Source organism: Ostrinia furnacalis, unplaced genomic scaffold (assembly GCF_004193835.3).
Source record: "Ostrinia furnacalis isolate ACB-3 unplaced genomic scaffold, ASM419383v2 OfSCF7458, whole genome shotgun sequence".
NCBI lineage: Eukaryota > Metazoa > Arthropoda > Insecta > Lepidoptera > Crambidae > Ostrinia > Ostrinia furnacalis.
In genome coordinates, this window is record NW_021137697.1 from 393,086 (window position 1) to 462,162 (window position 69,077).

Sequence of the window (69,077 nt, forward strand, 5' to 3'; positions counted from 1 at the left end):
TAGCACGTACTTACATTATGATCAATAATATTACCAGGTACGGCTATATTATATGTGCGTGGTTCCGCCGGTGAAATTAATAGCAGAACCCTAGTAGGCAGTTATGTACGGAAAGCTGTAGCATCCTCGTAGCATCTCATGTTGTTGGAATAAATGCTATATTGCAACAAAAATGTTGTTGTGTCTGTGTTGTTGACTGTACGTAACCGTACATAGCAGTAAAAACATTTTTATATTAATCACTTCACCGCATTAATAATGTCGCCAACTTAGCAATAATATTAAGAGTATGTTTGTATGTTTTGTGAAGATATAAAGATTTTTTCGAAAGTTTCATTTCGCACTTTGTCTGTAAATGTACTTTTTTTATGCAATATGGATCACAGTCACAAAAAACATAATACATCTTTCATATTGTAATGATATACCTGCCTAAACCAGACTATCTAATTTGGCTAAAAAACTTTGTTCGTATGTGTAATGCGCCTTAGATTACAGAGCGCAGACGCAAATTATATTAGTCATGTTTAGCGGCATTGTTCGCGCTGCAAAACGCGAATACCTATGGGGTCTTAGTAAAAAAGCCTCATTCTCTTACGGTACCCAGAAAATTCGGAACATTCAAGCACGCTATACTTTAAATATGGACAAATTATTTCCACAATACATCATCATTACGTCCTAACGGTTGTATCAATTAAACGTGATTAAATCGAGTAGCATTTGCGGTCGATCACGTACAGCGCCTTTCGCGGCCATTGTGAATTTTGATTCTGTCGATGCTGCCGTCTGCAATGCGGCGACAATTACGGCAGGTCTTGAATTTATCTAACAGAATTATTTAAAGATAGCGACGATCGCTATCTCGGCGCTATCATAATACAAAAGCGCCAAGAGAAATACAAAACGCTTTCGACATTACTCTTACTGGTAGCGACTGCCACAGGAAAGCTTCACTTAATGTAACAAATCGAGCTCTAGGCTCTGCATTTAAGATAAATTTGCGGCGTATATCACGTCTCTGCTTTTAAACACGAACATAGTATTGATGTTAATTAAAGTTGGCACGCCGGGATGGGCGAAGCGCTGCTGCGGGCTCGCACAGCAATAATTACCGACTTTTGGTCCGTTTCGCCGATAGAGCGCGGATTGAATAGAACTTCCGACACAATGTGTTAGGACGCGTGCATCCTATTCGAAGAGCGCCGGCATGCGGACGCGTTGTCATTTTACGAGCGATTGTGCTCGCGGCCCGCCCTCCGAACCGATAATTATGATGACTCCGCTATTCAATAGTGTTGCGCCACTCACTCACCACGGGCTTATTGTTTATTGTGAACCCTGGTTATTTATTACATCCGATGGCTCGCAACGGCACAGTTGTCGTAAAGTCAACAGTCGCCGGCTCGTAATCGCCGCATTTGCATATCGGATGCGCGGGCAAGTCAGAAGTGTGGTTAAGGGATGACCCCCGTTATCTGTATCTGCGTATCTGGCAAATAATCCGCGTCTTCGGAATCCTGGGTTGATGCCCATTTAGCCGGGGCGGTCATTGTATGTGAGTGCGGTATCGAGTGGCGGCTGATCGGACTATCGCGAACATTAGCATTATCAAAGAGCCGGCGTCATGCTCGTATCGGGGGACGCGCGACGGTCGCGGAAGCGCGCGTGAAGGCAAAGGCCCCGCCGGGGGACGGCGATAACTCAACTCAGCATACCTCAAATACAATCGTGTGGATACTGCTGCGGTAGCGGCGCCATTGCCCTTCTATGTCCAGCCGTATCGTACGCGACACCGTTTAGATAACATTATAATTTCCTTGTTTGAGGAGTTGAATACGTCGACAGCAAGTGGGGGATAAAGATACTGTATCGGAGGTTTGTTTGTGATTTATTTAATCCATTTCTTTTATCGCTTTTGTCCGACTTCATGACTTTATCTTGATACGTTCGCTAATCTTTTTTTTAATTGCACAGAAAATATTGCTCTTAATTATGATGATAACAGATGAAAGTCTGTTTTCAGCTCTTAGCTTTCTTTATGAATTTCGTTAATCACCTTCTTAATAAACTCTGTAAAAAACATTCGTAAATTGACTTTCTAATTAATTACTGTTGTATTTTTTGTTATTGATCAATACGCCATTGTCTTAAAAGAATTTCAGCCCAATCGGTCTATAGAAATATAAAAAGTTCAAGTAATTAATGATAATAGAATAAAAATTCAAACCTATTATGATATACTTAACATAGTAAATAGATTTATTTATGTAAATACATTCATTTATGTACCAATCTAGGAAATACTAAAATTATAATGATACTAGATTTTAATTACATACAATGTTTTAATTATTTGATGACTGCACAATAATCGAAATGTATTATGACCACCAAAGTTAATGTGCCAATTACTACCTACTACCTAATTATAACATTATACTTAAACCATTAAACATAGATCTACTAATAATGAAGTAAGTAAATGTTATTTTAAATAATGTTTTATCTAGACTTATTATTTTTTGCGCTAGTTCATTATTAATATAAATCTAGACATGCGGAACATAAGTCCAAAAAACCTGCACTAAAAAAGTAGAAAATAATTACATTATTTATTTATTAGGACAAATGTATACCATGATTGATATTCTCGGAGTCGGTGCCAGCCTGCTCAGTGCCAAGCTCAAGAAATGTTCTAAATTTACCGGCACCGACTTCAATAATAGTTTTACATTTTAAGTGTACGAGTATATAATCTTCCCTACAAAATACAGGCTACCTACCTACTTTAAATATCGGCAACTAAAAAGTATCATCTAACTCCTAACTTACGATGTTTGCATCTTTCGTCATCAGCTCACCTCAAAAACCTGAATTATTACAACTGTATGTACATAGTACGTACCTAAAATATTCCAAGAATTATTCTCCAACTCCTAACCTTTAAGGAGTTTTACCTTCCATCTTCACCTGACGCATATACTTGAATAACTTAAGAATAAATATGAAAAACGTAATACGTGCCTATAAAATTTGAGGTTTGCCCTCGATTTCCCTAGGATCCTATCATCAGATCCTGACTTGTTGGCAATGGGACCAACTCCAAAGTTTACCCTATCGAACAAAAAAAGAATTTTCAAAATCGGTCCACAATTGACGGAGTAATCGGTGAACATACATACAAAAAAAAATACATACAGCCGAACATATAACCTCCTCGCTTTTTTGAAGTCGGTTAAAAATAGAATTCTTCGTTATACACTCGCAGAATACAATCACATTATGTATCTAAAAATATTTGACCGCTGCTGCAGTTCTAAGACGTCTTCATATCGAGTCTGCAATGTTCCACAAAGGGAAAAGAATGATGGTGCATAAATATTTAGTTCCTATTTGCAATACGCCCGTGCCCACTCGTCAGTTATTTTTCAACGTCACTCACTCGCCATTTTGTTCCACAGATTCGATGGAGGTCCACTCGTTGAGACATATAATTCTGTCCCTTTAAAACATTTATGTACATAATACCCGTGTAGTATTTACATTCGTTGCAATTCATTGATATGCTTATTACGCTCCGTATCCTACTAATTCATAACATAAATCATCTTCGAATGAATTTAAAATTCGATGCCGCATTGAAACATCGAAATGGAAATTGGTATTCTCGGGTACGATAAATGAAAGTGTATAAACTCTGCCTTTATAAGCATCGCTTCTAAATATAGAGTTGCAATTTTCTTCAATAGATAAGTGAATTAAGTGTGGGTTATGTTTCTGCAATTCACGTACATGGGCTAATATTAGTAAAGTGTAAAAGTAATATGTCCTCATTCATCAGGCGCGGCACACATGGCCAGTAATGATGGCACTCAGCGGAGAGAAAGGTACATGCGCACTGATTAAACTCCTTTGTTCTGGTCTAATGGGTTTGCTTTCGTTCGGCCAATTGGACTCCGTCCAAACAGTCCTGGTATTTGCGTGAATTAGCATTGGGCCTATTAATCAAACACGCTTAACAGAAGTATGTCTCAGTGAAAACTGAATTGGGTAATTGACACCAATAATTCGAAGATGCAACTTCTTTGTAAAACACTTCATGTTTCTCTCAAAATCGTGTTTGATTTTTATTTGCTGTATACCTAATTCGATTTTTAGTATCTTTGAAATCAATAAATAATCAAGTGTGGTGTTTTTATCTAAGATATTTCCCCTTTTACTGCGAAAAGTAATTTCAAGACTGAAATTTCTATGTAGTAGTGCATTTTTTTTTTGTTAAAAAGTTTATAGCTTAAGTACAATACTGATGTATTGCTCAGAAATGATGTTGATAATAACTCTTTAAGTACCTACCTACGTCCATAATTACACAGGTGGGTACTGTTTAGTTCCCGCGAATTGTGCAACTTGAACTTTGAATGGTTATTACGTGTGCAATATAAATTCATAAATTCATTTCATTCTCAGTAAGTTGGCCTTTAAAAAGCTCTTTTACACATGTACTTTTCCATTTAATTGCTTAAAAAACTCAAAAAGAAGTTGGTTGTAATTTGAAATAATATTTTTCGGATCTCAATATTAGTTAGTGAACAGTTCGATGATATCATTATCAGGTTGAAAAAATAAGCTACTTGAAGATTATTAATTACTGACCGAGATATAAGAAACAGAAAAGTTACAAACTATAGCATATTAGCTAATCAGTATAATGTTTAATGAAATGACGAATCTAATGGCGCGTACAGTATTCATTCAATCTCAAACCATATCCTGCTATGATGAATTTTATACATCATCATGATAGAGCACGGTCTCCTGCTTTTCTCATCTAGCCTATGCCTTATCTTCTTCAAGTCGTTAGTCTGCTCAGATTCTGCTTTACATTTGTCGAGCATGATATTATCTTTATTCATCAAGGCTAATGGAGAAAATGTTGCCGAACAATTTGCAGGTTATGAACTCAAGCATACGTCGCATATGAGTAAACAGACGGTAGTTGTTCGCCGGTGACGCGCGACGTTGTCAATGGGCGTAGCGCGGAAGCGTGCGCGGGCGCACCGTTACCACTTGCCATCGCACTGACCATTGCGCCACCAGTCTTAATTATCAACAGTTATTGCGGACTTGACGTTACCAACCGTCCGGATCGCGAAACGCCTCCAACTTTATGACTCCGACATATAGTGAGGCGGAGCCTCGATGTAAGCGGGCAGACTTGATGACACTACACAGTAAAGCAACTTCTCTGATCTTGAAACGAGACGAAGACTACCGTAATATTAATAAATTGTTGACTTTTATTGTTCTGAATTGTGTTAACGTTTGTTTCTTGTTCTTGTCCAAAGATTATTGTTTACATAATAGCATATACCTAGTCCGTACTTCTGTAAATGGTTTTATAAATATGAAAAAAAAAAAACGTCTACAGAATAATCAGGATTTGAAAATTACCTGTATTCCATCTAGTCCTACCAGTAGTTCGATAGTCAAACAATTTGAAAAACAAATCAAAACTAGATGGAATAAAGGGAAAATTATGAATAAGTAATCAGAGAAATGCCTCATATTTGATGAAATTCTGAAAATCGACCATGCGACTCGTGTTCACATTTTAAGACATCATTTTATCGCTCGACCTCGCGACTTGCTGCATGCGCTGCGTTTCTCTCATCGCTTACGACTACGGCACAACTTTACCTACCCCTAGGGCGATTTTTCAATCGCATTTATCCGCAATCATGTCATAATACTGTAACATGCTGCTACTAGTTTCTTCTAACGTTACATAAATTGTTAATCTATGAGTAGCGTCACTTATCGGTGTTGCTTGACATCACTGCAATTGCTACGTCACAGTCTCCGAACACATTTTTCAATAATTATTTATGTTTTAACCTGACAGCAGATACTAGAAGAAAAATCTGACCAGCGTAAAAACTTTCCCAACAAAAAATGCGTGGAACGTGCTAACTAAATATGTTCTCCTTAAATGGTTATTTTAAATTAGCAATTAATAAATAAATAGAGAACGTTCGTGTTCAGAAGAATCTCGCCGCGCTTCCCTTTTATGTTGGCTGCCTTGCGTGCTACATGATGCGAATCCGAAAACGCATCGATGGTGCCCATAGATCGCGGTGGTCGGTTTTAACAAATATTTTAACAGGTATTTTATTGTTAATCGCGCGCTGGTGTGGCGGGCGATCGGTCGGGCGCCCGATCTCTCACACGATACGGGGCGCCGGATGCCGAGATAGCGTTCGCTTTACTGCCTTCGTTCAGGGCTGTTACATTCAATTGGAGCTTTTTCAGCTATAGTGACGTGTGCAACTTTTACAAACAGGTTGACAAAGAACAAACTGAGGTAAGCTTTTAAACCAAGCTTTTTTTATTTCTGTGAGAGAGCTTTAGTCTTCTTCTTCTTATCTCAAGCCCTTTTTCCCATTATTTAGGGTCGGCTCTCCTTGTTCTGAGGCGCCCAGGACAGTCCTATCCAGTCAGTCTGTCCTGGGTTGTCGAAATATTTGTCTGGGCACGCTCTAAGTCCTTGGCCACTGTTGACCGCCAGAAAGCTTTAGTATGAACATTAATTTATTTCAATTTTCATATTGAACACCTTAAGAGAGACATAACTTTGCTTACGTATCTAAACTCATATCGTAGCAAAAGTATGCTATTATTTAAACAGAGAAATGCCTTGAAAATTACTACACATCTTCCTTTAAAACAGTGCGCAACTACCGATATAGGTGTAATATTCTGCAAGAAAAACTGTCCCCACACTTAACCAACACCTTCTGGCAGCCCTGGCTGCGCTTGCGCCTCCGTCGTCCTCTAATTACATCAAGCGCACCGCGGATGTACACGCAATTCATGTACTGAGCATTGTCTCAAAGCAGTGATCTTAATCGCGCATTATTTAGACGTTAGATCGCCGCCGTGCCGGCTTTCGCACAGTTTCAGTTAAATGTTTATCTTTTTCACTTAAACCTAAATGCTTTTCCTAATGATAAATTGATTACAGACATTGTTTAGATTGTCTTTATAAATTCACTGCAATTTGTGAGCGACAATATTTTATGTACAGTCAGCGTCAAATACTTCGTGACACCCAAAGTAGCCAATAAGTTAGCAACACGTCTTTGTTACAATTTGAATAAGGTTGGGTTATCAACTTTTTGGCTAATTTGGATGACACGAACTATTTGTCGCTGCTGTACACAGATTGTAGGCAATAAATGTAGGTACTTCAATGGTTAATTTGATCTATAACATGCTCTTTGATATAGTTAATCGGAAATTGAAGTCTGTTGATCTTATAATCGTTTTATGATTTAAGTAGCCGATCAAACAGAAGGGCCTTAAGCGTAATATATTCACTAACATGGTAAATTAGTTCATTGCCGGAAACTAACGAAGATTGTTTAATATATCCAATGACTTGTTTATTAATTTATCGTATGTTAACATGAGTAAATATGTTTTCCTTTACCTACGGGTCTGAATGTAAAGATATTAGTTTGTCACATTTATGCCTCCGGCATAGAGATGAAAGACTACCCATGAGCTGTGAAAAATGTGGAAAATGCACGTCGTTATCTTTTGTTTTTCCTACCTCAATGTAGAGCTGTTTCTTCTTTTGAAAAAACTTTCTGCGGAACTCTATTTTACTTAGGCTCGATTCGACCAAACTTATATCTGAGAATAACTCTGGTATAACTAGCACATTGACAATTTCAGTATGGGAAATATCTATCTGATTTATTTTGAGATTGATATTTACTCTTTTTGGTCGGATCCACCCTTAGTATGTTAAATTATGAAGGCACCAAATTCAAACTTTGAAACTCAATTTATTTAAATAACCAATCTTAATAACATGACCTCATGAATCGTTTAGTTTCATGCCGTCTTAACCGCTTTAACGTAACTTATGACAAGACCTAAAGACCCAGAGAAATTGACCCTATCAGGTTGATCCTTATACTTGTAACCTCTATATTTCATATCGAAGTACGTCGGGAACTAATAAATTTCAAACTGGCAATACTTTACAATTGATGGTGTGTTGTTGACTGGTTGGGGTCAGGTGGAAAGAATTAAATTGGCAGAGTCAAGCTGGGAGATTATTAATGTTTAGGGCTTGTTGTAGAGTCGAGCTCTATAAAAGACTCTTAACTACCTCTGACCCTACTATAGATGTTTCTGATTATCAACACTGGTAGCTTTATAGTAATACGGACAGCAATAAATAAAATAAAGGACAATGGGCAAAATGGTACCCGGCTCCAATAGATATGTGTCTAGTATCGTTTGAAAGGTCTTACCAAGATGAACAACTTTTACTATGACCACCAGCCTCAGATCTGGTTGTGTACGAAGATATACATACTTTTTTGCAGAATGGTACCCGGCTCCAATAGTTATGTTTGTAGTTGTTATGAATATTAAGTTTTGTAAGGTATTCACATAAAAGTAATGTGACGCAATATATTGTTTAAAGTGGGTATCCACATTTCTGTTTGTCCAGTGCTCTCGCCAGTCGAATAATAAACGCAGTATAGAACGCACGACGGGTCTTTTATTTATCAGTGGCGAACGAGGACGGTAAAAAAATATGGCGGTTAAGTTCGGTGAATTTAACATGGACACAGGAAACTGGACTTCATATTGTGAACGATTAGAAATGCATTTTGTGGCGAATGGCATCGCGGCGGGAAATAGATTGCCGACATTAATATCTATTATTGGTGAATCGGCATACGAATTGATGGTGAATTTATGTAGTCCGAGAAAACCGTTCGAAATGAAATATGATGACGTAGTGAAGCTTATGTCGGAACATTTGCAGCCAAAGACATCTATACTGGCTGCGAGATATGTGTTTAGGCAGCGATTTCAACATAACGGTGAGACAATCACTCAATACGTGGCTGAGTTGAAACGATTGTCACGGTCGTGCGACTTCAAGGACAGACTAGACGAAAACCTAAGGGACCAGTTCGTGTGTGGGCTACGTAATGATACTATACGACAGAGACTTTTCGCAGAAGAAAATTTGGATTGGGCAAATGCAAATAAATTAGCCAATATTATCGAGTCAGCGGCCCGGGATGCATCGGTAGTGGATACGGCGGAGGTAACTACCTACAACAGCGCGGGAGACCGCTATACAGCGACGTCAGCAGCGCGGGGACGGCGTTCCAGCATCGCCGGCTCGAATGAAACAGAGGACGTACATCGGCTTTTTAGTGAGATGGACCGTATGAAAGTGACGGGGTGCTTCGCCTGTGGCGTCGGAGGACATTACTGGAACGAATGCCGCTATCGTACTTTTGAGTGCAGTCGGTGCAGAAAAATAGGCCATCTGAGAAGGGTATGTCCACTTGGAAAGAAACCTCAGGACGGAAACAAGGTTCGAGGGGGGCCGGTGCGTGGTGGCATGCGCGGTGGCGGAGCGGCGAGCGCCAGCGGGCGCGGGCGGCGCGGCGCCGGGTGGCGGGCGGCGCCGGGCGGCGGTGGCGGTGCGCGCGCGCACTACGTGCAGGAGGACGACGAGGGCCGGGAGGGCCAGCACGGCGAGCAACAGGAGGAGGAGGAGCCCATGTACTTAATGTCACTTGGGAACTACAAGCCGGTAAACATTAAAATTTGTGTACAAAATAAATTAATTAATATGGAAGTAGACACAGGTTCGGCATTATCATGTATTAGCGATAAAGAATATAGACAAAATTTCACTAATTTCACGTTAAAAGAATGTAATTTAACTTTAAAATTTTACAATGGTTTAAAAGCGAAACCCCTAGGGGTTTTTGAAGTGAATGTTACCTACGGCAAAGTAACAAAATTATTAGATCTTTATGTAATTCAGAACGGCGCAACAAATTTATTAGGTCGCCAGTGGTTAGCAGAGTTAAACATACCTATACCAAAAATATCAATTTCCACCGAAACAACTTTTAATAACATGGAAAATGTAGATAGTGATAAAATAATAAAGGATATGTTTTGTAGGTACAAGGAGCTATTTAATGAAGAGCTAGGGAAGTTCTCCGGTGGGCGGGCCCGGCTCCGCGTGGGCGCGGGCGCGCGGCCCGTGTTCTGCCGCGCGCGCCCGCTGCCGTACGCGCTGCGCGAGCGCGTGGACGCCGAGCTGGACGCCATGCTGCGCGCCGGCATCATCGAGCCCGTCGACCACTCCGACTGGGCCACGCCACTGGTGATTGTGCATAAGCCTGATGGATCGCTTCGCCTATGCGCCGATTATAAGGTCACATTGAATCAAGCCCTGCTCGTTGACAAATTTCCTGTTCCAAAGATAGAGGATGTATTTTCTAAAATTAGCGGTAGTCAATATTTTTCGAAATTAGATTTATCGCAAGCTTACAACCAGGTGCTTTTAGATGATGAGTCAACTCAGTTAACTGTGATAAATACACATCGAGGACTTTTTAAATATAACAGATTAGTCTATGGTCTAGCTTCCAGTCCGGGAATTTTTCAAAGATTGATGAATGAATTGTTAAAAAACGTGCCTAATGTTAGCTATTTTTTAGACGATATTTTAATCAGTACACCTACCCTTGAGCAAAATATAAAAACGGTAAATATTGTTTTAGAAATTTTGCAAAAATATGGTTTAAAAATTAAAAAGCAAAAATGTTCTTTTTTTTCAAATGAGGTGAAATATTTAGGGTTTGTGATAGATAAAGTGGGAATAAGGGTAGATCCAGAGAAAATAAAACCAATAACATCAATGACACCCCCAAATAATGTCAGTGAGTTAAGATCATTTATAGGAATGATCAATTTTTATGGGAAATTTATTAAAAACTTGAGTGAACAGCTAGCCCCTTTGTATAGTTTATTAAAAAAACACTCTAGATGGACTTGGGGTCCAAGTCAGCAAAGGGCATTCAATAAGGTTAAAGAATTGCTAAAAGGGGCGCAAGTGCTTGCATATTATGACATAAACAGGCCGCTGGTGCTGACGTGCGACGCGAGCCCGCACGGGCTGGGCGCGGTGCTGGCGCAGCGGGACGCGGCCGGCGCCGAGCGCGTCATAGCCTACGCTTCGCGCGCGCTCACGCCGCCAGAAATCAATTATAGCCAGATACATAAAGAAGCTTTAGCCATAATCTTTTCGGTAAAAAAATTTCACCAGTATTTATATGGTCGCCATTTTACATTAAAAACTGACCATAAACCATTAGTAAGTATATTCGGACCGGGGGCAGGAATACCAAATATGACAGCCAGTCGTTTACAACGCTGGGCACTAATATTATCAGCCTACAATTTTACGATAGAATACATAAAGTCGGACGACAACACGGCTGATGCATTATCTCGATTGATATCTACATATAAGGATAACTCAGGTAAAAACGAAGAGTATCCAGAGCAAACTTACCTTCATTTTGCATCTGAAGCCCTTTTACTTGATTATAATATTATTCGTAAGGAAACACAAAAAGACCATATTCTAAGTAGGGTGTTAAGCTATATTCGTGATGGTTGGCCACATGAAGTCGATATAAAGGAATTAAAACCGTATTACAATCGTAGGTCGGAATTATATTGCGAATTAGACTGCATTATGTGGGGTCACCGGGTGGTCATACCGGAAAGTTGTCAAAATAAAGTATTGCGCGAACTTCACGATTCTCACATGGGGGTGGTAAAAACTAAGAGCTTGGCTAGGAGTTACGTGTGGTGGCCGGGAGTGGACGAGGCAGTGGAGGCGCGGTGCCGCGCGTGCGAGGTGTGCGCGGCGCTGGCGAGCGCCCCGCCGGCGCACGAGCCGCGCGCGTGGCCGTGGCCGCCGCGGCCTTGGTCACGAATCCACGTTGATTTTCTGGGACCTATTCATGGCGTTAAGTACTTAGTCATAATAGATTCGACCACCAAGTGGATAGAGATTTTTAAAATGACAACCACTACCGCAAAAATGGTTATAAATAAATTTAGAGAAGTATTTGCACGTTTTGGCCTGCCTAAACAAATAATCAGCGATAACGGTCCACCTTTCTCGAGTGATGAAATGAATGATTTTTATAAATGTAACGGTATAGAATCAATATTTACAGCCCCATATCATCCTGCTTCAAATGGTGCGGCAGAAAATGCAGTAAAGATTTGTAAAAGGGTTATTAAGAAAGCTTTGGTCCAACAAGTAGATGTAGATATAGCTTTGAATAGGTTCTTATTGATCTATAGAAATACCAGTCACAGTACCACGGGAGAAAGTCCCGCTCAACTTCTTTTCGGACGTTCTTTGCGAACTAGACTTGATTGTATAAAACCAGATCGGGAAAAGAAAATTGATAATTTACAACGAAAGCAAGGAAGTATGGCCGGTGGTAGGTTACGTTCGTTTGAGGAAGGGAAAGACGTGTGGTATAGAAATTTTGGAACAGGAACTAGGTGGGAAAAGGGTACAGTTGTAAAAAAGTTAGGTGACACCGATTACCACATACGTTCGTTAGATGGGCAAATCGTACATCGTCATGTTGACCAATTAAAAAGGCGTGAGCTAAAGATAGATTCAACTCAAGAGCGAATGGGCGAGCGATTATCAGGGAAAACAGTGGCTGGGGCTAGATCGGAGGGTTCGGGGCTCGATGGTTTCGGCGCGGAAGAACCGCGGCCTCTCGCGAGCTCAGTGTGCGTCGCCGTGCCCGCCGCGGCTGCCCCCGCCGGCGATGGCGGTGCCGCCGCGGACGCGGGGGGCGCGGGGGCGCGCGCGGGCCCGCGGGAGGCGGCGCCGGCGAGCCCGGGACCGCCACACCGGGAATGTAGGATACGTAGACCACCAGTTCGATATGGTTTTGAAATTGATTAGTTAGTATCATTCTTATCTTTGCGGTGTAGGTTAACCACACGATCAGTAAAAAAATAATAATTTAGTATTTGTCTAATTTGTGTAAAATTGATTTGTTATTTGTAGTAAGTAACTTAGATATAAGTGAATAAATACATTTTGTTTATAATGTATCGAAAATACGTCCTACCTACCTAGCTAGTATAATATAATATACTTAGATAATATTTTTGTGTATGTATCTTTAAATAAGGGTGGAGATGTTATGAATATTAAGTTTTGTAAGGTATTCACATAAAAGTAATGTGACACAATATATTGTTTAAAGTGGGTATCCACATTTCTGTTTGTCCAGTGCTCTCGCCGCCAGTCGAATAATAAACGCAGTATAGAACGCACGACGGGTCTTTTATTTATCAATAAGGAAATTTCCTACATGCTTCTATGGAAAAAATGGAGGCTTCTACATCAATTTTCTTTATGGATTGCGTTTGAGTAACCAAACTGTTATAAATAGTTGCCACATCAATCTTGATAATAGCCTATGAATAGAGTGCCGAGTTGTGAATCGACGCAGAAACACGTCGTCTATATTATTATGTTTGTGTAAGATATTACAATACACGGTAACTTATCTTGGAAATACTTGTGAACATAACATAAGTTACATTGAGGCGTTTAGTTTTGTACCTACTAGACTGTTTAAAGTACTTGTAGTTGTACCTATCATACTAAAATTTCGAGATAAAGCCATGTACGACGACCATCTATGGGCGACGGTAAATTTAATAACTTACCATCAGTGATCCGTCTGCTCGTTTGCCTCCTGTCACATAAAAAAAAATTTACAGTACAGTGCAGTGTCATAGAACCAATTTATTAAATATTAGCTTTCCGCCCGCTTCGCGCGAATGAAATTGTCTGTCACAGAAAAAAAATATCGCGCACGTCCTATCTAAAACTATCCTACGTCCTTTCCCGGCCGGGACTCAAATTTCATAAAATCGGTTCAGACCACTGAACCTAAACCAATAGGCGTGAAAGCAAGACAGACAGACAGAGTTACTTTCGCATTTATAATATTAGTATAGATAGTATAGATATAGAGGTACCAGTGAAAATAGATTACTCAGTAATGGAAAAGTTTGCTCGGATCAGGACTCAAGAGCAGTTTACTACCATACTATTATTGAATAGTATGGTAGTAAACCCCTACGTACAAAAAGGCGCCCACTGAAAATCAGTGTCTTGGCAGACGGGCCAAGACGTTACTGAGTGTGTGCCTTTTTGACAACTTTATTATTATTTTTCCCTTTTTCTTTCTCCTTTTGATGTTTGTAATCTAAAATGATATGAATATATTTATTTATTTACAATATATTAAGTTGTCAAATAAAGATTTGTAATGATTTTAGAATTTTGATTGTATACGATTTAGTAATTTAGAATAAATTGTTATTTAAGTATTGATTTTGACTACTTCCGGGGCATGCTGTCGATAAGTCGTTTCGAACCGGTTGACTTTGACGAATGGAAGGGGAAGTTGCCTTATCGCGGGCATGCCGCCGGACAGGCAGTTCGATTGGAGCATTTAAAGCAAGAAGTACTAACTTTAAGGTGTTATAATGTTGGAAATGTATTAATTAGTATCCTGAATAAATAAGTAATTGATCAACAAGTAACTTTTTTTAATAAATCGGAAGCGGGAATGTGATCCACATCTTCAGCTCACAAACAACGGTATGTAGCAATATATTTTTAAAAGAACATTTATTTCGTACAAAAGATTATGATAGTATTAAACATTTTTTTTACTACATGTTCGAATCTTGTGTGCTGTATTGCGCCTCGTATATGGTCGGGGCTATTCTCTGGCGGAACGGACGTAATACGGAGCACATTAGTATTCAAATTATTATGTTCGTATATGATGGGGTCTACCCTCTGATGATACTAGCATAATAAAGTGTGTACCTGTAATATAATTTTAAAACCTACCGAAGTGCATGTTCGAATCTTGTGTGCTGTATTCTGTCTCGTATATATGGTCGGGGCTATTCTCTGGCGGAACGGACATAACACGGAGCACATTTGTATTCAAATTATTATGTTCGTATATGATGGGGTCTACCCTCTGATGATACTAGCATAATGAAGTGTGTACCTGTAATAATATTTTAAAACCTACTGAAGTGCATGTTCGAATCTTGTGTGCTGTATTGTGTCTCGTATATGGTCGGGGCTATTCTCTGGCGGAACGGACATAATACGGAGCACATTTGTATTCAAATTATTATGTTCGTATATGACGGGGCTATCCTCTGATGATACTAACTTAATAAAATTAAATTTTATTTTACTTTTGACCGATTTCATGTGTAGTNGACATTTCCATACCAAGTGTCAATTTAAGCCAGAGTTCAACTAGGGTGTAACTTTTATTAATAAAGGGGTTGGAGTTTTATTACTTCTTAAGGGTTTTATTATGGGTTGCTAAAGCGAATAAACTCACAAGACTATAAGTCCACCCACAAGATGGACCGACGACCTCATAAAGGTAGCGGGAAGGCGCTGGATGCAGGCCGCCACCAACCGGCCATAGTGGAAATCATTGGGGGAGGCCTATGTTCAACTGGACGTCCTATGGCGAAAATGATCATGATGATGATGATGAAAGCGAATAAAGGGCTAATAGCTTGGATAGTTCATCGTAGGTATAATCCTTTCCTTTTCAATGCTTCTTTTAGTTATATTAATAGATTGTAGTCATAATACATACTCGTATACATGGATGATTGTGTTATACTTTCATTATAATACTTAGTGGAATTCCTGCTTTCAAAACGTGAATTAGAACTGGCCCCATAGCAGACATTTTCCTATATCTAAAGGCCTTTTAAAATATATATTGGTTATGGCTATTGGAGCGGGTACCACTTTCCATACATTTGTGCCCATCATCCTTTAAAGAAAAGTTTTCATCCAGTTGTATTTACTTAATATCTAGCTTTGATAATTAAAATAACCGCAAACGCGACTTTGACCTTTAATGCGGATGCATAAGAGCAATCAATATCACCGTTTATGACGTCTGCCCAATTGCATCGATCATGTTGATTACCCAATAAGTATGAGATACCTGTTATTTTAATTATGCCTTCCCAGCCGAGTTCATTCAACTGATATTTGAATCTGTAATTAATTCATTTATCTGGTAATCCCTTTGGTGAATACAAAAAATACTTTTGGAACTCGTGTTACTGAGTGCTCATAAAAGTCTTTATTTTCTTTGAGAAGCAATCATGTCAATTACGTGTAGTTTTATTGATATTGATAATCTCGAAATTCGAAGATAAAGTAAAGTTACCGTTGCTAAATGTTTGCTAAATCGCGTCAGAAATGCGCGGTCGCTTGAAGGAGCGTGTTCTCAAAAGATTAGAGCAGCTGGTTTTATCTAATTAATGTAGGATGCGTAGTGTAGCAGAAATGGCCGACTCTGGGCCACCCAAGCCGACGCCTGCTCGAATCAATCTCATACCAGTCCGAGAAACATCTAATTCAAATCACACCCGTCACGAAAACTATTACATGACAGCTCTATGGACTTGTCACTTCGCGGCAATATGAATATTGACATACCCAAGCATGTTCGGCAATTTTAATATTTTGTGACAGGTTTCACATGTGTTACAGTTAACCAAATGCTTTGTGATGTTTATGCTAATGAAAAAACTCTACGTACGATTTTTCTATTGATGCTACTTAAATATGAAATGATTGCCATCTTTATGCTTTTTTAATTTAAATACAGATGACAGCACAATTCATCAGACTATACCTATATTCTTGTTACAAAATCGTCTCGATCATATGTAGGTGTAGGATGCCACAGTGTGTAGTTTAACATGTCGTTTGCACAAATAAGTAACCTACACTTAAAATCAACCATAAGCTACAAAGAGTTTATTATTAGTATTCATTCAGTTCTAACTTCTAGCTCAAACACACTTAGAAGCGGTTATTAAAGTCTTGCTGTAATACTTACCCATATTAGGCTGAGCTGAAATGAGGATCCGGAGAAAGCGGTGCCCCAGCTCATAGCTCCTGCAGACTAACATAATTAAATACTAGAACTAATTGCATCTATTTAGCCAGCAGTTAGCACTGTAATCAATGGCCACTGCGGCGCGCTGGGTCGCTATTTGGTTCACCTGCACAACACCTAGCACTATTATATTACCAATTCCTGAACAGCTGCGTCGTGCGTGACCAAACTGCACAATATTAGTTCAAGTCGTGTTTTAGTTTGTTTGAATTCTATAATACACTTAATGACCTTTTCAGAGCAAGAAATTACAGGGGAACTTTACAATTCATAAGTATAACCTTACATACATATTGTTTGGAGTTAACGTTCCTTACTCGTCCCAGTTTTACGATATCAAATATTGAAAGAACCAAAAAATAACTTCCAACTAACCTTAATGTTCTCAAAACTTAAGTCCATCTCTATAAATATGGATGTATAGTAATTTGAAATAAGATGTAAAGAAATGCCGATATGAAAAGTGCATTCATCTTTGTCTTTTTAAAATAAGATGATCGCGCGCTCGCGTGACTAATGAAATGGGCTGTAAAATTGGTTACTTATGAATCTCTTTCACTCAATGAACTGAGATTAGAATATACAAGATTAAAGTTGAATACAGGAAAGTCCCTAAGGGCGTCTTCATACGGCACGGTTCTGCCACTGCACTTTCTCATGCGTCTATTTTAAAGGTGCCCTAAGAAAGCCATAACAAAAAAACTTTTCAACAAAAATAATGATGCCGCCTTCCTTATCGAATAAAAAGTGGCACTATAATCATTAATATCCAACACAACAATCACAGGTATACCTTGACAAAGTGCAAAACCTCCTCCTCTTACTGTTCAAAATAATATGAAGCTCATTACACATATTTAAACGAGTTTAATATGCAGGCGTGGTCATACATTACGAGCGACAAAAACAATGATAAATTGCCATCTCGATCCTGAAAAGTTCCTTGACATCAAAACATTGGTTGTAGGCGACGCTCATAACTCATGTTATTGGCTAGGCCAGCGCCTCCCAAACTTTTTTTGTATCCCAATAAATCGTATTGCCACGCCTTTATATTTTCGTTAATAAATCAGCTTGTGTACTACTAATTTGCTCGAGGGCGCAATTAAAGTCACAAAATTCCACTAAATAAATATTTGCGAGGCTGAATCAAAACTAGTAGATTTTAGTGCCACTACTAATTTCGCGATCTTGTATCAGATTGCATTCTACCGTTTGAGAAACACTGGTCTAGACTATGATAAGGGGACCTCAGTCAAATACTGATGTTTTTTTTATCTGTTTGTGTAGATCTCTGTTGAACCGTGAACTTCGGTTGTGTATAAAGGACAATGTTCGTTCTCCATACATTGTTCGCCTAAGAACCAACAATTTTGACATATTACTACCCGAAAGCGAAATAATACGATTCTGTGTGTAAGAACAATGATTCCTGATGGACACTTGCCATAAAATTAATGATTAAGAATATTAAATCACAGCGATTTTATAATATGTCGTTTATGACAACATGGCGTCTAATGTATTGTGTGAATGTATGAACACCGATTCGCGAAAAATGTTTTGTATTGTCGTCACGCCGAGTCGCAGCCAAATAGTATAAAATAATAGAACAAGTTTTAGAAATACAACTCGGCATTCCACTTTTATGTCAATATCTTTTTAGCTTTTAACGCAAATCTAGTCTTCAAAGCAGTTTAATCGATTTATTTTATTTTCAAAATCGATATTTTATTGTCTATGATGGCCGCAGGAACATCACTATACATGGACTCCCAGCAATAAAGTACGGTAATGCCTCGTACAGATTTTATCGGCAAAAATTATGGAACTTGATAGGTTTTAGACCATGCCACGCACCAAAACGTCCGGAAGTTGTAATAGTATTATAGAATAAACGTTAAAAGACTTATTTATTTAATTTTTCAATGCTTAAGTGTCCATTAGAACGAAAGGGTGCTTAATGTATTAAAAAAAATAGAAAATAATTATGATGGGTTAATGTTTTTGGGCGGTTTTTTAGGCGGTTTCTGACAATGTCCTTTATTAACTATTGTTCGTATCACGTTATCGTGCAAATCAAAACAACACGCCCCTTTTAATTTATGCTTCTGTGTACAAAAGGATTGGCGCAAAAAATAAGGCTGTTGACCGCTCGCATTGAACGTTCCAGCTTCATGGATGATAAATATTTTTCTTTTAATCTGATGGTTTAGATATTTATCTAAATTTTTATACAAACTAAGATTTTACATTCTTTCTCGGCAGTTCAGTTTTTCCAGATTACTATCAGATTCATCTTCAAAATGACTGCTGTTAGCATCACAAAACATAAATGTATTTATCCAATAAAAATACAAATTTTTTGTTCAGATTTTGATTCCTGCCTCGGTATCCCTCATTCAAGTTCCACGCTCCTTGCTGATGCTAAGATGACCTTCCTGTTTTCCTCTGGGATTTTGCTTATCTTTTAATAACCATGATGCACTTAAAGTGACGCTAATTGTAATCACGTAAATTTTTTATCCGGTCGCCGGCTGTCATGGTAGGCTACTTTCGCATAGTTGGCATCTTAACGCCGTTCATTCGCTGACTTTTCATGTCTGCAACAATTATGTAGCAGTTTAACGTCTCTCTTCCCACGATTGTATCGTCAGACTGAACCGAGTTTATTATGTTCAGATTTATGTTTATCTCCAACGTGCCAGTCCATAGATTCGCAGGGCAACTCGTCTAGACTTATTGGCGATTCTTCTTTAACTGTTCCGTTTTTCATGTCCACTGTAATAAATAAAAGCGTCATGTTGATTAATTATCGGCAAACTTCCGCAGTATCCTGTTCGCGGTATAAAAACAACAATGTGCACTTATTAGTAGAATTCTAGTTGGATTAAATCGTTGCGGTCGGGTGGCCGTCGGGTGGTGGCCGTATTCCCTGTGTATAGATGCGAATTTGGGAGTTGATGCGCTGGCGCGGTGTTCCGCGTCGTTAATTTGATGTGCCCGCGGAGGCAGATGCCCTCGCGCCGATAAATGCGTGCGGAGGGTGCGGGCTTTCCGCGCTTTGCCTTCAGTGAAAACTGCGATGAATAATCGCTGCTGTCTGAGGGCATGGTTATTAATAAATTATTAAAATTAGTTACATCTAATTTGGGGAAAATAGTATAACGAATTAATTGGTTAAAAAAAGATAATATTCTTAAATACAAGATTGAATCTTAAATTATTATTATTAACATATACATATAACGATGTATCCGTGTCAATTTCGCCAAAATGTCTCGGTAGGTATATTTATATTTAGATACCTATTAATTAACCGTTATCTGGAGCATTTTCGTCAAAATGAAGTTTTGGTTATAACTGTCTGTAGTCCTTTTTCATATGCAAATACTTATTATGGATCTCGTTTTACCTAATTTGTTTTATTACTAGAACTTCCTCTCATTAACGTCTTGGGCATTAATTTAGTTAGATATTCATTCAGATGCTAAACAGGTTAATCCAGCCATAAAGAGATATATTTTCGCAAATAAATTATGTAAAATTTAAACCTTTCCAGAAATGGTAAAGTAACAGTTAAATTTAACAAGGACGACTATATTTTTTTATAAAAAGCGGTGATTTTGCTGATCCACTGGCTAGGGCAAAATTTTATGCTTGAGATCTCTGCATAGTTTAATTTAATTATCGTAACAGTATCTAAGAAGACGTTTTAAGGCTACCTAAAATAATAATCTTTTGTGTGCCAAACAAAACTAGTATAATGCTGACCTACTAATAAAAATAAATAAATGTACATTTTTTCTTTTTACTTTTGCAGACAATCTCTAGGATACCTAAACGTCTAGCTTTAGACGTTTAGAAAATACCACTACATACAGGTAATTATTCAAAGGTACGCCTTTTTACGTCAGGAAACAGTCAATCAGTGTTCTGTTAGCTGAATAAGAAGTCAAGGACCGTTCGCATATTTGTGACGAATGTTTCCATGATGCTGGCGACGTAAACCACATTAGATACGGTAGGCCGTTGATGATAGTTGTACCGAAATTCGCTCCGGCCATTTCTCTCCGAGACGTTTTGCCTTCCACGACTTGACATGCTTAGAATACCGCTGTGAATGGTGGTGTGGAATAAAATTGGAACCGCTCATGCAGGAAAACGTTCGCCTGAAACGTCAGGTGGTGCGGTCCGCTGTGGACTGTGGAGGCACGGACGTCGCGCGTCGTGAACTGATGTAGGATTCATTCACCCTGCGTTACGCTGCTTGCGCGCCCCGGCCGCGCATTGTCTCACACGCCGTACGAAATCCGAACGATCCTTTGTTCGTTACACTTTGCCTACACTGTAACCCAAACCACAACACTTGGCGCCCACTTCCAAACGTAACATTCACCCTGTTCAGCTTGCCAAGTGCCAGCTCTGATTTAACTATATTTACTCTGGAATAACAAGACATGTTCCTCGCTGACTGTATAGTTCTCAAGAACAGACGCACCTTGCCCTTAACGGCTCATAGCAAACAGGTGGCCGTGTATTTCTAGCCTAGTAAATTACAATAGGTATTGTGAATTACACCCAAGTCTCTACGATTAAACTCGACCCAAATCACGATTTATTGTGAACCTTCAAGTAATAACTATTTCAAAACGTTTCAATGGTATACAAGGAAGTATTATTGCAATACCAAATCTTGAGCTCTGATCTTCTTAATGATCAATACTCGCCATTTCCTGTTGGCAATCGTATAATACGTCTGAGTAAAATGTGACCGTCTACTTTCATTTGAAAAGGAAACAATTTCCAACACGTATTTTGAATGCCGATCATTACTTTCTCGCGATGCAAACGTATAATTTAGCGAATGGCCCATTATAGTAAAATATGCTCTAAACTATGATTCCAATCGTTTTGTTTGTCCTTGCCTCCCTTCATTTGTCATCAAAAATTATTATAATTTGGTCATAATAATGCATAAATTACGTTTTAACGGACACGACTTTTAAAATAGAAAGTGTGTTTGCTTATTGTTTACTGTTATTGTCTTGTTACAATGGCCACATCAAATTGTTTTAAACGGCCATTGCGAGTTGGAACGACGCTACATTTTCATGTTGTCCAACAGACGCTTAGAAAGTCAAGATGCTTTTGCGTCTTGTTCATAGAATTCTTGTACCCTATTACTAAAACGTTGACCCTTCTGTTGCATGATTATGTAAGGAAATTAATTTTAGCTCGCTAATGTGAATCGATTAAAGATCATAATATGTAGTAGCAAACCATTACACAGCCTTATCGCTCCAGCGGCGCTACAACTAACAGGCATGTGTGAATTGATATAATTACTACATGTTAATCAATTCATGAGGCATAATTGATTTAATACAAATTCAAAATAGTTGGAAGCCTATAGTTTATGAGCGGAAATTGATACGCGTTGTAAATAATTCGATTATTACGTTTTAATAACGACTGACGCCATGTAGAGCACGATAGCGTCGTCCGTGAACGAACTCCTAATGTCTTCATTAATCGAACCGCAAAAAAATAAGAATTATTGCTGTATGATAAAAAACACACGAGTAAGTGCTCAAATTCGTGTCCGAAGTAACTAGAGAATTTAACTTTTTGAACGAGTTTAAAACTGAGACAAAAAATAATATAAATGTCTTCCGCTTGTTTACACTTAACACCTCTATAAGATGCTTTTAAGATATTAGCTATGTAGGAGTGTTCAGATTTATTGCAGTCATTTTATATGTGGTTCATTTGTAAAAGTTGTCATTGGTCATTAATACTGACGTTTGCAATCTTTGCTACTGTTACAAAAATAATAGAAATGTCTTTCTGTCTTAATGTGACGCTAAAAGCCACTTAAAACGCAATAAGTGTAAAAAAAGTTCACAAACAATAATAAACGGCATTAGAATTCGAAATTAATTAGCGTCGCTTTGCATTAATTAATTCTATTTACGACACGAGCGGTAACAATGTTTGCGCGCTCGCTCGCGCGGCCGCGGCTAATAACAAAGACAATGCAAGTTGCTCTATCAATTACTTAGCACTCACACGGTGCCCGATATTGCCATTATAAGCACATTAGAGATGGTGTTGGCACGCCATAAAGGCATTACCAGCATCTGTAACACGGTCACATCATTTCTCGACCGCCCAATTTTGGTTTTACCGCATACTTGGCTGGGCAATTTTACATGAGCGTGCGAAACCATTTTGAATGTTTCGGTTGTGGATTTCAGATTTATCGATTTACGGAGCGCCCGCTGCATCGGTAATTTATATTACCGTTTTCAATTTTTTTTTTGTTTTAAATTGAGTGACTCGCGAAATTTATTGTGGAATGATATACACCTTTGCGACCTGGATTTTAACATGCATCAACAGGTTGCCGTGCGAAATTTTACCCATCAATAATAATGATTCTCTGCTTTCGATTTTACTGTTCGGTACTTGCCATTTGCACGTTTGTGTAATTAGTTTTGTACCCAATAATGAGCCGCAACTACCTAACAAACAATTATTATTTAATGTTATCCTTAGCAGTTAATATTCATGGAGCTTTTAAGGTGCCATTTAAAACAGTCATTTCATATTTAATGTGATCCCTATTTCATGTTTATCTGTTATTAACTTGTAGCAATTTGACTGCGTGCCTCTTTCGCGCTGGGAATGCGCCAGGAGCAGTTCCCTGCTCCAGATAGTTAATGTTGCCGATTTATGTTGGTAATTAATAATTTTCGTGTCCCGGGGTCACGACCCGCGCTTCCCACACATGTCGCGTCGTGCGCGGCCCTCCCCGCGCCCGCGCGCCCCGCACCCTCCGGCTACCGGACCTCTTGTTTGTTAAACCAAATGTAATTAATAATGGTGAACTCAGTACCTCTAGTACGAAAAACTTTCGAGTTCGTTTCGTTTGCGTATTCAAAGTGTCATCGAAAAATTTTGTATGAAAAATTAAACAGCGCCCCCTATATTATAGCCGCCCTAGGGGGCGCTGTTTAATTTTTTTTTTTCTTACCTAAGTCTGTCGCCATAACAACAATGTTAACAGCATTGTTGTGTTCCGGCAGTTAGAGGTAAGATAGCCAGTTCCTCCGTGGTTGAGGATTCCGGGTGAAGCTCGCTTCCACCTTCGGCCTGATCATCACTTACCATCAGGTGAGATACAGGCCAAGAGCTTCCTCGTTGTGGATAAAAAAAAAAAAAAATTTTTCGATGACACTTTGAATACGCAAACGAAACGAACTCGAAAGTTTTTCGTACTAGAGGTACAGTACCCGATGCCGAAGTCATTCCTCGCAGCGTGCTACGCCTAAAACGGCTACAATGCAACACGCTACGGCTACGGTAATATCTATCTACTATCTCCTACAAATATGAATAAGCTTTTAGCGCGACACACACACACAATAAACACAATCATTGGTGTAATAACATTGTAACATCATTACACTACGATATTACTTTTGAAATTCACAGTCGTTTAGATACCTAAGTAGTGACTGCGAATAAATCTCTACATTTTATTATGGAGGAAGTAGAATTTACAGTAAATTGTGGTATTTCACACGCATGTACAAACATTTTATTTTCTCGTTCCATTTGGCTTAAAATATCCACACTTAGTGTGAAAAGAAAAAATGAAAGCACTAAATGCTCCTACTTAATTTATTTAATTAAAGCTCGCACTGATATCTGCGTGGAGGCATCTACGTGGTGCATTTCTTTGATGGTTTTGATAATGTGTGTGCGCGTGCACAAAACATAAAACAGGAGCGGGCACGACAAGTGCGGCGCGGTACCGGCGCGCGCGGGCTCCCCAAGATATTTCGTTAATTGACTAACTGTTCATTTTGCAAGCAACGGTACACTTAGGCACATATTTACATTGATTTATACCCCCACTTTACGAGTTGACACTAATCGCAAAAATACCATCAATTTCTTTCCATAATTTTAGCAAGGAGCTGCTCGCTTTCCTAATATAAATTAATTACAGCAATATATCATCTCGAGTACTAAACAACAAGCAGGAATTTTGATGGCTGTCTCATCTTTAAGTCAACGGTTCATTTGGACACACAGTTTTGATTTATTTTCACTTAATATATTAATGTCCTGGCCATTAATTATAGTCATATATAATTTTTACCGGCTCGACCTCGATATGCGTATATTAATTCATTAAATTCGATACGGATCTAAATTGTAATCAGAAACATATCGTAAATTTTTATTAATTTGTTGCTAATTTATTTTGGGATTTCTTAACAAGTTGATTCAGCAATAAATGTTTATTGACTTTTAATTTGGGCTCGGTTCGTTAAGGTCTATATCTGTTATTACGTACTTTCTTTATTATGATGCGAATAAAACGATCATTACAACGGTAACCGCACCAGCAAAAGTAAATCAGTTCAAATTGTAAATAACTAAATCCAAATAACACGCGTGGTGGAAAGATTTCAGAATTAATAATTAATTATATTGCGAAATTGATTAATTAGTACAATGAAAGTGAGCTGTTCAGCTGACACACTTTATTTTAGCGCTCCATAAAATACAATTGCATATAATTTAATCTCGATGAATTTCAGTCGTATCATTACGTTTTGAAATTACGGATGGTAAATGTTAGAGTAACGAAGTGATAGCGCTTTAGCGTTCGAAAGTCGACCTGTTAGTTCCTAACGAAGTATAAAATAGTGGTATGAAGTGGATAGGTCTCATATTGATCATGCTCAGAAGTGGATGCGCGAGCGCAGCGCCCGTAGACGCTACTAGTACTTAATGCGACGGAATCACGCAGCCAATTTATAAATTAAATGTGAGAATGCGCTGATAATGGATGAAAGGTTACTTTGTTTGTGGGTTAATTACTCATTATAGTCGGCGTCGGAAGGTGCTGTGGAAACACTCTATCATTGTGTCTAAATTGTCGGAACTGTTGTTTGTTCTAATAAATTGTTATGATCAGGTATGATGGTGAAATGAAAGCTCTATTGGTGACGCTACTGTTCGTTTATTTGATCTAATTGTGACATAGAAAAGGAATATAGGTCATAATTTTTAAAACCTGAAACATCCGTTTCTTTAAGAGTTGTTAAGTCCTAAAAGAAAACAAAAATAAAAAATGCCGAACCAATCAGAACTTCGTATAACGGCTGTAGCGTCGAACATTAGCACATTAAATAACCTTACTTTAATTACATAGTAACGAAGAAAGGAAAAGATATTAAGACTGACAAGGGGCGTGTTTGATCTTAAAATTATTTCAGAGCAAAACACAAAATGCTCTTTTTGTAATGATATCAAATTATACACTCCCAACTGTAACACAACAAATCAATTAGCTAGCGAAAACTATCCAACAAAATTGTGCTTAATATTCTGAATATAAGTTGAAATTCTCACGCGGCACGATGACCGCGAATCTTCTGTTATACCATTTAAAATAATTCATCTATCTGTTCCTTATCCAAATTAATATTCATTTAATTACCCACTTCATAGATAAGGATCCGACTTACCTCATCTAAATAGGAAATGAAATCACCATATTAATAATCCATTTGGCAACATTCATTGGATTCGCCAAACAAAATGTATATTGTCGGCGAGTACAAACCGATTTAAACTTGCTTTCTAAATTGTTCAATTACGAATTATAGACTTGCAAATAAAAGTCGTACGATTTTAGTTCTCGACCTCCTCTTTAAATCATTATTTAATTAATAACGTAGAACTCGATACCCATGTTAGTCATTAGTAAGTTTTAGTGTATTTATTTCTCTTCAATAGTCTGTACATTAATAATTCAGGTATTCTTCTTCGAAATTAGTAAAATAGTGGTTTGAAATCAATTTCCGCCGCGCACTGTTTGATGTTGATCGCAATTCGCCATTGTAACGCTACTCAGCATAGCTGTGTTATCGTAGATTGGATAAGTCGCCCTTGGGGCATATTGTCGTCAAACGGTATTATTGTGTTAAGCTTGCATGAAACAATCATTCCAGCTTAAGACAACACCGACCTCCTTGGAACAAACAGCGGTGAAGTATTCTAATTTAAATGTAATAAGCTTTGAATAATTCTGTTCCGTTTACCACGCTGCTTGACTGCTCTATGATTGTGGAACACGGTAACAAATAGACATGCTTACACTTATTATGTGCATTATACATTCTTAACTCTTTAAGCGTAAAGCTAATTGCTATTGAAAGATAGACGTCAGTTATGTCCATGTAATAGCTGTAGCTGACGATCAAGCACTACTCTACTAATACTTATGTAATTCAAAAGCATCTAATGCGCTACTTAACGTGCAACGTATGCATACAATGTCGCCCCGCCGCGTTCGCCAGCTAGCAGTAATACAGCGCGCCCCCGCGGCGACCACTCGTTGATTGCATCAGGTTGTCGCTCCTCATAGTGCGCGCCGCCATGATTTAGCCCACCTGTCTTTGTTTATGCGCCGCGATAAAACCCACCAGGAAGTAACCAGAAACGCCCAGATCAACAACGTGTCTAGAACTCTAGGGAACAAACGCATAATTGGACCTCTAATTACAAAAACAATGCAGGCGCCACGCATCTCCTATGCGAACAGCATTTCAATAAACGCAACTTCTTCCACGGAAATGAATGAAAATTATAAGCCTATGAAAAGCGAGTTACAACCGCCTCGTTGATATAATGGTGACTATAAATCAAAACTGATACGACATCGTGTGCATACATGCAACAGTTGCATCAAGATGCACTCACTGAGAAATTTTCGTCTTGTTACATCATTAATAAGTAATAAAACGTAATCAGTATAAAAAATCTGTTTTTAATTTCTCATCTCAGATTTTTGATGATATAGTTTAGCAGCAGTTATTATAAATTTTGCTTGAAATGTTTGCAAACATTATAGTCGTAAACATGGAGTGTAATTAGAAGTTTATTTACAAATCAATTTATTAAATGAAATGTTTTGGTCCGAAATATGAAACGAAATCGTTAATTTTATTTTCTGGGGCTTACAAAAAGTTTTGAAATTAGCTCTGAACAAGTTTTAAAACATGAAATCGTTACATAAAATGTAACTTTATAATGTGATGTACATCTTTTTCAATGTTATTTTTAACTTCGTTTTAGCTGTTGTTTACATTACAACACATTATAGATTATTATATGGTTACATTATTATATGGTTTATGTACCTAGAATATGAATGCATGCTTTCCACGAACGCTTTCATTTTCACCGCGCTTCTCATGTCATCAAATTAAGAGAGATTTACTGTATCATGGAGTCTCGTGCACGCTGACCCATAGTCTTCTGATGGAAAGTGCTGATAGACGCTACGTTTCAAGAATCATAATCTTTTCACTCTCACCTCCGTTGACAAGTCATTTTAATCGCTTGACACTTTCTGTAGTTCCACGCTCTACCTCTCTGTAGCACACTAACAAAATGCATAACGTAACGGAGTTTACGGTAAACTCAATTAATGAAATCATTTGTTAATCTGCAAACGATAAGCCAATATGGCGATGGTAGATCTGAGCGTATATTTCGTATACAATGTTCAATTTTGTAGGCAAAGTAATAAGTTGTGTATTTCTCCAGAAGGCTTCGTAGTTTGAATCGCTAATGAGGGGAGCGCAATTCAAATCGACTGATTTATAAGGAGTGAGCCATTTTGCGCGGCTCACGTACGATATTTATACATTCAACGGCCACTCGGATATTCAAATTCATAGCTTTCAGATAAGTGTAACGAATCGATGTTGCGCGGATCAGCGGCATTGTTTTAGATGGTAATACATGACTATTTGTTACTCCTTCGAGTGCACAGGCAAGGAATAAGTAAGCAATACTACAATAGTGAACTCATCTCACAATATCGATTTTGATATCAATAGTTTTTAGGAACTTAGAACTCTACATACACGTGTATATCTTTGGAAAATCTTCATGATTTTTCCAATTTGATGCTGCAAAATGAGCTAAGCAAATTCTAAAACAATTGACTAATAAGTACATTCTAATTACCTATTTGAATTTGAGGCATTTAGTGTATGGAAATGATTTCCATACAAATAACCAACCCCCACTGAATTACTCCAACTAATAACGGAGATAATTGTCTAACGATATGAACCATTGTTCAATTAGCATGGCTAATTCTATTATGTATTGTCGTCTCGATCCAATGAATCGTACAATTTATTAGGCTCCCTTGCATTGGAAAGCTATTCGCGAGAGAGCGGCGGCATCGTCCCGTATTAGCTCGTTAAGTCGGCGGGCCTTGTCCGGATGATATCGCCTAACCCCCTCAATTAGTGTGGCCCTGCTATCTCGCGGTCACCGCCGGCGCGTCCCGCCGAAAGCGGAGTACACTACCCGCGCTCCGCACTCGTGACGGGACGAACCAACCAAATCACTGTAGGTACTCTTAATTAGCCCTTATACTATAAATTTCAATAGCGATAATAAGGTCCCGTTGCGCGCGCACTGGGAACACCGTGAATTAAATTTAATTAATTCCTCCTCTCCGCATATACAGGACCCAACTTTATGAGTTTGCGTTATGCCCGTAATCCGGGTCCAGTCGCACAAGCGTCCGCGCGCAATAAAATGCCTTGATGCGATTAACCACCTCATTCATCTCCTGCTTTACCAACCGACAAATGTTTTAAACCTTTGAAAAATCCAGATGTCATTTGTCAAGTCAGAATTAACTTTTTTCAAGTTGAATTTAATTCAAGTACCGTTCTCTGGTAAGAATTCAGAACCGAAACTTGCGACACGTGGTAGAATGTATACGTGCCAAAATTGAATTCGTGCAATTACTGTAATGACTGTTAATGGTTGAATGTGGGCAGTGAGTCGCGGGTGGAACGGTACACGCGCGAGTTGTCGTTAGGCGGGCGGAAAAACGCGGCTGATCGCCATGCGGTACCCCGATATTGGGCCGGACGAGTGCAGAGCGCTGTTCGCTGCGCTATGCGTCCTGGCCTTTGTTTATGTTACTGTTTCCAGTACGTAAATGGAATGAAACTTGCTGACCGCCGCCCGATAACGGAGCGTTTTGTCTGTAATTAAGAGCAGCGAGAGCGGGTCAGCCGTCCGCGCGCGCATTACCACCGAGTTATGGAGACATTTTGAGCGTGCCCGGATTGTTTAACTACAAGCCTGTCATGTTATGCATAAACTCGTGTTATAAATCTGCTAGGGCGACGTCATGGTTCCAGTGAGAATGTTTGTTAATTATAACTAATAGACTGCCTGTACCGAACGAGATTCATGGCTTTTCTAATTCGTATTGGCAGGCATATGGTTCTGTTGTGATTTAACTATATTGATGTTTAAAATATCTTATCATCACAAAACCGATTTTGCTGAGTTGTTAACTTGGTCACAAAAGCTCTACCTGCCATTTATGTAAGTGACATTTGTCGGAGAAATCTCGACACGTATTTGATTTAGTGAGACTTTAATGTGTTCTGTTACTCCAGTACTTACCTGAATCCTATCTAGCGTCATGCAAAACCCATAACGTCGGTAAATGACCCCATTGTAAGTCTAATATGGCCCTCACTGCACTTCACTCTATTATTGTGGCACTTTTCCCTCAGGCCAATGAATTGTTTGAAAAGGCGGAGCGCTTTGGTTGACGGCCATTTCAGTACGTGTATTGCCTCGGAATGGTTTTTACGAGCTTTCTTATAAATCTCATCAGAACTCGGCAAATAGACTAGATCGCCTTATAAGTTCATTGGTTCTTTCGGTTCGCATCAGGCTGCTCATTACGCAGTGGCTCTGGAAAATTATACGAGCGCTATCGCTCTATTGTATCTCGGTTACACTGTTGGGATTGGCCGCGATCCTTTTGTTTTTGGTCATGTTTCTGTTTCAAATATTCAATTTAATGTTTTTTGCCTACTTAAATAATTATGTTGTGAGAGAATTTTGCAAGCTAATTATTAGACAATCTAAATGCAAATAAGTTGCGGCGATTTGGTTCGTGAGCGTTCGAGCCGTCGGCCGCCGAGTGAAGCTGTTAGGATCACGAGGCTATAAAGCGAAGACAATAATCGTTGTCGGTGGCTCGCGGCCGGTAGCGCCGTGTAAATGGCTCGAACGATACACGGTAGCTGTTGCCCACCGCTTCGCCGACTAACTTTGCCACAGTTTTTATACTCACACAATGCCTTTTTGAAAATTCACACCTTTTTAAAATATTCGCATGACAACCGACCGGTTTATTTTGAGTTCGCTCGTGTCCGTGTAAACAAAGGCACAATACTTTAACAATATGAATCATACATGATTCATTAGACAGGTTATATGTAGTACGCTGGCAATGTTAAGACTAAAGTTGGAGTCAATATGCGATACTGTAAACATTATTCCAACTCTCAGGATGTGGTTCTAGAAAATGCTATTACCTTTCCATATCTAGATCTAGTTTAAGTCATAGACAATTGGTGTATAATGTCCGGTTCACAGTACTCGTATTATATTGATACCTGTCTGGCCCGGTCCCGGCTGCGCATGAGTGCGTTTATGATTTAAAATTAGATTTATGGCCAATAAAGCGCTCGAACTCGGTGGGCATTTCTCCAACTCTCTTGCAGTCAATCACCATTATTAATATCACTGTCCGGCTAATCTTAAAATTACGACTGCGGGATCAAAAAAAAGGGTAATGACGTATCGGTACTTGAAGGAAGTAGGAATAATTTCGTGAACTGCAAACGCAATTTGTAATGTTCACATTAAAAAAATATAATTATTTTTGTTTTCGTCCTTGCATTCCAAGGAGTTATAAAATCTTACAAGTAGATAAACTAGTTTTTTGTTCGCGACGGTGCGTGCGTGTATTTCCCCAGATCATATAGGGATATACAAACAAATTAACATCAGCGCCCACGCACATTTGTCACTAGTCGGTGGCACGAGCTCATACATTTATTATGGTGTCATGTCGGTGGCTAAGTTATTTCGTGCGATAAGCAATAAATGTATGAAACCCGCTTCATCAAAATGTTAAAGAGACTGAATCTTCATCAACAAAATATGTGTCGATACTTAGTAGGAAGTACCTCTATTACAATTACATATAGGATGCCGCAATTTATAGCACGATGTGCTTACGTGTGTACATATATGTTGATGAATACCAATTTACACAAACAGTATCAATTTTCCCGTCGTTAATTCTTTTTGTTCAATAAAAATATTTTTAATTGTATTGTTGTTTCAGCACACATTAACGGGCCACAGTGGGAAAGTGATGGCCGCCAAGTTCCTCGGAGAGCACACTAAAGTCATCACCGGCAGTCACGACCGGACCCTAAAAGTGTGGGACCTGCGGAGTAAAACGTGTAAGTTGCAGCGCAATAAACGCACTCACTTTACTACCCACATCCAAATATTCTAATTGAATAGCAATTACAGTAATATACGCCTCTTGAATTTGAAACCGATACCGCTCTTGCCGAGCTTTCAATCGCTGTATTTAAACGCTCGTCCGGCCACACACGTTTCTAAAACTACACCTTAACAATCTGTTTTAAAGTCCAATTCAGTTAGTAATTTAGAGCAAAACTTGTTATCTTTCCAATACGGCTGTTAACCAACAAAACCACAGCTTATTTCTTACTATAATAAAACGGCAAAGGCCCTGCAGACTGATAGAAATTATTGATAGTAATCGAATTAGTACCATTATCGTTACTTGCTAGTACGCAATATCAGGTTCATTACAGAACTGGGAAGCTACCACCACGGAAGTTTAATTCCATAATTACAAAAAATATTCATAGGTAGGTACCTACTTAATGTTATTGCTATCTTCTTCTACATTTAATGTAATCCAAATACATATTTTTTTTGTGTATTGTTACCTATGTATGAAAAAAATATTAATTTGCGGGTGCAGCTACTGATAACCATCAGTACTTATAAGAAAAACTAATTCCTACATTTTATAGCCAGCTTGAAATAATTGAAAATAGACGTTAAACTTTTAACGACCATATTAATAGGGCTGGCATGTGACTTGTCAGTGGCAACTGCTCTTTAAAGGCGAGCACACACTATCAATGGAGTCATCTCTCCAGTTTTAATTATGACACCTGATAACATCTAACTATGAAAGCGCGCTCTGTATTTATAGAAATAACAGGTAACTACGTCATCTTTTAAAGGTGTATATTTGTTTAACTACCTTCTGCTCGCTGCTTTACCCAAGAAGTTTGATATTAATGGTGAAACCTTAATTATTTTTCTATATATATACATATATATAAAATTGGTATAGCAGTTTCGGAAATTAGCTGTAACGAACAGACTGGGGCTGAAATTACCCATCAATAAATTTTAATATGCTGCTATTGAAATTTTACAAATAGACAGATTTTGTGTTTATTTTGGAAGTTATTGGTAGTATTTTTATTAACGAATAATAACTTTAACAGGTACAGAAACAAAATTCGCTGGATCGTCTTGCAACGACCTGGTGACGTCAGACGGCGCGGGGTCTACCATCATATCAGGGCACTTCGACAAGACGATACGATTCTGGGACATTCGGACAGAGAACTCTGCCAACCACATCCTGCTCCAAGGCAGAGTGACGTCACTGGATCTCAGTAGAGGTAATTATGCAGTTTTCAGATACATTTTCAGCATATCGAGGACAATACCACAGTAAGTAATGAGCAGAGTTCAGATGAGACTGTCATAGGTTGAAATGATGATGATGTATGATCTTATTGAATACCTAAATCAGATCATGAAACATGAACATGATCGATTCGCTACCTCCGTAAGTAGGTAAGATACAAACAAAGGTAGCCAAAATCTTTGGAGCAAGAAATAATTTAGCGTACCTAATTTTTCATGATTCCCATACATTATGTAGGTAGGTATAGTTTAATGAAACTATCAAAATCGAATTCTTTAGTAAGGGCTTAAATTTTATTATCGATTGGCTTGATTTTCTTCGATGTTCTGCTTGTGTGTTTTAAAATCTTATGCAATTAATTGTTTTAGTCTTAAGTTATTCCACGCTATAAGGTCACTCGTAAAAAATCTCCAATCAATCATCGTTCTCACACCTTACTTATTTAAAAGTTATGACTGGTTTAACAATTATAATAATTATTTTTACCTCATATATAACATAAATTTATAAACCATGAAGCAAAGTAATTATTACCGATCTCTGCACGTAGCTTTACGCTAAGTGGCCAAGATGGACATTAAGTTCCCAGCAAGGGAAGATAGAGTTTGTAAATTACGCCGTCGCGGAAGGATTTCTAAAATGTTTTCTTCAACAATGTCCTCGGAATCACCTTTTTAGTCTGTGAACGAGTTCCTAACTCGCATAAAAGCTTTGAGCTGGAACCGCCTATCTCACTTAAACACAATGTAATGACAATCAATTTTAAGGTACTTAATTGCAAATTTAGCTGCATTGTTGGCCACGGGGCGGCCATCAAGTATTAGATAATCTAGCCCTGCGGTCGCTAGTTGACAGCTTCGGTACTAAGCAAACAGTTATAAGGTAGTGCGGGCGTAATAATTTCTTTAACGTGGAGAGCAATGATAGCAGGTAATTGAATACATGGTGTATTAGTACCGGTATTCGTGTCAGTCGGCAACGTGACGAGTTGGTCTGGTGTCCGTTTCCGTTACCCGCGCGTCTCGATCGAACCCTTTTTTGTTGGTAACGGTCTGCATGGCTCACGAAACTCAAAGATTGATACCTTCAATCAATCGGTGTGTCGGGACGTCGTATCGACGGAAACTGATTAAATCACGTCGATTTCGTCACCGGGCAAATGAATAGGGAGACGGTTCACAGTTACCGATCATGGCCGCTCCAGATATATCAATACAGTCCATCAACTTTGTTAGTTGGGTGAAATGGAGATCGCGTACATCACACGCCCTAGATTCCATTCTAAATGGTCAATGCAATACTGTATTTGTTTAAAAGTAAAATGATGGTCACCTTCAAAAAGTTTTTGTTAACTACATACCTAGTTTTATGTGCAATAAAGTTTTGAATGAATAAAGTTCGGATCATCCCCTTAACTAGAACATATTTCTTACCAAGAATGAAATGCAGGCTTTAATTACACGTAATGTCGTATGACAGGTCGCTGTCGAAACAGACTGCTCGCTTATCTAAAGCTATCCTTATCTTGCACTTAAAATGTTGGAACTATGCATCTAGATTTTGATGTCCAACAGCTTTATCCATTTCCTGCTCTTTAATTGCGTTAGCTAATCACATACGCTGCATTATAAAAGGAAATGCATCGGTAAGATTACTTTGCCTCTCGCTGATTTAAATGAAGGGAAAATTACGACCGTGCCAATCAGTTAGCAACTTTGACCAAAACTATAGTCGTTTTCACACAGAATCGGCTATTATTATACTCTATTCATTAAGAAAAAGTATGTTAATTAAACATTATCGCAAGTTCATCAGCCATAAACTATAAATAAACACATAAGTCTAAGGAAGGTGTTAACAAGTTTAACCACTGAAGAGTTATTAAATATTCATTATTGTTATAAAAATACATGGCATCCCATAATTTGCAGGGGATCTTAGACGCGAAGGTCTTAAAGCGCAATTCATCGTCAGTTTTCACACCAGTGCGTTACAAGTTCGATTAAACGTGTCGGGACTCGGACTGCAATCGGCTTACGACTTCAAATCTCGACAGCATCGTCAAGACCATAATCATTCCGTTGTTTGCACGCGATTAATGCCTTATGACCGCACATTGTCTATCCATTTAATTTAATACAATATCGCGTTCCGTTTAACCTTATATTGTCCATTTTATGCGACCTATCGAAAGGCTAAGGTTAGTTTATCTCTGCACTATCATCGAAAAGGAAAATAACGGGTCGTGGGATACAACATGAAGTATCTAAATTAAGCACAAGCTATCATTATACAATTTTGTAATCTTAAACATCGTCTGCCGCGGCATTAAACCTTCCGTCGATGCATTGTCAGTAATTGACAGTGACAAGCTTAAAAATTCCATTAACTCAAAATAAACCAACATATGACGTTTAGCCGGCGCTTAATAGAAAATTATTAGCGCATGTAGTTTGTGTGTTTGTGTACGCAGTGACAGTAATGCGAATTAATAATGTTTTTTGTTACAGACAGTAACTATTTGCTGGCATGCGGGCGGGACGACACAATACAACTAATAGACCTGCGGATGAACACGATAGTACGCTCTTTCAGGTAACATAAAGTGCGCATGTTTATATCCCTGCGTTTGATTAACCTTTGTGTGCCGCTATTGATTATGTGTATTATGAGGCCCCTTAGATAAATATGATGATATCAACCTGCATGGCATATTAACCATTCTGGTGTCGCAGTAATGGAAGAACAATAGACTGGCCGCGATCTCCCGGAGTTAGGGTTTATTGTCGTCGTATCGATATCGGCCTACTGTGTAAGGCGTGCTACTAATTATTTCCGTGATAATACTGATTTCCTGCTACTAATAATATAACGTTAACTTGCTAATTGGGTCACGGCGTAGCTGGAATCTAAGTTGACTTTGCATTAAAATATGTGGCGCTCATTGACGGAATTGGCCAGCCAATTTCTTCAAAAACGTAAACAATGTAAACGAATCGTTGATGAAATCGTGAACGGAACTAACAAGGGCATTCCACGTCCAATTTAATCCGATACATAGTTGCCGTCTGACGCTATCGTTTCATAAATCCGCATTTGTACTAGGACCGGGCAAACTAGCGATGCATTAAAACCTAAGAAGTGTGGACACCGATTGAAAAGCATTGTAGATCGCGACACAAGATAAATGTTCTGCGCAAATATCCAATTTCATTCGTGATCTAATTTATCGCGCACCATTTCTAATTAATCGTAAACCATTCAGACAGCATTGTTCTGTTAAGGAAGGGAAGAGTGTAGCGGCAACCGTAATTCAGTTGAAACCCAAAACTGAGTTTGTGTACACCATATATTTTCGAGTTAACGCGTTTTGTATAGAATTCAATGATGCATGAAATTCAATCTTAATGTAATATTCTTCAAATTATGATCGTAGTTAATAAATTTAACTGCATATATATATTCACAACCACCGGTTCAGGAATGCCACCAATAATAGCCTTGAATCTGAACCGCTGGTAGTAATAGGGTTCTAATCCAATTAAATAGTCCATATCCTTTCTTGTTCCATCATGTTGGCGGTAACAACCGTTGTGTCAGACAAGGGACTATAGGTATGTGACGTAGTTAGGTACTATTGCATGGATCTACCTGTAATAATAGTAAATGTATGTGTGTGTAAATAAATAAATTATCAAGATTGATTGAACTAAAAATAATACCGTCGTTGACGAATGAAAACCTCGGGAGTACCGAAAACAATTTTTTTCAGGAAAACCATCTCCTGAATATTTTTGTATGAAACCTGTTCCCGGTTATTGATGTTTATTACAAGGAAACATTCGAATATAGGTGAGTTTGAAAAGTGCGTTAAGGTTTTCTTATTAAACAGTGTTTTTAGTGAAAACTCGACTTACGAGGTTTTCACTCGTCAACGACGATACTGAAAAATGTTATACTGAAATGCGTCTCTCATATAAAATTCAGCCAAATTAATTTACATAGTATAAAAGAGAAGAATGAACGCATGAAAAAGAATGAATGAAGAAAAAAAGGTGATGAATGACCTACAGGAAAATATTTATAGTGAGATAAACTTTGTCATGTAATTGGGGGCGTAGTGTGAGTTTACATCAAACGTATCCGATATCGAGTGCGTAAAAAAATGACATGACGAATTGAACAGCGCCCCTAGCGAATACTTTCAAGAACTAAAATCTTCATATATTTTTTTAACACAGTCGATATCGAATGCGTTTGACGTAAACTCGCACTGCGCCGCAATTCTTCTAAAGTACTATTTTGGAACCAACATAGCCTAAAGTCTGTATCCCTCTATGTCCAATTTTCAGTCACGAGTCATTCAAAGTGGGGTGCGACTGGTCGAGGGCGGCGTTCGGGCCGGCTGGGCGGCTACTCGCCGTGGGCGGGGCAGATGGCTCGGTTTACGTTTGGAACACGCACACTGGCCGGTTAGAAGCAATACTCAAGGAACACTCGTAAGTATTAAAGGCGATATATTTTTTTGAATAAAACACTATTATTTCTACAGTTATTTCACAATAAATCAAAACGGCCATAATAAACTCGCGTAACAGCACGCGCGACTACTCTGATTTGAAGTTTTCTTCCGGGTGTTCATAGGGTAGAATAATTTCATGCGTATTATTTAAGTAAATAAAATAAACAAACATGAATTTGCAATTTAGTATAGAATAGTCAATAGATAATAAAGGAAAGCAAGTAATTATGTCGATATAATTGTGTCGGCTAGTAATTCCTTGCTGTGAGTAATATTGCACCGAAGGAAGTTATTGCCCGTTACGTAATTTACAACGTGAAGTTAAAATTACACGACATAATTTTTATCACCAATATGTATATCACCTATTATGACATGTTTTTTTATGGATGAAGTTGTTTGCGTTTTAAAAGAAGGTTGACTTGCAATCAATTACACTACCGGGAGCTGATTGCACTTATACACTAAGCTAGAGGCAATCAGGTGATACTAAACTTATACACGACAACTTGTCGTGTTACTGGACAGTCATTATATGTGTGCCTTCGTCGTCACAAGAAGAAATTCCTCTACATGTTTTCAGTACATATGTACCCGTGCAGTACTTGTCGCGTACTGTATCAGAATTACTGATTTTACATACAAAATCACGTCCTACCGTGCTTTTACTTCGCAACACACGCTGATACCATGTCGCCGTGCAAAAAGCTCCTACTAAAACTGGGCTTTACATAAAACGGAATTAATAAGGGCAACAGATTATAATGAATCACATGGTGAGTTAGGCGGCATTACATAGGAACTTAAACATACTCATGACCTCTCGTGATTATGTGCAATAACTATTAAGTTCCAGTTAGTCTATAGGCCATTCAGAGGCAGGGTGTGAGTAATAAACTTAGACGGCGACAACTAGTCGAGCTTGCGATGTTCGCGCCAATTGACTATAGGAATCTTGCTAACATAAAAGTTGCAAAAAGTTGCCATGTGATTCAGGTAGTTAAATATAACTGCTGTTTTTATGAGACCAATATCGAAAACTGAAAAAAAAAACACTTTGTGATTGCAAGTGTTTTATTATGGTATCAATATGGCGAATATGTCTTGCCTGTAGACTAAGAAATCTATATCTCCATCGCCCGTATTCACAAACGATGCTTGCTTAAGTAAAGCAGCAAATCGAACGCACAGCGTTGAATATAACTCTGTGATTGGTTCATGTGTCACCCTATGCGTCCACGCGCACTGTGAGACCTCGAGAGTAATGCTTGTGAATACGGGCGTATTATATGTATGTACTTTTTTCCTCTAAGGCGCGGATTGAAGATATACTGAACTGCCTACTGACATATAGAACTACCACCACTCGGCACGATTAGAGCTGAACTCAAGAAGCACTCGATAGTAATATGGTGCTTCATACAAGACGTGTTGACTCCCGTCCATTCATGCGCCTACGATGACCACAAGTGTCACTTGTGGTTGTTATCTTGTTCATTAAGTGACGTTAACACTATGTTTAGAGGGTTTGTAAATATTTAATTAGATTTTTGATTGTATTTTGGTACTCTAAGATACCTCCATTTGTCCCGGGTAAATCAAAGAAAGTTGTGCTCCTGCATTGGAAACAAAATGACCTGATGATGATGATTCAAGGATCTGGCTCGCTGGTATGAATTTGGGTAGGTTCTGATCAAAAAGTAGACTCATTCTGACAACTGAAAAAAATAACTGAAAACTATTGAAGCATCTGAAGGACACGTCTCTATTTTTACAGAAGATATCTTACTCATATACAATACAAGTTTCTCCGCATACTATCCCCGGCAGAACTGGTCACTAATAAATGTTGATCGAACAGGTTGAGCGCGATGACAAACTAACGTACAAGATAAACTAGGGCGCGTTTAAACGGAAAAATTGCCGGCATAGTTGTAAATATTAATCATTGGTTTAATCGCTGACGCTTTGTAGCTTTTGAACTCGGCCGTGCACGCGAGCGCGTCCACTTAACATGCCCATAGACAACCGGTTGTTCAGATTGCAACCATATCAACTCTATTTCAGTACCCCGTAGTCATTAACCTTGTTGCGTAATAAGGACTCGTTTTTAAATTAATGGTAATTTAAAATGGACATGTACGATGTGATAATCGTTATTTATCATAACGACGTTTCACCAAAGAAATTATTTATGATTTTATAACGCACAATTTCTCCCGCTAATGTTTTCGAGATGCGGGAACTGTGCTCTGGTATTTCGTCGCTAACCATATTAAGTTTACAATGTCAGTGTTATGCGGTCGTGAAATGTATTTGTAGGATAGCTAAGTGACGGGTTTTCCTGAGAACTGGATCCTTTTCTTTATGGAGCGTGGCCAGCCCTTTGACCCTGCCACGCCGTTTAAAGTGTGAGCAGACACATATCTGACCTTGAATATGAAACTGGAATTGTCTCGATCGTGACATCGTTTAGTTTCCCCTTAGCATTTCGCATGGACAATTGAAATCGTGAGGTCAACATTGACTCTAGCTGTCTTTGCAAATTTCTCTTTCCCATACTCCGGCCGTCGTTTTTGTTTATAATGGTATTGATCAGAATTTCTTAAGATAATCGGCTAACACTATTTTTGATGAGGGCGATAATTATTAATTAGCTGTTATGTGGGTTGTTATGGGCTGTGAACACCTGTTAGTTTGATGAGCAAGAGAACATGCCATACCCATGGTCAAGAAAGTCTACCATAAAATAGTTGGACAATTTATTTTAAAGCTGTGGTCCTGAACCTCGCGCCTACATAATTTAACCCATTCATGAGCCCGTGACATTGTCCATTGGACGTAATGAATAATGATTCTTAGGGCCCTAGAATTTCAGCCCACGATCCAGTGCATGAAACAATTGAAACATACAAGTTAAGATATCTGTTGTCGGCTCGTGTTCTAATACAGTTATGACCCCTGACAAGCGCCACGGTGTAACTCGGCGGTACCATTGTTCGGGAGCGGGCTGTGCGGTCCTCGCGCACGGCTCGTGACGTCCCAACATGCCGTGATGCAATCGTGCTCAATTCGCGCCCAGACACACAATGGGCAAAATAATTTCCCTCGTGCCAAGGACAAAAGACACGCGGAAACATTCACCCCACCATCTCAACATATATCTTTGCCTAGCAACTCAAGCTCCGCGCTCGAAGTCGCGCGGTCACTTTATATCTGCACCGACGATTCTAATTCAATATTGAAACAATAAGTACGGTATTCTCGCATATACCGTTGCAACATAAAACTCTTATCTTATTCGGTTGGAATCAATTTGAACAGGTACAATATCGGAGTGAAGCCAGATGAGCAATAAAGATTGTATTCCTTTTGGCCCAGCTATTGTTTCGCATTTCATAAACGCGTATAACCGCGAGCGCGTGTTATTGCATTGTGACCGTTTTATGTCTGCAGATATTGGCGTTATCCAGGAAGACTCATTAAAATTATTGCGCAACGGGTGTTCAGGGTATTAATATCGACTATTGTAACTCTGAAGGAAAACCACCGTCTAATGACTGATTTTCCACTACAAGTTTCATATAAAATATCTAATGGTCATAATATTAGCGATGCTGTAAAACTTAGACACGCAACCGAACTGCAATAGTGTGACACGAATGCTAGCGGGCGAACCGTTATGAAGATATCCGCGTGCACAATCCGCAATGCGTCCGAATCCGTCAGAAAGCTGACGTTATGTCCAAAAGCGCGTTCGTTCGTCCAATTAGCGTAAATCGAATGTGATCGAGGGCGGTTTCTGTATCGAGTATGGTATAACGATGGCCGGGCGACGTTTCCGGATGTGTACAATAGTGCACCGATGTCGGTGACGGGCGGCGCGCGCCATTTGAATGTTATCGCGGGCGCGCTGTCCGCGGCGCAGCGTGCGGCCCGGGAATTAACAGAACAAGTGCGACATGCGTTCCGAGGCGGCGCACACTGGGACAACACTACGCCCTCTCAGCACATGAAATAAAACAAAAGAATTGGGTGTTTGAAAACATTATAATAAAAAATTCCAACAGCTTCACAAAACAACAAAATTGTAGCCCTAAAAACTGGATTAGTTATCGATTACCCGTAAACTATGATTTTAGTGCGTACCCATGAAATCAATAAACAGTAAATTAACGGATTTGGCGAAAATGTGACGTCATAGCCTCTTTTGCTATAAAAATCTCCCATGAAGCAATTTGGCCAGAACAAAGTTTGGAATAGCTCATAAAAGTGCCCGTGTCAATTGATTAGTGTGTGAACTACTCTATTGACTCTATATTCCTTCTAACGGTATTAATTGTAAAATTCACAACGAAATCTATATAACAATCATATCCTCCACCTTTTGTTAACATTTGTATACCAAAGAATAGACAATCCACTTGTTGAAAATGGTTATCATCTCTCATTGTTATTTACAATTCAATGGAGGGTTGCCTATGCCTTTCGCCAATTACCACCCACCATTTTCAAACCTTTCATGCTTGAATTCTGAAACCCTCTATCGGTACGTAGAGCATTGAACATCTTCATCACGCATCGTTCGGAAAAAAAACTGACTGACTGACTGAATTTCGGAAAATATATTTACATATATTTCTTACTTAAATAAAAAGAGCTTTTAAAAAGTAGAGAATTCAATAAATTCAATTCAAAGATTCAGATCAAAATTTCAATAGTTTTATTTGATGTAGAGACGACAGCATCAAGCTAAGCGCGGTGGCACCGTTTTTCGGTGTAATAAAGGTGCCATTTAACAAACATTTATAGTCTGATAAGCTGTTTACTGAAGTAAATGCTGCAAAACAGCATAGCGCTATATCAATTGTGTGCCAATTGTGTGTCGTCTATGACAAATGAAATTCTCCCTTAATAAGCTTATTATTGGTAATGCATTAAAGCATTCCAGGAATCCCCCGATCATAATCACTAAGCCTCCGTTAGGTATTTCTACATCATTCATAATGCAACAGGCTGCTCGCTGCGGAGGCTGTGCCTTTGTGGATGACGGGATTAGGCAAACACGCATCCTGCCGCCATCGGGTCCCTATTCTGTCTGGCGGGCTTCAATTTTCTCGCGGAAATTACATTTAGGATTACGATCGGAATTATTTTCATCTTGAGCTACGGCTCACTCGCGTAGAAAGTTTCCTGAAAGCTGATTGGTGAACTCCGCGGACTAATTACAGTGTTGGTTACTCACTCCACGCTAACATCGTCCCGTCTTATTCAAATTAACAGCTAAAGATGTTGTTCTAGGTAATTCAGTTACGATAATCTTGTAAAGCAAACTACAGGTTAACAGGTTAAATGTGTAGTATATTTTAACACAATTTATTTGACAGAATATCGTGACAACTGGTGGAGATCAACAAAAGTAGGATTATGATTCGTATAAATCACAAATCCGGGCGACGCCATCTATCGGCCTCCGTAATACATCAGCGCGAAGCCGGGCGGTCTGATAGTACAGCATAAATATTACCTTTGATATCGTAGATTTATGTTATCAATCATTGCTATCTTGATATTCTGACAATGTCGTAGAACATAACCTTTTGTTCACAGAAATATATTTCTAGCGTGAGCAAATATTTTACGATAAAGTACGGAATTTTAGACACCAGAACAGAAAACATAATGCAGCGTAAACAATGGAACTGGCGATATTTCCTGGTCGGAGCGCCCCGCGCATATCTATGCGTCTGCTTCAGTCAAAGATATTCAATTAGATGCGTCCCAGTGTGCGCGCGCGCTTATTGTCGTCCCCGGTAACGCTATGATTTACGATTCGGGCTATCGGCTAATCGTATCACGGCGATTTATTGACGGGAACTATAGGGAAACTGTCAAACGAAACGCAAACACTCTTATACCAATTGAACGGATGTTCTGCCCCAACAATTTATGTAAAACGCCCGATAATCATATCTGTGCCTGTTAACGGGCGTAACTACGCTCTTGCGTGTCATCTGAACCTGTAATTTCCGCACTCAATTATAATTCATTCACTCGTTTACGAAATAATTCTTGGAGGTTCGTGATTTAGAAGTGTACGATGGAATAGAACAGCCACAGTTATGGCTACCTACTTCCCGCACGCCCACACACGATGATCTTTTTCTTTTATCACGCCAAGCCTTATTAGTTTATTTTTATTTTAGTCAGTGATGATATTCTTCAAAAGGAAATTTTGAAAGTGGAACAGGTCATGTTTTTGCATCTTTCTATTTTTAGATTTAATATTAATGCTATGGTTATAACACTTTTCAATGTCTTTTACCGGTCTTACATGATATCAGCTATGAATCGAATAGCTTAATTTAAAAGATGTTTCATTACACTTAATTGGCACCTGTAACTTTAATTATTATGAAAAAAATACTGACACAAGCACTATCAACTAATTAATATAATAATATGTTTTATATCAAAGTTTCATTTTTTCAGCATTCGATGAACTATGCGTATGCTTAGATCCAATTTCTAATCTTCAAAGACTTATTTTAACTTTTTTTGCATCAATAATGAATCTTTTTAGTATGAATAAAATTAATTTTAATTAAGTGGACTTAATTATAAAAGAACAAAAAATGTTAAAGTGCTTGTGGAAAAATAAAATATGCACCGTTTAAGTTTTCTACTCCCATATCAATATGATCTATTAAGCGTAATAAGAAAACTGCACCAAATACTATAATCTTCTAAGTTCCCTTGTCCCTTGTGATAATTGCCAGATAAACCGTTGGGGATGTCGGAATGCGACGCTCATAAAATTAACAGCCAATTTATATGCATAACCATCTCACATACTTCATTCTAACATGTCTCAGGTTTAAAATGGATTTTGTGCATGCAGGCTCCAATAATAGGAGAGCGCATTGGTATTTGATATTCATGTAACTGCTGCTACTGGGAATCGAATGTGCAACCTTTGGGCGCGGGCGGGTCACCCATGCAATCACGGTGGCGAGTAAGCTGTGTGCAGTCAGCCTAGTGGTCGTAGTTCGCATTAAGGCCGGCTAATCGGCGTGCATGCTTTTTGTATCGGGAGGCAACGACCGCGGATAGGTCTTGAAATAGCTTTATTGGGTAACCTGTCTCCGAAGTCCGAACACAGTAGGCGTATAATGCGGTTATGAATCAAGGCGCGACTCCGGTAACATAAACGCTGCGCTTATGAACATCCGTTGTTGGCCATATAAAACGGATCGGGCGCTTTAGTGCACCCCGAGCCACATCCCTCTGTTCCTAACCACATAGAGGTCAAAATCGAAGGACATCTCTCACTCAGCATTAATTGTATTTCCATACACGAGAAATCGATTTAACGTTCCACGGGATTCCGGTTTGCGAATTTTTTGTAACACTTTTTCTTGGTTTAATCATTTCTTACAACGATGCCTTAATTTATGCCCTATGGGTTCCACTATAAAAAACCATATCTTAATTAACTTTGTCCGGATTCCAATTAACAAGGTATCGAAAAGTAACGGTGATTACAACTCCAAATAGAGCGCGTCAATAACACGCGTCGGTAAATAGGAAGGAGATGGCATCTACTTTTGTTGGAACGAGAAACAATCGCTAAATCCTGGTGCCAGATTTGCTCATTGTTTACGGTGCTTCCTTGTCTCCATATTGGATATTCCCCGGGAAGCTTGTTATACGCAACCGGGAGCGGTATGTGTAAACGAGCCGAACAAACCCGACGCTAATTCTTGTTTATGAGCACCCTTGGTCCGCGTAGATACGATGTAAAGCTTTAAGCGGCCACCGACAATCAAAACGTACGCACAGATTCCATTCTGGTAATGATATGTAGGTACACGCTCCGATCGCGATCCTTCCTCGTGCGATAAATTGACATTTGCAGTCGATTATTTGAATACTTGACCGCCTTTCCTCGTTCGTCTTCAGTGAACCGACATGACTGCTAGCCACTTTCATTTTGGTTTATTTATTTTTTTCTGCTTTATTAAATGCTTGTGCATTAGCAAAAGGCGATGGGTATCTTAAAGTGGCGGTGACACAGATTCAAAAGGCGACATAATATTCGTAATATACGGGCACACGGCGAGGGATACCGTTCATAGTTTCCTCTCGTATTCCGAGAAGCATAACGGTGCACACGACTCGAACACAAAACGATCCAGTTTCATAATAAAGTTTAGTGTCTGGTGTTGCTTTATGACCCTGGCGAACTTAGATTTTGTCGAAATTCGAGAGTTAGAATTTTTAACTGCACATTTTATACTTTGTGAGACATTTTCATATTTATGTATAGCACGCGATATAACGACGCTTTATCTATATACAAGCTCGTAAATTAGCTGTAAGCGAGAGTTTTTATCGTCTGATTTTAGTATCAGTTTATAGCGATTTTTCATTTTATCAGATTTGATCACATTAAAAGATAGCTTGATAAGATATTAATAATTTATTGCGTCGTAAACGTTAACAAATAATATTCAACTTATCTGATCTAGTTTAACGGTTATCATTTTGGAAACAAAAAAATATGACGGATTCTCTAGATCTTTAACCTATATTTAGCACTATTCATTTGGAAGTTTTTATGGTAATAATCGTGACTCTAAAAACGTCCAAAATATCACGTTGTATTAAATCTGTCTTCACTCTACTCTTGAATAGACTAGGCAAAAGTTATAGCCTACAATAATGAGCTACAATTTAAAGATTTGAGGGAAAGAAAGTTTGCGCTTAATCAATTTGAAAGTAGGTAAGTAGCAGCAGTTAATTTCGTTATAATATTTTTTATGATGCTTCGCTCATCAAACTATTATAAGCAACGGTAGCGCTTTGCGTTCGCGGATGTGGATTATTTTCATTACAGCAGTCGAACTATCATTATCTGAATTACGTTTTGAAAAATAATGAATCGGTTGTAGTTAATTTAGTCTATTTTCTAAGATAGCATACAAAGGAAGTAAGGTACGAATCCGATAAATCAAGAAGTGGTCCAGGCGTCGCCTGCGAAATGTCGTAGACTTTGCCCGGGAGACAGTTCAAAGACTATTTTGCACAGTGGACCTATTTACTCCCAGAATAAAACCAGTGCAAACTGTCCACGCTAAGCTATCCAGTCCTATAAATATTTATATAAAAATTACATTGTTCCTAATGCAGCGGCAACTGACAATTAACACTTCCCCTTTCTATAGTGCTAACTTAACAGCAAAGTGTGAATTAAGCACTAAGTACGATACTTTTACTTGTTTAGAATTGGATAGTTCATAAGTTCTATAAAAACAGAAACAGAAAATTGAGGATCTGAAAAAACGCAAGACAATAAATGGGCCAGTGCTGAGAAGAAGCAGCGCAAGAAACTCAGTCACTATTGTCTGCCAATTAATTATACAAATTCTCAATTATGATTTATAATACGTTTGAAAACATAAATCTTAAGTCAATTGGAGTGTTCCTATTCTACAGTGCCGGAACCACAATATCGCTCGAATATTTTATTTAAGTAACTGTTCTTATTTTGTGGTACAGGACACCCGTGACGGCGGTGTCATGGCATCCACAGTCGGGTCTGCTGGCGTCTGTTGACAGGAGCAACCGTGCAGTCATATGGGGGGACTTGTGACAGGCATGGGACTCCCTGCCGCCTCCCGCTGAACCTAAGGTAATATACCATTTTAACTTAATTCTGACAAATGACCCTATAGCCTATTTCCTCGCCAATACAAGAGGTGGTTTGGGAATTTTTTGTAGTAGGAATCGGTGTAAATTTTGTAAGAATATTAACCCCTCGTTGTAAGCTAAATATGCTTGTGTTACGAGGTGGTCCACCACAGTAATTCAGCGGCGTGACGGGAATCGAACCCGCGTTCCTCGGATCTGTCCCGAAACCGACACCATTAGGCTTTTGTGAAAGCTGACTTTAATGCTCTACAATTCTAGAACTAATACAACTAAATATCTAAAATGGCTTTAAACAGACATAAATATTCAGAGTAACAATATAAATTACGGTTCAGCAAGGTCCACCTTTGGCATCCTGGCCCTAAAAGGCAGACTGTCCTCATTTAGGCTACAGTAGAAGTCAACGTTGAAAGAGATTTCAGTTTTATTAAGTTGACACGGTCACCGAATGAGTGACACAAGAATGACCGCCGCCGCGCCTCATTGTCAACGTGCCACCGTGTAGCAAGCACACGACGTGCGGGTCGCAGGTTCAATGCCGTATCAGGATATGCTCCGCTTTGCCACAACCGCCTGCAATTCACACGTTATATAAGGCGAAACTAGTTTTCAAGATGAATATGCTATTTTTACACCGACAGAAAAGGACTTTATTTTACAGTTGTCCGCCTACATTTGGGAATAGAAACGTCAAATAGATTAAAGTGACAGCTTTGATAAGTTCTGAAATATTAGGCGATAAATTAACAGAAAAATATATTTCAATAGCAAAAATTTCGCTACCAAACATTTATAACAAACTAGCTGACCCGGCGAACTTTGTTCCGCCTTAATGGCAATAAATAAGCAGACTTTTTTTTTTATTTCGAACGGGATAAAAAGTATCCTATGTCATTCTCCTGGCTCTAAACTACCTCCCTGACAATTTTCAGCTAAATCGGTTCAGCCGTTCTTGAGTTATAAGTGGAGTAACTAACACGACTTTCTTTTATAATATAGATAAATTGGTTGACATTAGGATTGTAGACAAACAATCGCCAGCAAGATTGAGATAGCAAGATGTAAGCGCTTCTATTGTCGGTGTCAAAGATTATTTTATATGACCTATTGTATTCGGTCAGCGACCTACGGTAGATCTTCAGACATTTCGGTAGCTTATGTCATTCAATTCGATATCAGAATCCCAGATTTATGAATTCATCGTACGCAAATAAATTACATTTCACGATTTTTATCCGCGACTTCGCCCGCGTTGATGTTATTAATAATAGCTTTCTACTGGAGAAAGAATTTTCAAAATCGTGTTCGTTTAATTCAAAAGATTACTTCCTATAAAAATACTCACATACTCACAACTTTACCTCGTTAAGATATTTTAAGTGTAGATTTTCAGAAGTGCGTGAATCTCTGAACTCAGATGTACTATTTCCGTGACCCTAATGGAGATAATAGTCTATTATATTAACAGTTAGAAGCGCAATTTAGTTTTAGGCCCTACGGCTATTATAATTGCATGTAAAGACGATGGGTCAATGGCGATGGGCCGTGCATCTGATGATTTGTGTGCGATTGCCATCACGGCCCAGCGCCGTTATCTGCCCGCACTATAAATCACTTATTACGAAAATTTTAAACATGCCACCATCATACCGAGTATGACTGACGAACACATACGCACACACCTCTCCGTGATGCTAAACTACTATAATCGTCAGTAATTTGAAGACGCCGCTTTCATAAATCATATTAGATTAAAAACATTCACAAACTTGTAATTTAGATAATAATAGAGTTTGCAAGCAAACAGATTTAAAGGAATGGAAAAAAACGCTGTTACACTGATGATATTAATTGGTTTACATTATTGCCACGGAATTGTAAAATTGCGAATGTTCTTGTACTACGAGATTAACCTGTGATCTCTGGTCTATAATTAAAGGATATTACAGAAATAATATTCCAAAAGAATAACAATTTATCTTTTTTTCTGATTGAATAAACTATAACTTTATGAGAATACGAGTATTCATCATAAATATTACCTTACATAAACCATGTTAATGTATAGTGAATCTGATTGATGACTATAGATTTTTCATTACGCTTACATACTTCACATTCGGTATCAACCAACCACGAACTCTGATTTATAAGGGACCTTTATTAGCTCTACATTTTAAAAACTGAAATACCCTCGATTATGTAAATGCTCTTCCTTAACCATTGAAACGGGTGGTCTACCACAACCTGAAGTGTTAGAAACTGGTAAACTTTGTGTGGTCTATACATAGAAATCAAACATACTTCCTGTCCGACTCTACAAAAGTCCTCGTAAACTTACATCTTCAACCTGCGGAGGCAGTCAGGTACTGACAGCCATTTAAATTCCCAGGTGCTGTAAATAAATGCCCTCACGCCTGTCAACCATACATCAAACTTTAATCGGTTGAAATACTTGTAATCATCACGGCTTCATGTCAATGAATAATAATTACGTCATTAGACACCGACAAAATTTATGAAAGTTTAATCGAGAATGTGTGAACAATATAGTAGTTAGTGTCCTTGATTAATGTTTTATATCGGACATCAGCGCTATTAAACTTTATTCATAACTTCTATGATTGACACGAAAGCTAAATTACCTGCAGGGCTTTTACTTGGCCGATGAACAAGAACTTGATTTAAATTTACTATAGTTAATGCGATGTCAATATAGAGTTCAATGTGAGTAAAATAGTAATGAATTCCTGAGTTAAAATGTTTATGAAAATCAAGGTGTGCCATTTTAAGGCTGTATTTTCATTTAACAATGAGCAGTAAGATAACATAATTAATAGAATGTAAACGTCTGAAAACAAGTGTTATTTGATTTGTCGTATAAAAATGAGGGTCGTTGACTCGTGAATGGGCTGTCACTTGAGATGTAATGCGGTAATGCTGGCCACTTACCATCAAATGGAGCGTCTACGCATTTGCCACCCCTATTGTTAAAAAAACAAAACTTAAATGTAGAAATGTAGGTATTGTACATGAGATAGTGCACAATGCCGGCGACGAGTGAAAGCGAGGCTTTCGACTTTCATTGAGTTTTTGTAAGTGTATGTATGGCCCCGCGGCGGCCGGTCCATATTGTCTCGCGACATGATTCTGCTCAACTTTTCTAGTAAAAGGTGTCCGCGCATCATTGCTTTTTTTATAATTTTGTTACCTTATTTGTCTATTTGACTACTAACCAGTTTTAATCATCTGGCTCTAGGCCAAACTTGGACCTCATAAAATTAAATTATAAGTGTATTTTTTTGGTTAACCATGTTAATCATGAACGAAAGCCGTTCTAATTTGCTTTATAAAGTGTTCGCGCCGCACTACAATACCTTTTATGTTGAACATCTTTACATTCATCATTTCACGCATGAGGATTTTTTCCACTTTATTGCTTCAATTATCACAATTTAAAATCATGGTTAAGCCTTTTGATCTTGATTTACCGAATACATTGGATCCAGTATTAAATACCTCGAATCGAAGTCGGAAAGCTCTTTTCGTGACAGTTTATTCATTAGCTCCGCTGAAACTACGAAATTAATTCTAAATTCCTTTGCTTCCAGTTACGTTATTTCCTTAAATAGGGATGCTTGGGATCAATTAATGATCATTAGTTGATGACAGAACAAGCATTCGTTCGTCGGCGTCTTAGACTTGACGGACTATTAGTCTCCCCGGTAAATTAATACCTTTCGCAATCTTATTTAAAATCACTTAAGGCCCTTCTCTAATTGATTAACTGTCTTGGCTTTTTATACGAAAGCAATACTCTTTACGAATCTAATTGGTATTGTAACTACTATGTTCTTTTATGCTTATGCCGACTTTTTCGTTTATTGGAGTAGTTAAACTCTACCATAATGGGTGAGCACCTTTAGCCATTTGAGTGATAAAGACGTCATCACATCATGGTAATCTTGTGGTCGTGGTATTTCTAAGTTCTTTTTTCACACTGAATAAAATACAATGCGAAATATCAACTGACTGAATGAATGAATCTAATAATTTATGAGTTTTCTAACCTTTCTTTGTCAATCGCATAGTCGGATATACATACAATTTGAAAAAAAAAAACAGCATAAGGTGGTATCTAATTCTTATTACTTTACTAGACGTTTTATAAACTTTAGTCACGTAATCAAAAATAAAAAGAATGGCTGAAATTTCATTTGTTTCCTGCATTATTCGTTAGGTTTTCCCCTGAAGCATATTTTTTCCTCAATGTTACATGTCTTGTTTTCCCAAATCTCAACAGTTTTCTATGAGACATTTCTCTACAAAAATATTTTACCTTAGTAAATCAGTCATAAATGACAGCTTAAAACTAGTTTACCTAAAACTCGGTTATGATGGCGACATGAGGGAAGTTTCACATGCCTACTTGCAAAAAGGACACATAAATTGCTTTGTAAGCCTCGACATTTTTATGTGGTGTGCATATTTTAAAAGTTTTTCGCACATGCGTCGCGTGTCGCCGAGTGCGCCGCGTCAGTGACGAAAGCGTGCGCGCCGGCGCGGCTAGGGTTACCACATGTTTGGCTTTTTACGGACTTGTCCGGCCCAATATTCTCTTGTCCGGCCTGTCCGGCTTTTGTTAGGCTTTTTATGTGGCTGCCGCGCAAGCCAAAAGTCGAGCCTCAGAATAATATCGAACACACATGCGCGTATCAGGATGATGTTGGGCTACCGATTGGAATATGATAGTTGATAGTACTCACTCATGACCTATGATACTAATTGCACTTTGGGGTAAAATTTTAGGGTAAAATGTCCGGCCATATTAAGCACCGAGTACGGATTTTGTGTTTTTAGACCTGGCAACCCTAGGCGCGGGCGCTCAACCGTTCACAAACCGTTTGTCGCCAAAATCAAGCGGAAAATTTAATAGTACAGCAGTCGCTCGCTACGTGATCAGTATCTTGCTCTTTTAACAAACCGATGGCCCACTTTCGTTTCGCATCAGGACAGAACCAAAAAACCATCGATAGTCTTTTTTATAAATTTTAATTAAATGCCCACATTGCTGCATTATGTACCTATCACTCCACTTGACATCGATATCCCAACTAATATTATAAATGCGAAAGTAACTCTGTCTGTCTGTCTGTCTGTCTGTCTGTCTGTCTGTTACGCTTTCCCGCTTAAACCTCGCAACCGATTTTGATGAAATTTGGCATAGAGATAGTTTGAGTCCCGGGAAAGAACATAGGATAGTTTTTATCCCGGTTTTTGAAACAGGTACGCGCGCGATAAAGTTTTTCTGTGACAGACAAAATTCCACGCGGGCGAAGCCGCGGGCGGAAAGCTAGTAGTTTATAAAAAGTAACCAACGCACAGTTCGACAAACCTCGCTCCACACGCCAGATATGTATTCCGTTGTAACTTTTATAGACCGCCAAATCAAATTAAAATAATGTAGCTGTCATTCTCGCCAGCGAATCACAAAGCCGCTGAAATATGCTGGCAGATATGCCTCGCGCTCGGCGACCGTTGACGCTATCTACATCGATATTTTTTTGTTATCACTGTTTGTTGTTGGCTAATAGTGTTTTAAGTTATTCGAATCGTGAAATTGTTGTCTTAAGTCGTAGATGCGGTTAACCGTATCCTAATGTTCTGATGCCGGCAACGGTATCGGCGGCTCTGCGGCCGCGTCCGAATTGCGAAGTTTCGGCGTAATGACCTGCGCGGACGCCCGCGGCCCGCGCCCGCCGATCCCCATCGGGCACGCTCGTCTATGCCGGCCACATTCCTTCCTCGCTTATCGTAAACCATCGTGATTTAATCCTCAAATCCTGCAAATAAACCACACTTAACTTGATACTTCTTAATATACAAATACATGTAGAGTCAGTCGCCAAAACTCGTAAATGTTTACCTTAACTATTACGACGTTCGCGAAAACGATAATAACGTTAGCAAATTACTAATTAGTGTGTGTCTCGCTATCTCAATTGCTAATTACGAGTTTATTAGCATATGCAAACGATTGGTAACATTGACAGTTGGACTAATGGGCGACGGCCGCCGAGGTCACGCCGGCTGACACCCTCACTTGACACACAGAAAAACGTGACATCAATTTTACCGTAAGACCGTCTTCACATCGAGGATCAATTTGATGTTACCGTTTTAGGAATATAATTATGTTTTTTGTGTGATCCAAGCCAGTAGTCGGCACGCAACATCATGATATCTTACGGGGGCGGGCTAATAGCCGCTATTAGCAAATCGCTCTGAGAAATCGCCAACAATGAACACGAAATATGCTCATTGCCAATGTCTCATTCATTAAACTTTTTGCGATACTAACTTTGTCTTAAATGTATGTCAGAACTCCTCGACTTTTTTTTCATATCAAAATAAACGAAGCAATTTGCCCTCAGGCGGGACTAATATTGTGATTAAATTATTATCTTCGCGCGTCTGTGATTTGCTTTCCAGTTATTTGTGACTGTTGTGTTCATTTTGCCATACACTAAAAACTGGGTTGAAATTACAGATATAATTACCTCGCGTTTTCGTTTTGTAAGCTTTTACAGCGGTATGTTTAGGACGTCTAAAATCAACTTGTCTTACAGTTTTAAATCCTAACCAACGTGCATAAATGTCCGATTGTATTTATGTGAATCCGTTTCAATTAACCTAAATTATATTTAATTGCCAGAGCACGCACTTTTACTATCTAAGCTAACTGCTGCGCTCTCGGCAGGTAATCTGAGAACGTTTCGCCAGCTTTTAACATTTTAACTACTTTAACGCCGGTATACCCTGGCAGCTATCTGTAATGCAATAACGACATGTACAAACAAGAATCTGTTTACCCATTTCAATTTGAATTACATCTGTGATGCGCATATAACGAGTTACTACCGAGTAACGGTCGGGCACACTTAACCCATTAATCTCAGTGAGTTTTACTGTAACTAACTTCTTAATTGATGTTATCAGATACTCCCAGATATTAAAGTGTACGGCTGCCTTCAACGGATATTGATTCCAAATGTATATTATAACTATTGCACTAGTTACGCGCACTGGAAGGGTTTAATGACGTGAAATAGAATGTGCACAGACAGAAACATTGCAGCCGGTGAATGCTTTAATTCGTTTACTGCCTTTAAAATGCTCGCTATCAGTGGCTTGCGGCTTCTTCCTGTGTAATTCGGTCAAATTATTTTATTACCACTATGCTGACCTTATGTTCACCGGCCACATTTCGATGTTACTTTATTGCCTTCAAATTATAGCTGATAGAGCGAGATGCAGCTGAATAAAATAAAAATACTGTTATAATACTCGAGTTCCGAAAATCTTCTGTAGCACAAATGATAAAACGTGAGCAATTTTCCTTTTCCGGTGTGGAAATATTTCGAATAATGTATAATATTTGTTACAAAACTTCGAACAAATGAATAGTAATTTTAACACATTGTGTGCTCTACCTGGGAATCGAACCAAGAAACCCTGAGGTGACTGCAAGCTTGCAATCCTATAATCAAATGATATCACCTCAACGTTATTTGTTTGCTACTTTGTATCCCATGGAATCGACCGACTTTCTAACCACGGAGAATTTATTAGCCTAGACTGTTTCTAAGCATGACCTAGACCTACTAGAAGTAAAGTTTTTTAAGTACATTTTATGGAAAAATTAAAAACCTATAATATTACAAGAATTTGATGAAGATACTGAAAAACGTTAGCTACGCTATTTTATTATTTATTTAACATCTTTATTGCACACAAAAACATGCGGTACAAAAGGCCAACTTAATGCCGTGTGGCGTTCTCTACCCAGTAGACCTAGTCTCTACCAAAGATATTTATAACCTTTGGGCCATACAGAGAATTTGAGTAGGCGGTGCAAAATTTTCGTAGTCATACTTTCCTAATATGCGTTCTTTTTCTTTTCAGGTTTCAAGATGCGAGGAGGCGCTCGAAGACGGGGACTCCGGGGAGGTGATTCACTTCCTCAGAGGCATCACCACCGATATATTCCATCGGTTCACTGACTAACCTCAAGTCTCTAAAGTCTTCTCTTTATTCCCTAATAACTTTAGCTAGTTTTATTTCAATTGAGTAAAAGTCATCACAATGTCCTTTACTTTTTCACAACTATTTGTAAGACTTCTTTGAACATTTTTTACGTCTTGTTGACATACATATAAATACTGTGCTACTCGTACCGTGTAGAGTGTCAAACATTTTAAATAATAGTCATTAAAAGACGCCTTGGGTTCCGTTACGCAAAATAACTTTTTGTAAATGTATTCTTAGCTAAAGTACCTGCCCATCCTTGTTAAATCGCCGCGGATTTATTGTTTGATGTTGAGTAGTTTGTTACAAAGAAAATAAATGTGAAGTGCTAAATTATTTACTTTTAACGTCAAATTGACGTGCTCAAATATTTTAGAGTGGGTGGGCAATGAAAAGTTATTTTGCGCCTACATCTTCGGTTTAGATGTGACACTTCATAACTAAAAAAATAGGTAAAACGAGATTTCGATGCAGAAAGTTTCAAATCATATTTTCGGTGTTTACTTACTCGTCCTTATCTGCATTATAATTTTATTTTGATTGAAAAAAATCAGAGTACTTCTTAAGCTACAATTCTCTTACCTTTTAAACTGTGTCAAAGTTTCTGTCTTTCCTGAAAAATATAGTTTGCAAGGTGTCACATAAAGACCGAAGATATATTTGAATAAATCTTTTATTGATTGTAGTTAGGAATTTTGTATTTTTGCAAGGGTGCTTTTACGTCACAAAGTGTATTTAATTTTATAATGGCGCTCTATCACACAGCGTTTCGACACTCAATTAATCATTTTGGCATTAATATGTATTGGAAACTTAATACTGACACTACGCTGGTTTAGGCGAGTGTTGAACTGTTGATGTATAAGCCAAACGGGACGGCCTTTTGTCTTCTGACTTATGTACATATTATTATAGTTTGATTTCATTCCTGATCTTAGCTTCGGATGTATCTGCGGTCATTGTTCTGAGCATTGTGAGTTATTAGTTACTAGTATTGTATACAGTATGGTCATTTGTATAGTCGGAAATGTTATAGGCAGCTATAATGTCTTCAATAAGATTTCTCATGAGATGGGACTGCGTGTTGACTCTATCTGTAATGAGTTTTCTTTTATAAGTTGTACCTACGTCATAGAATAGTTGTCAATGGTTACGTGCTAATGCACGAGCTTTACATTATTTTTAGATGATATAGCAATACCACCACGAACCTTATTTTTTCAATGTTAATGTGAAAGTTAACATTTGACATAAAGAATTTTACATAGTAAGAATAAAACTTAGATATCTAAAATACAATTTACAAGCGAAATACCGCCCCAATGTGAAATGCTTGCGCACAATCGTTGCTACTCGTATCGTATATTGAAGTCATAGTTTAACAGTTCTATTTTTGTAAAGAATGTCATTTGCTTGTCGCTCTACGTTACAAATAAATACGGAAATGAGAATTTGCGAGTGATTTACTGCTGGGCATGTTTGTATTATCGAGTTGACATCATATTTGTTTTACTTAACAGATCTCGGGCCACCTGCGCTTCCCGAAGTCTCTCATTAGCAAACAATGATCGGGCGTCGCCGGCGCAGCGATAGTTGTAGGGCCAGGCTGCGCCGCTCGATGCGCGTAAATATGGCGGATTCGAACCAAAAAGGAAACTGGGTCCGAAACTAAAATAGCCGCTGCCGTATCAGGCGAGTTCACTCTTAATATTCGGCGATAATGTATTCTGAATACTTGCGAGTATGATGACATAATTTTTCGAGTTTTCCTATCGATCACTATGAATGGTCTTAAAGAAATGAATTGAAAATTCTTGGACTTTTAAAATACGAAACTAAGTTGCCAAAAGACATGTTTTTGAACTATTTTTGGTGCTAAGAAGAATGTATCGTTTAGGGATTAGGTACGTAGTGTAGTTCGGACAGAGCTGGCTCCGGAGCTATATCGCGATCAATAAACTGCTGGGACCGATAAGAGCGGGTGGCGCGCGCCGCGGGCGACACATCTATAATCTGTGACGTGTGTTTTGACAGCAGCGCTGCGCCACTTTTTCAACGTCATTTTTTACCAAGCCCCGCACCCGACAGTTCGACGACCCCGCACTAAAGTTTTATTTTCACATGTAATTACGCGTATAGCCGACCGCTTAATTACCGAAAACGGCCGCGACGCCGGCACCTGGAATTCGATTGAAAAAACGTCAAATCTGGCGCCGCTCTTAAATTATGCTTCGTTAGCCTTCACCTTCCTTATACGGCTGCGTTTAAGACTAGTTTAAGACCGTGAACCGGCGTTGCTTGGGCGCCTCGTCTCTCTACATATTTTTGCTTCTTGCCAAAAAAACTTGTCATACTCTTCGAGGATATTATTAAGTACTTGTGATTACCAATGTCTCTACGTTAAATTGATTGATATCTTCGTAACGGTGGCGCAAATGTATCGATAGCCATTAAAACTAGTCACTTTTAATTCTGTTAGTGTTACATTCGCCTTATTTTTCACACTTTTCGCTTGGATTGAATATTTTATTCGCATTTAGCGGTGTTGGGTGCTATGTGCTAATGCTTGTTGGGGAATTAAAAATGTAAATGAAGTTTAACTGTGAAGAAAGAATATTGCTTTTAAAGCCATGGAATTGGAGCCGTTTATGTTTAGCACCGTTGCTTGGATGTTGTTTGGGATTTACGATTGGACGTCCTTGTTAAAGGTGGTTCAGTTAGTGTTAAATTTATAGGTTTTAGAATACAATTTGTCCGTTTATGGTAATTAGTTGGCGCTTTGTAGTTCAAACGCACCCAATATTGTTATAATTTATGTTGTGCGAGACCGCAGTCCAGACTATGATTGCCGTTTGTGTGGGGCACTCTGGTAGTTTTTCGCGGCTCGTAAATAAATCACTTTCATTTAGAGTGATTTATTAAACTCGTTCATTAACTATTAATGCTAGTTATTGTTTTCAAACTTTTCACACGTTTATAAGAATTGTGCCAATTATCTTATTAGGTAAGTTTTTGATTTTTGAACAAAATAAAAATTCAAAAGTGTGTAAGGTTTGGACTATACCGCATTAGTAACGAACAAAGTTAATAAAATTGCAAAAGCTCTCAGTGGAGTGTTTCCCGAAATTTTCCGAATCAACTCCTTTAACTGCTTTCTAATATACTATCTATCTACACCTACATCACAAACTTATATCTGTTATACTAAAAAGCTAAAACTTTCAGTGTGCCCTATGCGTTATACGTAGAGTCGTATTATTTATAGAACTATGTATAATACCAACCGATATGTTTTTTAAAATTCTATACCTACTTATATTAATTTTGGTAAAATGTTGACAAATTAGACAGACAACAAAGCTTATTGTATAAAAACATGTGCCTTTAGTTAGTTATAAGAGTGTAAAAGTACTTATGCATAATTGTCCTAATTATGAAGGAACATAATAAACACGTTCCGTGTTTTTTGATTCCAACATTCGTAGGTGTCGATTGTTTTATACTCTTACTATTTGTTCTCGAAAGTCATTTTTGATGAATAATTTTAAGTAATAGTTAATGTTGTAAGTACATAGCTTTACAAAGACTGTTGTCGTTATATTTTTAACAACCTTACACGTCGAAGCGGACCGCTAGGTTCATGTTTAATAATGAGTTTTTTCTCAGTTAAATGCGAAAATTCCAACTCATAAAGTTTATGACGAATTATCGTATGTAAATATATGTGGAAGCATAATATTTGTGAACGCTTCGTCTAGACATTCGGCTAGAAAATTGCTATGTTGTACTGACTTTCAGATGCCTATACTTTAAATATTTTTATATGAAATGTATTATATTGTATAGAGCACGTTCGCGTACGGTGAACCAATCGGTCAGCATTGCGTAAATTAAGATTGTAACTATGTTCATCACTTTTATTCTACGACTGTATATTCAATATGGAAATAAAATATGTGTTATTATTGCTAATTGTCTAATTTTATTTTGCGATAGAATACAATTATGTTTTTTTGATTGCGCTCGGTTCATTGTTCGGCGAGTGTATGATTAAGTTCGCACGTTCATTCAAAGCTTGTCAAATTAAGTTTCATTTGGCAGAGCGCCGTTATGCGGGTGATTTATTCAGGTGGGCTATTAACCGAGGCGGTCCGAGCTGGCCATCTGCCCTGACCCAACGTTTCTCCAATTAAACTGCCACCCGAGGGCACTCGCGACAGTAATTACATACGACCGACCCCGGGACGCTAATTAAAATAATCAACTAGAGACAAATCGCTCAGCAATCGACAGGTCAACAATGAATCTGTAATAGAAGAATAACAGATATTTGCGCTTTAGAGTTTTTTGTTGAGTCACTCCTTTTCATTCTTAGTCACAATGAATTAAGTGCGTATATTGTGGTTTAGTGTTGAATGCGATGAATGAAGAGTGAGAGTTGGGATGTGATTATTTTATTATATTATAATGAGTTAGCAAATCAGCTCTCACTTTTGAAGCCCTTTGGAGAACCCTTTCTACCAATTTTGTTCTCATTAGGTAAGTAGTTTTTTTTCTCAGTCCATATTGATGTCAGTTCCATATTGATGATCGCATTTTGGATCTAAACCACATTATTGTTATTAAATGTACCTACTCCTCTACCAAGTTTCAATATTTCCGGAAATAAAGTATTTCTATATTGGAAAGCTAAAATGGTGCAGGAGAAAAACAAAAGGACTTTACTATGGGAACAGTTATAATGTGAGCATTGGATTGGTGAAACTGAAGTCGGATCATAAGGTAACGTAACGATCTTACAATTGGCTCTGGCTCCTAACTCCATTCGATATCAAGTACCGAACAATCGGGAGGTATAAACAAGCGAATTTATTGATTCGTGGTCGCATGCATGCCGCTGAGATGTGGAAACGTGACTTCTCGGTACGAAAACGGTTTACTCTGCACCATGATGTGAAATACGATGTTTGCGCCTTGGAATAATACGCCTAACGTTTGTTCTAAAATTGTCCGTGTTTTGTGTGACAACAGGTTCAACCACGCAAAATTATTTCAAGATACACATTCGGCTCCGTCTCCCTCGCACGTGCGAAGATGCTGGCATGGATGAGAGAGATGACACATCGAAATCATTCTGCTTGGATATCCACCGTTCGGGCCTCCGCTACAGCCCGTGCCTCCCTAATGACCTTCCCTCTTATTACGCGGCACAATACAGCCAATTAGGCCAACCAGTCGAGATTTACCACCGCATCGGTCGCGCTAACCGCACCGCGTACATTACCCCTGCCCTCGACAACTTCATTACGAACAACGCTAGCGATTGCCATTTCAGTAGGTAATTACTCAGTTCCAGCTAAACTCTTCGCCGTGGTCTCGCGACATATCACACGGTCGCTCCGTCAATGTAACGCAAACATTAAATCGCTAGAAGCTATCTAGATGCCATTATAGAATCCTCGTCGGCAAACCATTACACACCTCTACAGGTGTGTTTTAGTCATTAGTTTATTTTATCGTGATAGCATCTTGACGGATGTAGACACCGAACATCATTACAATAGACGGGATGTTTTCCTCTAATGGACGCCAACGTATACCATCGCCGCAGCGCAACCCACCCGTCGCCTATTGATGGTCAGACGAAACCGATATGCAAAACAAAAATAACAGTATTCGCACGTAGTTTTTTACTTTTTTTCCTGTGGCATCGATAAAAACCACGTAGCGCGAACTTATTACGGTGAGCAAATTGGACATGGCGTCGTAATTGCGATGCGAAATATTTAGGTAGTAATTACAGAACAGAGCTTGAGGTGTGGATAATTGACAGGCAGTGTTTGGTGTGGTCAGCTTGACCCACTGCGACTCAGAAGTGGCGCTTTCAACTACCACAGATGGCTGCTAGGACCCGACCACGGCACGGTCAACACAGATATTGGGTAGGCACACAATCGACCACAACCTACATCAATCGCCATACAGCTCGCCTAATGGAAAAATACCTTTGTACCATAACAACGTGCGCAATCTGTTACCTACTTAGATGAACTAGTAAACCAAATAAGTTTAAGTAGAAAGGCATGTACAACAATCATCAATCAATCAAGGATCGTACACATTTTTGAGGCTGGTCCAGCTATGAGTAACACCTAATTTTAGCTGGCACCGCCAGGTCATACGCCCACACGCCGTTGATCCGTTGTTATTTACCACATTCTTAAACCATGAGTAATTTTTAGACATTTCCTTTTCAGGACTTGTTGCTAAAGATTTCCAGGTAATGCAAATTAGGCGTCCTTGGGGAAAGTCCTAATGAAAAAAACTACAGATATTATATAGGTATGTACTTAGTTTAAGTGAAAAAAATACCAGAAGCAGCTTCTCTAATTGTATTTGATTTATTGCACGCGCGCGTGGGCCCCCAGATAACGGTCTACTTATTAAACACACTTGGCTCCCAATCGAAAGACTAATTTATTGTGTATGAGTAAAAAACTGCTACATCCGGATCGGAGAAAACTGTCAAGTGTTTTTTACTCTCATCATGTGCCAAGAACACCTATGTACAGTCAGGAACAAAACTCGCCCAATAATATTTATGTAACAAACATAGACCTGGATCGTATGAAGCGGAAAAATACATGTGAAAAATGGGTTGATGAAGCTTTAGGCTCCCTTTAATCTGTGGCCCGAGCCTTTTACAATGATCTGATTAATATGATACCTACTGATAAAATAGATCGTATACCATCATTTTTCCTATGCTTCACAGATATTTTGTATTTGTAATTAAACATGATTGCTGACTGTACTGAGTATACGTCACGTGAGTGTTTATTAAAAAAATGTAAACACATTTTCTCTTTCTCACTTTGTTTGATCACGTGTGTCAATCAACAAAATTAAGTAAATGTGCAGGTAAGTAAATTTTATAATACGTTCATCAATGTAGGCGCCACCAAGAAATAACTGCACGACTTCATAAAAACGTTTTTATATGATCATCCTGCGTCAAATTGACGCATTAAACACACTTGCCATCCAATCGAAAGACTAATTTATTGTGCTTAAGTAAAAAATATCTAGGTTCAGAGAAAACTGTCAAGTTTTTTTACACTCATCATGTGCCAAGAACACCTATGTACAGTCGGCCACAAATGTCGCTTGACGTTTAGGCACGGATCATTGACACAATAGGAAATCATCCGGAATTAATAATGTATGAGAGACGGATTAAATATAACATATGAGCGAAGGCAAGCTGTTTTTCTAATATGGCTCATATCATATACAGTGTGTCCGGGCTTGTAGTGATCAAACTTTAAGGGCGTATTCTATGGACAATTTTATCGATGAAAATATTTCAAATTTGGGGCTTGACCCATTTCTCGCAAAATTACGAGGATTTAAGTTTTTAATTTTTAGTTTTCACCTCTTCCTTCAAAAACAAGTGAAAGCGTGGGTAGCTTAACACTAATAAGCAAAAATTTTATATCATGCGATAGCCAATAAAATTATCTATTAGCAGAAGTAGAAAACAGATACAAGTTTCATACATTTTAAGGGAGTAAGAATGGATTTAATTAGAAAAAAACATGACTTTTTTCACTTCTTTTTCAGTTATTTTCCAACACAAGAAAAACCAGGTCGTTAAGGTATGTTTTATTTGCATTGTATTATTAGTATTTGAGCTATTCTACAAAACGAATGTAAATTTATTAGTCTACGTCTATTAGTTTCGACGTAATTGTTGAACAAAGATACCCCTTCTCAGCGGTTTCCATAGCGCACGCGACATGCGAAAATGCACTGCCTGAAAGAATCACACAACCTATTCCGATTACTATGGAAACCGCTGGGAAGGGGTATCTTTGTTCAACAATTACGTCGAAACTAATAGACGTAGACTAATAAATTTACATTCGTTTTGTAGAATAGCTCAAATACTAATAATACAATGCAAATAAAACATACCTTAACGACCTGGTTTTTCTTGTGTTGGAAAATAACTGAAAAAGAAGTGAAAAAAGTCATGTTTTTTTCTAATTAAATCCATTCTTACTCCCTTAAAATGTATGAAACTTGTATCTGTTTTCTACTTCTGCTAATAGATAATTTTATTGGCTATCGCGTGATATAAAATATTTGCTTATTAATGTTAAGCTACCCACGCTTTCACTTGTTTTTGAAGGAAAAGGTGAAAACTAAAAATTAAAAACTTAAATCCTTGTAATTTTGCGATAAATGGGTCAAGCCCCAAATTTGAAGTATTTTTATCGATAAAATTGTCCCTAGATTTGGCCCATAAAGTTTGATCACTACATGCCCGGACACACTGTATAGAGGTAGAGCTAAGCTCAATATTATTCTATTGTTAGGATTGGGTTTACTATGGTAATAGCGGGAGACGGGAATCGAAGTAGCGACCGAATTCTGTTACCGTTGACTTATGATAAAAAAAATTCCATGATAAATAAGTCGAATTACTTGGTTACTTAGAAAATACTTAACCGACTGTACGTCAGTCACGCATTTTATGAAAAGTATGTAAGTTTTACGTTCATCAACGAAAGCACGTGTCTCCAAGAAATAAAGGAGCAACTAATAGAGACGTTAAGAAAATTGTCCTGTACCAAAATTGATCAAATTGATGCAATAAACACTTGCGTCCCATTTGAAAGACTTTATTTATTGTGTATGATAAGTAAAAAACTTCTGCATCCGTATTAGGAAAAAATGCAATGTCATTTAAGTCCGTAAATGAACACCACCTAATATAGAGTCAGCAAATAAATTCCTGTAACTTTGTTTTAGGACATTGAAAGAATTGAAAGAGAAAATTAAAGTTCTGACCATAATATTAAGGAATCGAAACACATCCGGAAACTAATAAATTGTATGAGTGGGGAATTGAAACTGGTCTCGAAATCTCTCGTGTCTCTTCTCTATCCGAATTCAGATGAAACCATGTAAATTTAGGCATCAATCGTTTGCATATCTACTTAAGCTACAAACACAAATATCTACTTACTAGATAACACCAGTCGTGTATTATGATTTTTAGGGTTCCGTAGCCAAAATGGCAAAAACGGAACCCTTATAGTTTCGTCATGTCCGTCTGTCCGTCTCTCCGTCTGTCCGTCTGTCCGTCTGTCCGCCTGTCCGTCTGTCGTCTGTCACAGCCGATTTACTCGGAAACTATAAGTACTACAGTGATGAAATTTGATGGGAATATGTGTTGTATGAACCGCTACAAAATTATGACACTAAATAGTAAAAAAAAGAATTGGGGGTGGGGCCCCCCATACATGTAACTGAGGGATGAAAATTTTTTTTCGATGTACATACCCGTGTGGGGTATCAATGGAAAGGTCTTTTAAAATGATATAAAGTTTTCTAAAAAACATTTTTCTTAAAGTGAACGGTTTTTGAGATATCAGCTCTCAAAGTCGTAAAAAGTATGTCCCCCCCCCTCTATTTTTATAACTACGGGGTATAAAATTCTAAAAAAAATAGAGGTGATGCATGCTAATTAACTCTTTCAACGATTTTTGGTTTGATCAAAGTATCTCTTATAGTTTTTGAGATAGGTTGATTAAATTGACATAATAAGTTTATTATATTTGCTGCTACGGAACCCTTTGTGCGCGAGCCCGACTCGCACTTAGCCGGTTTTTTATTTAATAAAGGTGTGTTAACTTGAAAGCTTTCATCGATGTAAGCACGTGTGTTCAAGAAATAATGATTAATAAATCCTTTTTAGATTATCCTGCGTCTCAAATTGACGCATTAGAGGCCGAGCGTGCTCCGAGACTTCGGCCATTACATCAACTGGACCGACAGAAATTGTGCTCGAGCTTAAAATAGTTTAGCCGACGACGAGTATACCTTCACATCAGTGAGCTAAAATTATCCAACTAAATTGGCGTATTCTAGCTGCCCGAGAATACGCCTCTTTATTTCGAGATGTATTATTTCGAGCAATGCAAGTAAACGGAATGCACTCCACCACTTGACGAATGCCCAAGTTCGCAAGACAAAAGAGCGACGGATTTGAGGTAAATCGACGAGTCGTGACGGAGTCGTTTAATCATAAGCATCGAACCTAATTAGAGTAGGTCGCGAACCCTTGAGACCGGTAATGAAAATCACAATTGAAGCTAGTCGCGACGGCAAATTGCACTTGGCATGGAATTCCTCGTCATTACCAGCGGTTCGCAACTCGGTGGATGTCAACCGGCCACGACCAGCAAATTATGCTCCGTTTTATCATGCATCTCGTAAACGAACACCGTTGATACACCGATGACAACGTTATCGGTAGATACCATTTAAAAAATAAACAGACTCACACCTCAGGCGCTCTATCTATCTATTCCTAGCTGTCAGCGCATGTAATTTTGTTTAGATACAGGAAAATGTTTCTTAACACTTTACCGTGCAATTGATTTCAATTAGAGACAATATTGTTAAATCACGGGAAGGTCACGAGTTCAGTGCGCCGTAATAATTTGCTGGGGAGCTGTTTATAATACTAATTCTTCAATAAAACTGTCGACTTGGGAAATAACGTTGTTGTAGCATCTATGCGATGTTTGCAACTCACGCACTATGGTTTTAGAATCAATTTTGCGTCATGTTTTTCAGTTAATAAAAATTAATGGACATAATTAGTAGTAGATATTTTATAATGAAAATACACAATCCCCATTGCTATCAAATAATGCGCACTTGTACACAACAACACTACATGAAGATAATTTTAAATAAGGTATTCCGCAGCGAGAGCAGCACCAGCGAGTTCGAGAGTCGCCTATTTATTACTATCACAATATCCTTGTAACTTATTTTAAAATAATGGCAGCGTCGATTAACGTAATTTATAGACAATAGATGTGGATCCATTATTTATACGGTACGGTAGATGTGTGGACAGGCCTCGTACCTCCTCGTACGGTCGAGGGGGATGACCTTTAGACAAATTGGCTGTGACTCCGTGGCCAACACCATAACCATACCGTGCTCTTTAGCGTGTATTAATCTCGTGAGTATCGAAATTATAGATAACAAGCGTTGCGCGCACGCGCTGCGCTAATCAGGATTCAGGACCCAGGACGCGCTTCCTTGCTTGTCCGCCGCGAGGAAGCGAAGGCGCGCCGACCGGAATATCGAGTTCTTCCTACTTTTTCCTGCAATCTTGTTTACATAATGCTTTTTAAACTTGCAGCCGCATACGGTCAACTCCACTTGTTAGCTGTTGCTATCGCCAAACCAGATTATATTTATTTATATCATCAGCCGATGAGGAATAGCTACCTACCGCATTCAGCATACATTAGCCATCCGATAGCGCATTACGCACGACCAAAATAATTGAATACCTGATCCTCCCTAAGTAACTCCTATGATACTTATCGGCTCTAATGGTACTCGCTCATTATTATTAATTTAATAAATGAAATGAAGCAAAATAGATACGAGTACGACGAAAGCAAGATTGCCTCATCCATTCATTCATACAGCGAGTTGGCGCATGAAATTGGTACACAACAGTTAAACAGCTCTGCTTTGAGGAAATGTTAACACAGACCTAACTGATCGTCTTCAGCGCTGGCACGCTTTATGAGGCACGATCTGAAAACCTAATAGAATTATAACGTCTCGAGCGTAGTTATTACGAGCGCAATGACTGCGCTTGTCCTGCAATGGCGTTATGTCCCTTTGTCTCTATTACCGTTCCGACAATCGGCCTTATCTACACGTGTATCTGGTGTCTGTATCACTCTATATGGAGGCCGTTCTATTATCACATCAGGTTGTTCAGGCCGGTCGCACGGTAAGGGCCACCATTAGCATACAAGCAAATATCGCGATATGCAGCGCTGCGCGGGCAGATTACCGTCGCGCGCGCAACACTTCCGCGCTTTATTGAATTCGGTGGAGCAATTGTTACAACAGACTCCACTCCCATTGCTGGTTCACGTTTACTTGTTACTGCGATTCCCAAATGATACTATCTGGCTGCGTGGCTCCATATATTGTGGCTGGCGTGCGGTGGCCTCCTGCACTTATTATACATCCGCACAAGCCGTAATTTCAAACGGACTCGAACAAATAGACGGCCATAAGTTTATTTTTGATTGATTATTTTACCATTCGAATAATTGGTTAGTTAGGACCGCTCCGAAAGTAGTACTTAGCAACTGTAAAATTTAATTACTGGCCTACTCCCGCACCCGTCGCTTATGTTACTTGTTATTAGGTACTACCCATTTAATGTTGTGATTTATGAAGCTATTTTTCAGGTTAAATGAGAAGTAAAATGGCAATTAATTTACAGGCGTTCATTATCAAAAACAAATATTGTTTTAGCGTGTAAGAACATTTACAATAAAATTACTTATTTTAGACATTAATACTGGAGTTAAATATATAAATCATCTTTTTAAGAAGTTGAATTACTTACTGTTTGTTTTTGCATTTAATTGTTACTTTTTATATTTAATGGCATCGTTTAAACATAAATTATTATTGATGATAAACGATTCAATAAACGCCTATTCTTGTAACTACAGCAAAGTATCACACGTACATTGCCCGCAAAAAATATCAGGCGCCTGTTCTCCTTTTTATGATAGTAAGTAAGTAACTGATGGTTAACCGAAATAATCAATACAATTTATAACCTGTATCAATGCATGAATGCAGTTAAAAACTCATGTACCGTGGAAAAGTGATTTGATAACGAATAAGTAAGTTAACTATTTAAGAACTACGAGTACATTGTATGGTTGTTATTAAATGTATACATGTATTACATAATAACCAAGTGCAAAATTAATTTTAGGTATTTTTAAATAAAAGATGATCGTGTTCCTTTCTAACACTGCGCACTTATTTATCACGGTGCAGAATTTATTATTCAAATCGGCCGCACGATTTGTGCGATAATTCGCGGCTCCCACACTGCAGGAGCTAGATAACGGGGACATTAGCAGCCGACATGTTCTTACCCTTACATTGGGCTTGTAGCCGCGTAGGTACGGATCCCGACAGTCGCAGGTCAGCTGGCCCGCGTGGGAAGACGCCAGCGTGTGCCGGCATTACATACCCA

General features: G+C 38.5%; 2 protein-coding genes across 2 annotated transcripts; both read left to right on the plus strand.

Moving 5' to 3' along the window:
• Positions 1–8,497: 8,497 nt before the first annotated feature.
• Positions 8,498–12,847, plus strand: LOC114364666 (uncharacterized protein K02A2.6-like). The gene has a single exon (XM_028320893.1). It carries the CDS (start codon positions 8,618–8,620, stop codon positions 12,845–12,847), a length of 4,230 nt encoding a protein of 1,409 aa, XP_028176694.1. The 5' UTR covers positions 8,498–8,617.
• Positions 12,848–32,192: 19,345 nt separating this feature from the next.
• On the plus strand, positions 32,193–59,932 carry LOC114364673 (autophagy-related protein 16-1-like). The gene is made up of 6 exons (XM_028320903.1): positions 32,193–32,332; positions 33,428–33,607; positions 36,147–36,231; positions 37,989–38,135; positions 47,720–47,852; positions 55,838–59,932. The coding sequence occupies exons 1-5, from the start codon at positions 32,242–32,244 to the stop codon at positions 47,811–47,813; spliced, it is 597 nt and encodes a 198-aa protein (XP_028176704.1). The 5' UTR covers positions 32,193–32,241; the 3' UTR covers positions 47,814–47,852; positions 55,838–59,932.
• The last annotated feature ends 9,145 nt before the right edge of the window (positions 59,933–69,077 follow it).

Coding starts and splice junctions, on each gene's coding strand:
- LOC114364673 (XM_028320903.1), top strand. CDS start 32,242: ATGGCCGCCAAGTTCCTCGGAGAGCACACTAAAGTCATCACCGGCAGT. Junction 33,608..36,146: donor GTCACTGGATCTCAGTAGAG/GTAATTATGCAG, acceptor TTTTTGTTACAG/ACAGTAACTATTTGCTGGCA. Junction 36,232..37,988: donor ACGATAGTACGCTCTTTCAG/GTAACATAAAGT, acceptor TCCAATTTTCAG/TCACGAGTCATTCAAAGTGG.
- LOC114364666 (XM_028320893.1), top strand. CDS start 8,618: ATGGCGGTTAAGTTCGGTGAATTTAACATGGACACAGGAAACTGGACT.